This window comes from Oryx dammah, unplaced genomic scaffold, assembly GCF_014754425.2.
Source record: "Oryx dammah isolate SB20612 unplaced genomic scaffold, SCBI_Odam_1.1 HiC_scaffold_12, whole genome shotgun sequence".
NCBI lineage: Eukaryota > Metazoa > Chordata > Mammalia > Artiodactyla > Bovidae > Oryx > Oryx dammah.
The window spans coordinates 1,442,040-1,514,128 of record NW_024070196.1 but is presented as its reverse complement, the minus strand read 5'-3'; the positions used below and the strand labels follow the sequence as shown (position 1 = coordinate 1,514,128).

The 72,089-nt window shown below is 37.3% G+C and overlaps 2 non-coding genes across 2 annotated transcripts; both read right to left on the bottom strand.

The window, feature by feature from the left end:
• Positions 1 to 46,425: 46,425 nt before the first annotated feature.
• Positions 46,426 to 46,498, bottom strand: TRNAW-CCA. Its single transcript has one exon. It is a non-coding gene; the product is annotated as a tRNA-Trp (tRNA).
• Positions 46,499 to 49,057: 2,559 nt separating this feature from the next.
• TRNAH-GUG lies at positions 49,058 to 49,130 on the bottom strand. The gene has a single exon. It is a non-coding gene; the product is annotated as a tRNA-His (tRNA).
• Positions 49,131 to 72,089: the final 22,959 nt, after the last annotated feature.

Here is a 72,089-nt window from a genome sequence, read left to right as displayed (position 1 = left end):
GTTAATATTCTATCAGCAATATATGAGACTGTGTATTCTTAACATATACACTCTCATATACTATTCAATACCTACTCAGTACTGAATATAACCTATTTTTCATCTTTGACAACTTTAATTTCCAAAAAAACTATAACATTAACTAGAATTTATCTGATTATATACTAGTGATGTTGAATAATTTTTCTTTTATCTATTCAGTTCAGTTCAGTTCAGTTCAGTCACTCAGTCGTGTCCGACTCTTTGCGACCCCATGAATCACAGCACGCCAGGCATCCCTGTCCAAGACCAACTCCCGGAGTTCACTCAGACTCATGTCCATTGAGTCAGTGATGCCATCCAGCCATCTCATCCTCGGTCGTCCCCTTCTCCTCCTGCCCCCAATCTCTCCCAGCATCAGAGTCTTTTCCAATGAGTCAACTCTTCGCATGAGGTGGCCAAAGTACTGGAGCTTCAGCTTTAGCATCATTCCTTCCAAAGAAATCCCAGGGCTGATCTCCTTCAGAATGGACTTGTTGGATCTCCTTGCAGTCCAAGGGACTCTCAAGAGTCTTCTCCAACACCACAGTTCAAAGGCATCATTTCTTCAGCGCTCAGCTTTCTTCACAGTCCAACTCTCACTTCCATACATGATTACTGGAAAAACCGTAGCCTTGACTAAATGGACCTTAGTCAGCAATGTAATGTCTCTGCTTTTGAATATGCTGTCTAGGTTGGTCATAACTTTCGTTCCAAGGAGTAAGCGTCTTTTAATTTCATGGCTGCAGTCACCATCTGCAGTGATTTTGGAGCCCCCTAAAATAAAGTCCGACACTATTTCCACTGTTTCCCCATCTACTTCCCAGTGTATTATTTTTTCTGAAAATGACCTTTTTACAACCTTTGCCTAGTTTTCAATTGACTATTTTGGACTTTCCTTATAAGTTTTTGTTTTTTATAATCACTGTAAACCTTTTGCTAAATTTTGATATTTTCTTTTTAATATATATTACATTTATGACACATAGAAATTTCTACTTCAGATGGGGGCTTAATTCAATCACTCTTTACTTTTTATTTCATTTTATTTTATAATATTTTCATTCATATCTAATGATAGCTCAGAAGTAAAGGATCTTCTTGCAATCATGGAGACACAGGAGACACAGATTGGCTTAGAAAGATCCCTTGGAGAATAAAATGGCAACCCACTCAGGTATTCTTGCCTAAAAAAATTCCATGGAAAGAGGAGCCTATAGTCCATAGGGTCACAAATAGTAAGATGTGACTGAGCATATGGCACACACATTCATATATAAAGATCAGACGATACATGCAATTTATGTTCTGCATTTTTATCTGTATTTTCTCTGATTTAATAAACTAGGATATCAATTTCAACACCATTTTACTGACTGATTCTTCCTTTCCAATAGTTTGTGATATGGGAATCTAGTCACAAACTATAGATTCTATTATTTTTAAGTGTCTGCTTATATAGTGCTACAATATTTTAATTATTATTTTGAATTCGTGTGGTCCACTGGAGAAGGGAATGGCAAACCACTTCAGTATTCTTGCCTTGAGAACCCCATGTACAGTATGAAAAGGCAAAATGATAGGATACTGAAAAAGGAACTCCCAAGGTAGGTAAGTGCCAAATATGCTACTGGAGATCAGTGGAGAAATAACTCCAGAAAGAATGAAGGGATGGAGCCAAAGTAAAAACAACCTCCAGTTGTGGATGTGACTGGTGATAGCAGCAAGGTTCGATGCTGTAAAGAGCAATATTGCATAGGAACCTGGAATGTCAGGTCCATGAATCAAGGCAAATTGGAAGTGGTGAAACAGGAGATGGCAAGAGTGAACATCAACATTCTAGGAATCAGCGAACTAAAATGGACTGGAATGGGTGAATTTAACTTAGATGACCATTATATAGACTACTGTGGGCAGGAATCCCTTAGAAGAAATGGAGTAGCCATCATGGTCAACCAAAGAGTCCAAAATGCAGTACTTGGATGCAATCTCAAAAACGACAGAATGATTTCTGTCCATTTCCAACTCGAACGATTCAATATCACAGTAATCCAAGCCTATGCCCCAACCAGTACACTGAAGAAGCTGAAGTTGAACACTTCTATGAAGACTTACAAGACCTTTTAGAACTAACACCCAAAAAAGATGTCCTTTTCATTATAGGGGACTGGAATGCAAAAGTAGGAAATCAAGGAAGACCTAGAGTAACAGGCAAATTTGGCCTTGGAATATAGAATGAAGCAGGACCAAGGCTAATAGAGTTTTGCCAAGAGAAGACACTGGTCATAGCAAACACCCTCTTCCAACAACACAAGAGAAGACTCTACACATGGACATCACCAGATGCTCAACACTGAAACCAGATTGATTACATTCTTTGTAGTAAAAAATGGAGAAGCTCTATACAGTCAGCAAAAACAAGACCAGGAGCTGACTGTGGCTCAGATCATGAACTCCTTATTGCCAAATTCAGACTTAAATTGTAGAAAGTGGGGAAAACCACTAGACCATTCAGGTATGCCCTAAATCAAATCCTTTATGATTATACAGTGGAAGTGAGAAATAGATTTAAGAGACTAGATCTGATAGATAGAGTGCTTGATGAACTATGGGCAGAGGTTCATGACATTGTACAGGAGACAGGGATCAAACCATCCCCATGGAAAAGAAATGAAAAAGAGCAAAATGGCTGTCTGAGGAGGCCTTACAAATAGCTGTGAAAAGAAGAGAAGCAAAAAGCAAAGGAGAAAGGAAAGAAATAAGCATCTGAATGCAGAGTTTCAAAGAATATCAAGAAGAGATAAGAAAGCCTTTCTCTGTGATCAGTGCAAGGAAACAGAGGAAAACAACAGAATGTGAAAGACTAGAGATCTCTTCAAGAAAATTAGAGATACCAAGGGAACATTTCATGCAAAGATGGGCACAATAAAGGACAGAAATGGTATGGTCCTAACAGAAACAGGAGATATTAAGAAAAGGTGGCAAGAATACACAGAAGAATTGTACAAAAAAGATCTTCATGACCCAGATAATCACAATGGTGTGATCACTCACCTAGAGCCAGACATCCTGGAATGTGAAGTCAAGTGGGGCTTAGAAAGCATCACTATAAACATAGCTAGTGGAGGTGATGGAATTCCAGTTGAGCTACTTCAAATCCTGGAAGAGATGCTGTGAAAGTGCTGCACTCAATATGTCAGCAAATTTGGAAAACTCAGCAGTGGCCACAGGACTGGAAAAGGTCAGTTTTCATTCCAATCCTAAAGAAAGGCAATACCAAAGAATGCTCAAACTACCGCACAATTACATTCATCTCACACGCTAGTAAAGTAATGCTCAAAATTCTCCAAGCCAGGCTTCAGCAATAGGTGAACTGTGAACTTCCAGATGTTCAAGCTCGTTTTAGAAAAGGTAGAGGAACCAGAGATTAAATTGCCAACATCCGGTGGATCATGGAAAAAAAAAGAGAGTTCCAGAAAAACATCTATTTCTGCTTTATTGACCTTGCCAAAACCTTTGACTGTGTGGATCACAATAAACTGTGGAAAATTCTGAAAGAGATGGGCATAAAAGACCACCTGCCCGGCCTCTTGACAAACCTATATGCAGGTCAGGAAGCAACAGTTAGAACTGCACATGGAACAACAGACTGGTACCAAATAGGAAAAGAAGTACATCAAGGCTGTATATTGTCACCCTGCTTATTTAACTTATATGCAGAGTACGTCATGAGAAACACTGGGCTGGAAGAAGCACAAGCTGGAATCCAGATTGCCGGGAGAAATATCAATAACCTCAGATATGCAGATGACACCACCCTTATGGCAGAAAGTGAAGAGGAACTAAACAGCCTCTTGATGAAACTGAAAATTTGGCTTAAAGCTCAACATTCAGAAAACAAAGATCATGGCATCTGGTCCCATCACTTCATGGGAAAATGGGGAAACAGTGGAAACAGTGTCAGGCTTTAGTTTGGGGGGCTCCAAAATCACTGCAGATGGTGATTGCAGCCATGAAATTAAAAGACACTTACTCCTTGGAAGGAAAGTTATGACCAAAGTAGACAGCATATTAAAAAGCAGAGACATTACTTTGCCAACAAATGTCCATCTAGTCCAGGCTATGGTTTTTCCTTTGGTCATGTATGGATGTGAGAGTTGGACTATAAAGAAAGCTGAGTGCAGAAGAATTGATGCTTTTGAACTGTGGTGTTGGAGAAGACTCTTGAGAGTCCCTTCGACTCTCAAGCAGATCCACCCAGTCCATCCTAAAGGAAATCAGTCCTGGGTGTTCACTGGAAGGACTGATGCTGAAGCTGAAACTCCAATACTTTGGCCACCTCATGCGAAGAGTTGACTCGTTGGAAAAGACCCTGATGCTGAGATGGATTGCGGACAGGAGGAAAAGGGGACGACAGAAGATGAGATGGCTGGATGTCATCACCGACTTGATGTACATGAGTTGGGTAACTCCAGGAGTTGGTGATGGACAGGGAGGCCTGGCATGCTGCGATTTATGGAGTCACAAAGATCGCACACGACTGAGCGACTGAACTGACTGATATTTATTATGGTATGTAATTTATATTATGGAATACACCTTTCTTTAGGCATATAATTATTTGCTAACAGTGTTCTGAGTCTTCGTTAGCAAAATTCTCTTGGCTAGTTTTATGCACGAACTTCTAAAGTGGCTAATCTTATGGACTGGGCCACAGTCTGGGTGTGTTTGTGAGATTATTTCTGAATAAGATAAACATTTGAATCAACAGACTGAGTAAAGCAGTTTGCCTTCCCCAATGTGGGTGGGCCCCAGAGACTTATGTATATGTCTCCTGTTAGTTTGGCTTCTCTGGAAAACCCTGATTTCCACAATTTCTAATAGATTTAAGCAAACAAAACTCCACCGAAAATTTTTTTACAATTACATAAAATCTACAAATTAATTAAGAGGTAATTGACATCTCTATACTAATCTAAGTTTCCAGGTACATTTTTCTCACATTCATTTAAGTCAACTTTATTGTCTCTCAATAAAGTTTTCTACATTTTCTTTATAAAGCTGCTGGACTTTTATTTTAAAAAATCATTGTTTGTTGTTTTTATTGCAAATAAATAGGGTATTTTCTATCAGAGTAGCTAGTTGGATATTGAGTCCACTGATTCTAATTTAAAGCTCAATATCCAACTAGCTACTCTGATAGAAAATGCCCTATTTATTTGCAATAAAAACAACAAAGAAACTAGCTCTCCTCCCGCCTAGAAATACTGCACAAAATGCAGGAGGAAAAAGAATAAACATGTTTGTTTATTTTTCACTGTGAGTATATTTCACACAGGTCATCAGCTGACATCAGCAGATGTACCCACAGCAATGAGGCAGGTAAGATAAATTGCACCCTTGACTGTTAAAATAACCATATCATTTTGATTTGACATTCAAATAATAATGTTTAAACAATTAGGTTTCTGGAACAGACAATAAAATACCCTTTTAATTTAAATCAAATATTCTTTTTAAAGGCAACAATCAAACTTAAGAGGTTTCATTTTTGCCTATCAAGATAACTGGAATTTAAAGTATTAATACCAGTTAGTGAAGTACACAGCAATTAAACCTGGATATTTGCATACATTCTCTGTAGGTGTCAGCATTGCTTTGTAACAGTTACACATACAGAACTGTGTTTTCATCATGTCACAGGATATCATTTTTATGTTCAATTCAGACTTAAAAAATCAGTAGAGTCAATGCAAGGCTTTAGGACATCTCCCAAACTATTCTTTATTTTTTAACATAATGAATTGTAACTGAATGATTAAATTCCAAGTAGTTTTTTTAAAAAAGTATGTTTATGTTTCTGCTTTAGGCAAGATTGAGTATTTTCAAAGTTTTGAATGGCATTCTCTGAATTAAAAAAAGTGCTTTGAAAATATATTCTGTTATATTCTTAGAACCTAATTGTATTTGGAATACTTAGAAATAATTTACTGTGAAATATATAATTTATTTATAAATAATTTATTATCACAATACTTTATAAATAATTTATAAGTAATTTATTATCACATTAATTTATTGTGGAATATTTTATTAGAAATAACTATTCCATTATTTATTGTGGAAAGAACAGTTAATTGTAGCATTCTACGAGTGGTTCAAATGGCAGATATCACTGCATCATTATGTATATTTCATTTTCCTTAAGTTTCCAGAAAAAAAAGGATCTTAGAATATGATGCAGAAGATGCTATAACAAGCAAGCCCTTTCCATTAGTATTATAAAAATAGCCACAACTGAAGAAAAAATATATAAAATCATATAGCAGGAAATAATGTGGACCAATTATGTTCAAATTTTTCACTGGATTGGGTTATTAGAATTCAGTCTAAAGAGGACTTACTTTATTAATTTTTTTAAAGTTTTTTCTTTATTCTTGTAATTCAAGTTTTTTTTTTTTTTCAAAAATGTACCTCTTGATTAGTCTTTCCTGAAATGCAAGAACTCAATGTGTTTAAACAAACCTTTTCATATAGCTCAGAAAAGTTTTCTAATTTATTTTCAATATTTTTCTTGTTACATTTAAAAATAGGAAGAGAATTGCTTTATACTATTGTGTTAGTTTCTGCCGTATGTCACATGAATCAGCCATAGGTATACATATGTCCCCTCCCTCCTGAACATCCATCTAACCTCCCACTCCATCCCACCCCTCTAGGTTGTCACAGAGCACCAAGTTTGAGCTCCCTGCATCATGCAGCAAATTTCCACTGGCTGCCTTGTGTGCACATGGTAATATATATGTCTCAGTGTTACTCTTTCAGTTTGTCCCTCCCTCTCCTTCCTCTACTGTGTCCACAAATCTGTTCTCTATGTTTGCATCTCCATTGCTGTCCTGCAAATAAGTTCATCAGTACTGCCTTTCTAGATTCCATATATATGCATTAATATACAATATTTGTTTTTCTCTTTCTGACTTACTCACTTTGTATAATAGACTCATGTACCCCAATGTTCATTGAACCACTCTACAATAGCTAGGACATGGAAGCCACCTAGATGTCCATCAATGGATGAACGGATAAAGAACTATGGTACATATATATTAATACAATGAAATATTAATATTACTCAGCCATAAAAAGCAATGCATTTGAATAATTTTCTAGTGAGGTCGACAACCCAAGAGCAATTATTTTTAAAAGGAGAGATGTATACATTCACACCAAGAGGGTTATTCTAGAGGCAGTTCTCATTATCTATGCTTCAGTAGAGACTTTGTTAACGCTTACTATATTCAAAGCTTTGAAAATTCAGTAACATCCTGATGTGATGGAATCTGGTTTAATAAATGCTTTGTATATCTGAACTTGCACCCACAAGCAGTCCTGCTACACATAGCCTCTGTCATTAGGGACTTATTTAGTGTCTACACAGTTCTCATTCTCTATTGTATTGTTAGAATTACTAAGGAGAGTGTAACACTTAAAAGAGAACAAATCACTTGAATTATGTTCAAGTTTGTCATCACAAATCCGAGATTACATGCACTTATAATTGTAAATGATTGTATATTCTAAACTGTAAGGAACTATTGTAATGTATTCCAGAGAAAATTCAGGATCTTAGAAAGTACATAGCCAGGTGTGGAAGTCAGGGTGGAAGTCATTTCAAGCAAGAAAATGACAAATCTTTCTATTCACTCATTGCTTGCTTTATTTATTTATTGCAGCTTTATTTTTTCTTAAATTTAACTATACATTGATTTACAACATTTCATTGTACAGCAAAGTAATATAATAACCTTTTTATTTTTCACTGAAATATATTTGACTTACAGTATTATATTAGTCTTAGGTATACAACATAGTGATTCAATATTATTTTATTAATATTTCATACAAAGTTATAAAATATTGATTATATTCCCTGTGCTATACAATATATTCCTTATAATTTATTTATTTTACATATATTAATTTGTACCTCTTACTCTTGTTTATGTATTTCATCCCTCTCCCCACTGCTCTCCCTTCTGGTAACCACTAGTGTGTTCTCTGTATCTGTAAGCCTATTTCTGTCATGGTGTATTTGTTTTATTTTCTTTAGATTCCAAAATCAGTTGCTTTAAATGATATTCTAGTAACTAGCAACTTTACAAGCTTCCTTCTTTTGTATATGCTGGCATCTTAATGTTAGTCAATATTATACATTTTTCTCCAGTAAATGATACCAAAATAATTTTATAATCATTTTTCAGCTCTTTTTTAGGCGTACATTTTTTAGAACATCTCAAATAGGACAGTTCACTTGTTAAAAAAATCAAAAGCAGTTTCTCTTTAAATTCTACACAACATATAGAATCTCACTTGTAGCTGCCAAAGATACCTTTAGAAAAATATCAGAAATTTCCTCCATATCTCTCCAGAAAGTAAATCCTTATGGACCAACTTTGATTATTTTATCATGTCAAAGTCCATTTGAAACACGCTACCTAGAGAGTGTTATTATGTGCAGCTTATTGCCAACATGAAGATATTTAGAGGGAAACCATTAGAAAAGTATACCTCTTAGAGATTAAACTTCCGAAGTAAAATTTTTCTATCATTATTCATTTAAATAAAGTTAATTTTTTAATGGATTTCAGTGGAAATCATTCCCATACATAAATACTTGCAAAGTTAAGAGTAAGATTAATAACCAAATGATAGCAAAATGTTTTTGATGGTTTGAATATATGGGACAAAAGTTCAAAATATTGGAGCTGGAAAGGACTATAGTGCAAACTAATCCAGTTGTTTCATTATTATAGATGGGAAAACTGAGGTTCAGGAAGGTTTCATCATTCACCCAGTCACTCAGGACCAGTCCCACCAAGCCAAAGTTCCTCATTGTGATCTCAGCATTCTTTCTTTGGTCCATGAAACCTACAGATTGATTTTGAACTTGTAATGTCTAAACAGAATCTGATTGTGCCACAGCTTGTTCAAGTTTTTAAATGAACTTATTCAATTAAAATTCAAAATAAATATATTTGTTTATTATATAAATATAGTTGTCCTAGGTAAAATAAGCTGACTTTGAAAATTTTTACATTTAATTCAAATACCATGTTGCTGTTGCTGCTGCTGCTGCTAAATCGCTCCAGTCGTGTCCAACTCTGTGTGACCCCATAGATGGCAGCCCACTAGGCTCCCCTATCCCTGGGGTTCTCCAGGCAAGAACACTGGAGTGGGTTGCCATTTCCTTCTCCAATGCATGAAAGTGAAAAGTGAAAGTGAAGTCGCATTGTTGAATACCATAATTTCACATAAAAGCAGCCTTAAAAATTAAGGTGGCCAGCTGAGGGAAAGGATGGGTGCACCATAGCAGGAGAGCTGAGGGTGGCTCATCCTGTGCAGCCAAGCAGTGTTGCTTTCCAAAGAGGGCCAGAGTCCCCTTTGGGCCACTGAGGTGCGCACTTTAAAATGACTGGAATGGCAGGTTTTTATCCTACGTGTACTTTGTTATTACTTTACCATGGGCCAATGCAGAAGACTGACAATCTCCAAAATGAAAACCACAATCCCAGAAATATAACCAAAATGATAACATGTATCACAGCTTTCTGTAACTCAATGGAGCTATGAGCCATGCTGTGGAGAGCCACCCAAGACAGATGAGTCATGGTGGAGAGTTCTGACAAAACATGGTCCTCTGGATAAGAGAGTGGCAAACCACTTCAGTATTCCTGCCTTGAAAACCTCATGAACAGTATGAAAGGGTGAAAAGATATGTCAATGGAAGATGAACCCTCAGGGTCAGTAGCATTCAATATGCCACTGAAGACAAGTGAGAAATAACTCCAGGAAGAATAAAAAGCCTGGACCAAAGAAGAAACAATGCTTAGTTGTGAATGTGCCTGGTGGTCAAGGTAAAGTCCAATGCTGTAAAGAGCAATATTGCATAGGAACTTGGAATGTTAGGTCCATGAATCAGGGTAAGTTGACATGATTAAGTAGGAGACGGCAAGAGTGAACATCAACATTTTAGGATCAGTGAACTAAAATATACGAGAATGGGAGAATTTAATTCAGGTGACCATTATATCTACTACCGTGGGCAAGAATCCTTAGAAAAAATGGACTAGAGTCAACAAAAGAGTTTGAAATGCATAACTTGGATGTAATCTCAAAAACAGCAGAATGATCTGTTTGTTTCCAAAGCAAACCATTCAATATGACAGCAATCCAAGTCTATGTCCCCACCACTGATGCTGAAGAAGTTAAAATTGAACAATTCTATGATGACATTCTAGAACTAATATCAAAAAAAGATGTCCTTTTCATCATAGGAGATTGGAATGCAAAACTAGGAAGTCAAAAGATACCTGGAGTAACAGGCAAGTTTGGCCTTGGAGTACAAAAGCAGGACAAAAGCTAACAGAGTTTTGCCAAGAGGCCCTCTTCCAACAACACAAGAGACCAGTATACACATGGACATCACCATATGGTCAATACTGAAATCAGGTTGATTAATATTATTTGCAGCTGAAAATGGAGATGCTCTACACAGTCAGCAAAAACAAGACCAGAGCTGACTTTAGCTTAGATCGTGAACTTCTTATTGCCAAATTCAGACTTAAATTGAACAAAGTAGGGAACACTACTGGACCATTCAAGTATGACCTAAATCAAATCCCTTATGATTATACAGTGGAGGTGACCAATAGAGTCAAGGGATTAGATCTAGTAGACAGAGTGACTGAAGAACTATGGACAGAGGTTTGCAACATTGTACAGGAGGCAATAATCAAAACCATCCCCAAGAAAAATAAATGAAAAAAATTAAAATGATTTATCTGAGGAGGTCTTACGGAGTAAAGAAAAGAAGTGAAAGGCAAAAGAGAAAAGGAAAGATACACCCATCCGAATGCAGAGTTCCAGAGAATAGCAAGGAGAGAGAAGAAAGCTTTCTTAAGTGAACAATGCAAAGAAACAGAGGAAAACAATAGCATGGGGAAACTAGAGATCTCTACAAGAAAGTTGGAGATACCAAAGGAATATTTGATATAAAGACGGGCATAATAAAGGACAGAAACAGCAAGGACCTAACAGAAGCAGAAGAGGTTAAGAAGAGCTGGCAAGAATACACGGAAGAACTATCCAAAAAAAAAAAAAAAAAAAAGATCTTAATGACTCAGATAACCACAATTGTGTGATCACTCACCTAGACCCAGACATCCTGGTAAGTGAAGTCAAGTGGATCTTAAGAAGCATTACTAGGAACAAAGCTAGTGGAGGTGATGGAATTCTTGCTGAGCTGTTTCAAATCCTAAAACAAGATGCCTTTAAAGTGCTGTACTCCATATGGCAGCGCATTTGGGAAACTCAGAAGTGGCCACAAGATGGTAAAAGGTCAGTTTTCACTCCAATCCCAAAGAAAGACAATGCCAAAGAATATTCAAACACTGGATAATTGAACTCATTTCTCATGCTTGTAAGCTTATGCTCAAAATCCTTTTAGCTAGGCCTTAGCAGAACATGAACTGAGACCCTCCAGATGTACAAGCTGTATTTAGAAAAGGCAGAGGAGCAGAGATTAAATTGCCAACATCTACTGGATCATTGAAAAACCAAGGGAATTAGAAAAAAAAATCTACTTTTGTTTCACTGACTATGTTAAAGCCTTTGACTCTGTGTGTGTGTGTGTGTGTGTGCATGCATGCTCAGTCATGTCCAACTCTTTGAGACCCCATGGACTGTAGCCCACCAGACTTCTCTGTCCATAGAATTTTCTAGGCAAGAAAATTGAAGCAGGTTATCTTTGTCTTCTTTAGGGGATCTTCCCAACCCAGGATTCGAATCTGTGGTCTCTTGTGTCTCCTGCATCGGCACATGGGTTCTTCACCAGCTGATACACCAGGGAAGTCCTAGGATCACAAGAAACAGTGGAAAATTCTTAAAGAGATGGGAATTCCAGACCACCCTATATGTCTCCTGAGAAACCTATATGCAGGCCAAGAAACAACAATTAGAAATGGACATGGAACAACTGACTAGTTCCACATTTGGAAAGGACTACATCTAGGCAGTATATTGTCACCCTGCTTATTTAACTTATATACAGAGTACATAGTGTGAAAAGCCTGGCTAGATGAATTACAAGCTGGAATCAAGATTGCTGGGAGAAATACCAACAACCTCAGTTATGCAGATGATATTACTCTAGTGGCAGAAAGAGAGGAGGAACTAAAGAGCCTCTTGATGAAGGTGAAAAAAGATACTGAAAAAGTTGGCTTAAAACTCAACATTACAAAAACAAAGGCAAGGCATCTGATCCCATCATTTCATGGCAAATAGATGAGTAAAAAGTGGAAACAGTGACAGATTTTATTTTCTTGGGCTACAAAATCACTGTGGACAGTGATTACAACCACAGAATCAGAAGATGCTTGCTCCTTGGAAGAAAAGCTTTTGACAAAACTAAACAGTGTGTTAAAAATTAGAGACACCAGTTTGCGAACAAAGGTCCATATAGTTAAAGCTGTGATTTTTTTCAGTAGTCATGTACAGATGTGAGAGTTGGACCATCAAGCAGCCTGAGCGCCAAAGAATTGATGCTTTTGAATTGTGGTTCTAGAGAAAACACTTGAGACTCCCTTGGACAGCAAGGAGATCGAACCAGTCAATCCTAAAGGAAATCAACTCCGAATATTCATTGGAAGGACTGATGCTGAAGCTGAATTTCCAATACTTTGGCCACCTGATGTGAAGAGCTGACTCATTGGAAAAGACCTTGATACTGGGAAAGATTGAGGGCAAGAGAGATGGGGTCAGAGGTGGATGAGATGGTTAGATATGAGACACCAGAGATAGTCAGAGATGAGAAATCACTGACTCAATGGACATGAATTTAAGCAAACTCTGGGAGATAGTGAAGGACAGGGAAGCCTAGTGTGCTGCAGTTTCTGGAGTTTTAAAGAGTTGGACATGACTTAGTGACTAAACAACAGCACCAATTAAGGGAAATAAATAGTCTAATCCTTTGTACTATGTGTATTGTCATACTATGAATTTCTCAGTATTACTAGTTGTGACCGCTCCAGTCTGCAGACTAGATGTTAATTATAAACATCCTTTCATAAAACAGAACATAATGGAATTTCTGTCTGATGAGCCATACATGTATTTTTATTTGTATTTCCTTATTATTCTACAGGTACTTAAATCTAAAACTATATCTTAGGAATATTCCATTGATAGAACAACTTATAGCAACATTATCATATTTGCAATTCATTCATTGGATTTTATTTCTGATATTTACTACTCCATAATATCATAGTGTTTTGAATGCATCTTTTAAAATTTTGTGTTTAAAACTTAGCTGAAACTCTATCACTTTTTCTTCTTGCTAACAGATCTCATTGCTGACCAAATTTCACAAATTGAATTACTTTCTTTTTAGATATTGTCACAAATAACTAGAAGCTACTATCAAGTTTCTAAAAGGTGCACATAGTGCATATTCTTTGACAATTAAAATCTCTTCTCCACCATAAATATATTCCTAGGGTGACCATGTATTCTCGTATCCTTCTTTCTCCCACTCAGTCCTAGTTTTTGCCTGTAGCTCCAAAGAGTAATAGTATTCCTGTCACTTTCAAAACTATCTTAGTTTAGGTGACAATTTTTTATGCTTACTATTGCAATGATACAAGCAAAATAACTACAGTAAACTGTCCTCCTAGTAAACAAAAAGATAAAATATTGGGGAAACTGCTTAGAGTTTGGTATGTGAATCTGAATTTGCTACTATAATTAAAACTAAATCCCTCATGTCCTCTGTCCAATTGCTCCATATTTTTCATGGTCACAAGAAACCGTTTTGAGGGTTAGCATGTTATTTGCTCCACAAGGCCTCAATTTTGCCTTAACAACTGTCATATTTGGAAGGTCAATGTTGCTAAGAATCCTTATCTTTTTCTCTCTAAAAAGTTGTAACTCTACCTAAAAATCTATATGCCATGATTTCTAACCTTCTTTAATCACACAAAGCTTCTTCCTTTTTCTTGTCATAAAAGAGCATCTAAGAAGATTTGGAGATGAAAGAGCTTTCAAATTTGGCCAGAGTCTTCAGACAGTACAGAGATAGAATACTTTGTCTGCATTAGCCTCTGTGTCAGGAATATTTAAAAATTAATAAATTTTAATTTTACATATCACTTTCCTTGAGCTTATAGTCAATCTTGAGTTATTTAACTTGTGATTTTGAGATAATCAAGGTTGATGGTTAAAAATAATTTATATCACTTACACAATCACAAACTGGTTTACTCTTAATTTAGGAAAGAAAAAATGAAATCTTTATTGCTCCTGTATATTATATGACTTCTGGTAATATTTCTGGTACTCTTATTAACTTGCTGAGTTCTGGCAAAGAGGCATTGCACATTTTAGGACTTACAGTAGTCCTGGCACAAAAGATCATGAAGAAAAATTCATTTTTCTATGGGCAAAACAAAGACTCTTACACTGAGAATTCCCTTGAATTATTACAGATTAATAGTGTTTTTCTCTGTGTATGTGTGTATGTGTGTGTGTGTGATATGTGGTGGGTGTGTTTAGTTTGTGGCTGTGTGTGGTTATATGCATATGGGAAAGGGAGAGAAAGAAAAAGCAGTTTTTAACCACATTCATCTCTCTGGAATGGTTCTTGCTAACTTAACTACCATGGCAGTTCACAGGCAAGAATGATTTAAAAGGAAAAAAATTCCCTGTGAAGCTGGAAGACACAAAGCTTATGACAGAGGAAATTAATCCAGTTCAATTGTTAAAGTAACATATAGCAATACTTTTGGTATATATCCTTAGCTAAGAAAAAAAAAATCAAAGAGTAATTTTTTATGTTAAGAAAATTCAAAAATTAAAACATTTCATTTGACTGGTACCAAATTAATTCAACCCAAAAGGATTATTTAAAGGCCCGCAAAATTTCAGAGTTCAATTAGAAATGTAACAAAATTAAATTCCTCATAGTTAAAACTGTGTTATAAGCAAAATACCAACTCTTTGTCCAGTTAGAGCAAGTGTCAAACACTAGAGACCACATGAATAAGTGAAAATTAGAGACGAAATGAGGATATGAGCCTGTAGGATTTCACAGCTTAAAAAATAATGTTGAGATCCAGCATCCCTAAGTTCAAAGATGAAAGTGAGAAGATTAAAAAAGAAACAGAGAGACAAAATGGCAGAGGAGTAGGTGGAAGTGGAATACATATCTCTCCATGGATGCATCAGGAATACAACTTCAGATGCAGAAGATCTCACAGAACACCAGCCGAGAGTGGACAGGAGTCTCTGACCATCAGAAAGGAATATATAGATCCATACAGTATTCAGTAGGATGAGGGAAGGAGAGTGAGCAGGACAGGAGCTGCTACTGAAGCAAGGTCTAGAGCCCTACATTGGGGCAAGTATTTGGACAGAGGGGAAGCATTTGAGGCTATTGGAGCGTGCAGCAGCTGATCTGTGAGAGTCTGAATTGAGTGAGAGCCACACAGACAATCCTTGCCACAAGCCTATGTACTCTGTACAGGGACACAAGTCCCCTGCAACAATGTGGTGCCTAGGAGCTGGAGCGAAGGGATTAGAAAGCAATCCGAAGGTGAGGTCTGCTGTTGACTATGGGAAGATGACACACGGAGATGTGAGGGAGGAGACTGCAGTGGGGAATACCTTTGGAGAAAAGCTTGGCAGCCATGGAGGCAAGGTGACACTATTGAGTCACGTGTTGGGGGTGGAGCCATCAATGTAGCCTCTCTAACCACACAATGGCACAGGCAATAGATCAATAGTGAGACTCCAGAGAGAGTGGCCCTTTAAGTGCATGATGCATGGAGCAATAAAGACCCCAGCTGAAGGCGCCTTTGAATGTCTGCTACACGGAGCAAGAGAAGGACCAGTCGTGGAAGCCCTTTCCATGTCAGTTGCCAGAGGCTAGAAAAAGACTCTGAGATTCCCTGATAGTTCCGCTGGTAAAGAATCCCCTTGCAAAGCAGGACTCTAGCAGTGCCAGTTTTCTTGTGTCTGAGGCTACCGACATCCCTTCACACTTGATGCCACCAGGGTGCCTGTGATCCAAATAGCAGTGCCAACTCCATGCATGATCCTCACTAAAGCAAAATTGCCAGAGGCTAGAAAAAACCCTAATAGCACCATATCTCCTGTGGCCATGACAGCTGGTTCCTCTATGTACCTGGCTCTCCAATCCAATCCCATAATCCAAGCAGCTGTGCCACTTCCATGCATGATCCCTGCTGGGGCAGAACTGCCAGAGGCTAGGAAAAGTCTATAAGAGCATCATATCTCCTGCCCCAGTGGCCACCGATTCCCCTGCATATCTGATACTACTAGGGTCCCTGTGATCCAAGGAGCTGTACCACCTCTGTACCTGGTCCTCACTGGAGCAGACCCAAGTCCTAGAGGGCAGCCTCAGGAGCAAATTCCTGTGGATGACATACATGAAGAGGTGGGGATAAAACCACAATTGTAACCCAGGGGCAATATGCCTAAGGAAGAGGATCAAAAAACTTCCCACCAGCTGTACAAGCTGCAGATTAAATTCACACAACTAGAAAGATTCTATGTGTATTAAATATATCAAGGGACAAGAGAGTTCCCACAAAAGGTACTAGCTCAGGCAGCTGTGTGCATTGGAGACAAGAACATTCAGGAGTAGGGCCAAATCAGAGTCTGACCTGTCCTCACAGAAAGTCCAGAGACCAACCCAGTATTTGAGGGCATCCTACGGAGTCAGAGGTGGACCGTGACTCTCAGCTAGGGAAAGGAAGCTGACAGCTGAGATCTGAGAAAAACATTTATTATTATTCTTATATTTTGATTTGTTCTGTAGTTGGTTCTGGATTTTTATTTTTTCTTGTTACTGTGGTTGTTGATTTTATTATTACTATTAACTCTATTTAAGCGTTTGAGAAATTTTTTATCATAATTTTTATTTCCTTTATATACTTCTACATCTACATTGGCTTTTTCTGGTTCTGTGGTTTTCTTTTTATTTGATTTTCTGATTTTTTTTTCTTTTTGTTCTTATCCTATTGTAGTTATCATTCAACATATAACATTTTTAATATGCTTCTATGTAACTTTGCTTTTCTATTTTATTTTTCTTTTCTTCCTTTTCTTTCTTTATTTCACCATGTTTGCTAGTTTGTTTTGTTTTCTTTTCTTTATTCCCCTTTTGGCACTCTGTGATGATATTCTTTAACTGTTTGTGTTTTAGTTAGCTTTGTTTTTAATTGATCAGTATCATTTTTGGCCTCCTTTGCTTTCTGGGTCACTGTCTTGTACTTTGTTTTCTTTGGAATATTATGGTTATTAGTGTGCATATTTGTGTATACTCTTTTTTGTTATTATTTGTCTGATTTTGTATTTACCATTTGTCTGGGGTTTGTCTTTTGTTACTTGTTTTTTTTTTTATATTTTTGTATGTTGTTGTTGTTATTTTTTAATCCCCTCTAATGCCATAATAAACAGGTTGTGGAATCTCATATACCTGGCCAGAGATTGGGCCTGAGCCTTTGGAGTGGGAGTGCTGAGTTCAGGACACTAGCCTGCCAGAGAACACCTGACCACAGGGAATATTAATTAGTAAGAACTCCCATGAAGACCTTCACTTACATCCAAGACCCAGCATCACCCAACTGCTGGCAGTACACTATGGAGGACTCCTGACCCAAACAGTGTGCTGTGCTTAGTCACTCAGTCATGTCTGACTCTTTGTAACTCCATGGACTGTAGCCTACCAGACTCCTCTGTCCATGTGGATTCTCCAGACAAGAATATTCAAGAGGGTTGCCATGCCCTACTCCAGGGGATCTTCCAAACTCAGGGATCAAACCTAGGTCTCCCACATTGCAAACAGATTCTTTACTGTCTGAGCCACCAGGGAAGCCCAAACAATAAGTAAGAAAAAACACAAACTCATTCATTAGCAGAAAAGCTTCCCATTGACACCCCAAAACATACCACTTCATGGAACACTGCCCATCAGAGGGGGAAAAAAAAAACCTCCTCCTCCCACCAGAATTCAGACTCAAGCCCCTCCCAACACAAAGCCTACACAAGCCACAGAACCAACCTCACCCACAGAGGGCAGAAACCAAAAGGAAGAAGGAATATGACCCTAAAGCCTGGGAAAGAGATTTCAAAAACAGTAAGTTAGAAAAAAAGAGAGAGAGAGAGAAATATTCTGCAAATGAAAAAAGAAGGTAAAAACTCACAAAACCAAGTAAATGAAGAGGAATAGGCAAACTATGTGAAAAAGAATTCAGAATAATGATAGTAAAGATGATACAAAACCTTGAAAATAGAATGGAGAAAATACAAGAATCAATTAACACATTTAACAAGGACCTAGAAGAAATAAAGAATAAATAAGCAAGAGATGAATAACAAAATAACTGAAATTAAAAATACTGTGTGCTTTGCTAAGTCACTTTAGTCATGTCTGACTCTTTGTGACCCTATGGACTGTAGCCTGCCAAGCTCCTCTGTCCATGGGATTCTCCAAGCAAGAATATTGGAGTGGGTAGCCATGCACTTCTCCAGGGGATCTTCCCAACCCAGAGACTGAATCTGTATCTCTTATATCTCCTGCAGCAATCAATTGCAGAATAACGTAGGCAGAAGAACAAATGACTAAGCTGGAAGATAGAATAGTGGAAATAATTACTGAAGAGCAGAATAAACAAAAAAGAATGAAGAATATTGAATATAGTCTCAGAGACTTCTGGGACAATATTAAATACACCAATATAGAAATTTTAGGGGTCTCAGAAGAAGAAGAAAATAATAAAATTTTTGCTAGATGTCCATCAGTAGATGAATGGATAAGAAAGCTGTGGTACATATACACAATGGAATATTACTCAGCCATTAAAAAGAATACATTTGAATCAGTTCTGCTGAGATGGATGAAACTGGAGCCGATTATACAGAGTGAAGTGAGCCAGAAAGAAAAACACCAATACAGTATACTAACACATATATATGGAATTTAGGAAGATGGCAATGATGACCCTGTGTGCAGGACAGCAAAAAAGACACAGATGTGTATAGCGGACTTTTGGACTCAGAGGGAGAGGGTGTGATGATTTGGGAGAATGGCATTGAAACATGTATAATATCATGTAAGAATCGAAAGCCAGTCTATGTCTGATGCAGGATATGACACGCTTGGGGCTGACGCGCGGGGATGACCCAGAGAGATGTTGTGGGGAGGGGGGTGGGAGGGGGGCTCATGTTTGGGAACGCATGTACACCTGTGGTGGATTCATGTCAATCTATGCCAAAACCAATACAGAATTGTAAAGTAAAAATTAAAAATAAATAAATAAATTTAAAAAAATAAAAAAATAAAAAAAAAAAAGTGAAAAAAAAAAAAATTTTTGAAGAGGTTATAGTTGAAAACTTCCCTAACATGGGAGAGCAAATAGTCAGTCAAGTCCAAGCAGCACAGAGAATCCCATAAAGGATAAACCCAAAGAGAAACGCAAGGAACACAAGGGAAACCCCATAACAGTTGATCTTTCAGCAGAAACTCTACAGGCCAAAACGGAATGACAGGATATATTTAAAGTCTTGAAAGGAAAAATCTATAATCAAGATTACTCTACCACACAAGGATCTCATTTAAAATTGATGGAAAAATCAAAAGCTTTACAGACAAGCAAAAGTTAAGAGAATTTAGCACCACCAAACCACGCTTGTGACAAATATTAAAGGGACTTTGATAGGCAGGAAACACAAGAGAAGGAAAAGGCCTACAAAACAAACACAAAATAATTAAGAAAATGCAAATAAGAACATATATGCTAATAATTACCTTAAATGAATTAACCAAAAGGCACAGACTGGCTGAACGTATACAAAAGCAAGACCCATATATGCCCTGTCTGTAGGAGACCAAATTTAGACCTCAAAACACACATTGACTTAAAGTGAGAGGATGGAAAAAGATATTCCATGCAAATGAAAATCAAAAGAAAGCTGGAGTAGTAATTCTCATATCAGACAAAATAAATCTTAAAATAAAGAATATTATAAGAGATAAGGAAGCTACATGATGATCAAGTGATCAGTCCAAGAAGACATAATGATAGTAAATAATTATGTATCCAACATAGGAACACCTCAATACATAAGGCAAACCACAGACATAAAGGAGTAAATTGACAGTACCACAGTAATAGTGTAGAACTTTAACACCCCACTTACACCAATAAACAGATCATCAAAGCAGAAAGATAATAAGGAAACAAGAGCCTTTAATGGCACACTATACTAAATCGACCTAATTGATATCTTCAGGATTTTCCATCAAAATTCAGAATACATTTTCTTCTCAAGTGCATATAGGGCATTCTCTGGGATACACAACATCTTGGATCACAAATCAAGCTTCAGTAAATTTAAGAAAATTGAAATTATATCAAGCATCTTTTCTGACCACAATGCTATGAGAGTTGTGGGGAAAAACTGTAAAAACCATAAAGACATGGAGATTAAACAACATATTTCTAAATAATGAACAGGTTACTGAATAAATCAAATGGGAAATCAAAAAATTCCTGGAACAAATGATAATGAAAACACAATGACTCAAAACCTGTGAGATAAAGCAGAAACATATCTAAGAGGAAAATTTATAGCAATACAATCTTAACTCAAGAAACAAGAAAAACATCAAACCTAAATTTACATGTAAAACAGATGTAAAAAGGAGAACAAAAACCCCAAAGTTGGCTGAAGGAAAAAAATAATAATAAAAATCAGAGCAGAAATAAATAAAAAAAAAATGAAGTAAACAGTAGTAAAGATTTATAAAACTAAAAGCTGGTTCTTGAGAAAATTGACAAACTATTAGCCAAATACATCAAGAAAAAAAAAGAGAGGAAACAAATCAACAAAATTAGAAATGAAGAAGGAGAGGTTAAAGTAAATAATGCAGAAATAAAAAGGATCATAAGATATTATAATGAGCAACTATATGCTAATTAATTGGAAAATCTGGAAAAATGGACAGATTCTTAAAAAAGTTCAACCTTTTGAAACTGAACCAGGAAGAAATAAAAACTATGAACAAGCTAATCACAAGCACAGAAATCAAAACTTTTATCAAAAATTTTGCAAAAAAACAAATCCCAGGGCCAGATGGCTTTGCAGGTAAATTCTATCGAACATTTAGAGAAGAGATAATGCCTATCCTTCTGAAACTCTTCCCAAAAAAATGCAGCGGAAGAGATACTTCCAAATTCATTTTATAAGGTCACTATCACCCTGATACCAAAACCAAATGAAGCCATTACAAGAAAAGAAAATTACTGATCAAGATAACTGATGAGGATAGATGCAAAAATCCTCAACAAAATTCTAGCAAACAGAATTCAACAACACATTACACCATGATAAAGTTGGTTTTATCCCAGGGATGCAAGGCTTTTTTGATATATGCAAATCAATCAATGTGATACACCATATTAACAAATTGAAAGGCTGAAAGTCATATAATAATCTCAATATTGTAGAGAAAGCTTTTTACAAAATTCAGCACCCATTTAAAATATGAGCATATTGGTTTTGGCATACATTGACATGAATCCACCACGGGTGTACATGCGTTAACCAATACAGAATTGTAAAGTAAAAAAAAAAATAATAAATTAAAAATAAATAAATAAATAAAATAAAATAAAATAAATAAAATAAAATATGAGCATAGAAGGAATCTACTTCAACATAATAAAGGCCATACATAATAAACCCACAGCAAACATTATTCTCAATGATGAAAAACTGTAAGCATTTCTCTGAATATCAGGAACAAGAAAAGGGTGCCCACTCTTGTCACCTTTATTCAACATAATTTTTAAAGTCTTAGCTACAGCAATCAGAGAAAAAAAAAAAAAAGAAAAGTAACTGGCAAAGAAGTAGTAAAATTCTCACTATTTGCAAATGACATGATACTATACATAGAAAACCCTAAATATATTTCAATATACAGAGTATCAGAATTTTCTATCAGAAAATTACTAGAGCTTATCAGTAAAGTTAGTAAAGTTACAGGATCCACAATCAACACACAGAAATCACTTGCTTTCCTGTACACTAGCAATGAAAAATCAGAAACAGAAATTAAGAAATCAATCCCATTTACCATTGCAACAAAAAGAATAAAATATCTAGGAATAAATCTACCTAAGGACACAAAAGAGCTGTATATAGAAAACTGTAAGGCACTGATGAAAAAAAATCAAAGATGACATAAACAGATGGATAGATATTCCATGTTTCTGGGTTGGTAGAATCAATATTGTGAAAATGTCTATACTACCAAATGCAATCTACAGATTCAGTGTAATCCCTAATTACCAATGGGAGTTTTCAGAGAACTAGAAGAAAGCATTTCACAATTTTATGGCAACACAAAAGAGACCCTGAATAGCCAAAACAATCTTCAGAAAGAAGAATGGGGCTGGAGCAATCAGCCTTCCTGATTTTAGAAAATACTACTAAGCTATAGTCACCAAGAGAGAATATAATACTGGCACAGAACAGAAATATACACCAATGGAACTAGATAGAAAACCCAGAGATAAACCCACACATCTATGGGCACTTATTTTTGACAAAAAAGGTAAGAATATACAATGGAGAAAAGACAGCCTCTTCAAAAAGTGATGCTGGGAAAACTGGACAGCTACATGTAAAAGAATGAAATTAAAACACTTCCTAACACCATACACAATCATAAACTCAAAATGGATTAAAGACCAAAATGTAAGATCAGAGACTATAAAACTCTTAGAGGAAAACATAGGAAGAACCCTCTAAGACATAAATCACAGCAAGATCCTCTATGAGAAATCTTCTAGAGTGATGGAAATAGAAGCAAAAATAAACAAGTGGTACCTAATTAAACTTGAAAGCTTTTGCACAGCGATGGAAACTATAAACAGGCAATTCTCCCTAAGAATGGGTGAAAGTAATAGGAAATGAAACAATTGACAAAGAATTAAATTACAAATATACAAGCAGCTCATGCAACTCAATATCAGATAAGCAAAGAATCCAGTTAAAAAGTGGGTAGAAGACCTAAACAGATATTGCTCCAAAGAAGACATAGAGATGGCTGATAAACACATGAAAAAGATGCTCAAGGTCACTCGTTATTAGAGAAATGCAAATCAAACTACAATGAGATATCACCTCACACCAGGCAGAATTGCCAGCATCAAAAAATCTACAAACAATAAATGCTGGAGCGAGTGTAGACATAAGTGAACCCACTTGCTTTGTTAGTAGGAATGTAAATTGATACAGCTGACATGGTAGACAGGATGGAGATTCCTTAAAAAACTAGGAAGAAAACTACCATATAATCCAACAATCCCACTACTGGGCATATACTCTGATAAAACAATAGTTGAAAAAGACATATACTGCAATCTTCATTGCAGCACTCTTTACGATAGCTAGGAGATGGAAACAACCTAAATGTCCATTGACAGATGAATGAATAAAGAAGTTGTGGTACATATATGCAGTGGCATATTCCACAGCCATAAAAAAGAATGCATTTGAGTCAGTTCTAATGAGGTGGATGAACCAGAGTCTATCATACAGAGGGAAGTGAGTTAGAGAAAAACAAATATCGTATATTAATGCATATATATGGAATCTAGAAAGATGGTACTGATGAACTTATTTGCAGGACCACAGTGGAGATGCAGACATAGAGAACAGACTTGTGGACTTGGGGTGAGGAGGGAGTGAGCCAAATGGAGAGAATAGTATGGAAATATACGCATTACCATATGTAAAATAGGTAGCCAGTGGCAATTTGTTGTATGATGCAAGGAACTCAAACCAGGGCTCTGTGATAACCTAGAGGGGGAGGAGGTGGGAGGGAGGTTCAAGAGGGAAGGGCCATATGTATACTTATGGCTGATTCATAATGATATATGTCAAAAACCAATACAATAGTGTAAAGAAATTATCTTTCAATTAAAAATAAATAAATTTGTAAAAAGTAAATGAAAATAAGATAAGCAAAAATATGGTCTGTGATATTACCTTCATTGTTTGGCCCAGAAATTATGGCAACAGAAAAATGACCTGGCATCTTGCTAGTGTAGCCTATTTTGAAATTGTTGCTCAGTTTTGGTCCTACACTATGTTCATTATTCTTAAAATCTGATGAAGTTTTTAAATTTTAAGCCAAATCATAAAAATGAATATTAATGTTAAAGAGCAAAATATGGTCTGGCTACATCCAGATTAAACAAAGTACAAAAACAATTAAGATAACATTATTCTGACACTAAAAATTTATTAAGTAGTAGCTATATAGTAAACTATCTTGATAATATCATTAAAATATTTTAAAAACACATACACATTTGGTCTCCTGTGGATGTAGGGAGTCTTGACACACCAGAGATCAGCCAAAATCAGCCTTCATCTTGAGTTACTGAGTTTCACACAAGTGAAGCTTCTCCCAGGATCTTTCCTTTCCTAGTCTGGGTGCTAGACCTTTCAACAGTGGGCCTCAGGCTCTCACTAGGCCATAGAGAGAAACCTTCTAGAGTGATGGAAATAGAAGCAAAAATAAACAAGTGGTACCTATTGAATGTACTATGGAAAATTGTTGACAAAATCTCTTAAAAGCAGCAGAAGTATAAGCTGGGGCATTATCTGTTTTTATCTGTTCGGGGAGTCCTATTTGGGAAAAGCATTGAAATAAGTGCTGAATTACATCTCTTGCTGCTTCCACTGATCTAGCAGAGGCTATGATAACATGAGAAAAGGTATCCATGGTAACATGGATAAAGGACAGTTTTCTGAAGGCTGGGATATGAGTTATGTCCATTTGCCAGAGAGCATTAGGCCGAAAGCCTTGGGAATTTACTCTTAATGGTGGAGATGGATTAAATATTGGGCAATTTGGACTTAACTATTTGTCTAGCTGCTTCCCTATGGATATGAAATTCATACCTTAAACCAGCTGCATTTTGATGATGAATTTTGTGAGAATTTTTGACCTTGTCAATCTTTTCATCTAAGTTTAAAGCAATTACTTTAGTTAATGCATCTGCCAAAGCATTTCCTTCATGTAAAGGGCCAGGCAAGCCAGAATGGGCTCTAATATGTCCCACAAAATATTTTTTATCTCTATGCTTAATCTCCTTCTGTAAATCAAATAACAAGGAGAAGATGGTAGTTTTATTTTCTGGAATATTAGCTGTCTCAATATGAGGAAACAACCCTACAATATATCGGGAGTCAGTCAAAAGATTGAAGATACGGTCTCTCAAATGTTGAAAAGCCCAAATAACTGCCCTCAACTCGCCTCTCTGAGCTGATGTCTCTTCAGTTACCTGAACATGGGATTTTCCATCAATAGTGACTGCTTTACCATTAGAAGAACCATCTGTGAAAACTAAAATTGCCCCTTCCAAAGGTTGAATAGAAAATTTCTTCAGAAAAATCATTGGATGTGTTTTCAAAAAATGCAATAGGGGGCTTGAGGGCAAATGAAACAAAATTTGACCCCTGAAATCTATTAGAGCAACTTGCCAATCATCACTATTTTGTAAAAGAAATTGCAGTTGATCCTTATTGAATGGAATCACTATATTTGCTACTTCTTTTCCAAAAAGTTCCACACTTGTTTTTCTACCTTTTATAATTAATTGTGCCACCAAGCTGGGATAAGATAAAACTATTTTTCTTAGGGTCACTGGTAGATGGAGCTATTCCAATGGGCCTTCTTGCCACAAGCATCCTGTAGGTGTATGCTCTGTGGCGAGAATAAATCCCATCCTCTGGTAATATTAATCCTAATTAACTGATCATTTAAAGCCTCATCCACTTTAACAAGAGCCAATTTGGCCTCACTAGTCAATTCTCTCTTAGAACTGGGATTAGGATCACCTTTTTAAGCAATCAAACAGAGGCTTTAAATCTGCAGTGGTCAGTTTTAAATGTGAGCATATCCAACTAATATCCTCTAATAATTTCTGAAAATCATTTAAAGTTAGTAAACAATCTCTCCGCAGCTGCAAAAGGGCATGACTCACGGTATGGGTATTTAATACCCTCCCTAAATAAGAAAAAGGAAGATTTACTTGTATCTTATATGGAGCTATCTTTAAACCCCAGCTTTCCAGGGCCTCAATCAATTCAGATAAAATTTGTTGCAACAAGGCTCTGTCCTTATGAGCTGCCAAAATATCACCCATATAATGTATCAAATATAGATCTTTATACTTTCCTCTAAATTTTGCACAGCTTGGTCTACAAATTTCTGACACAAGGTGGGGCTATTTTTCATTCCCTGAGGCAAAACCTTTTATTGAAACCTTCTATAGGGCTCTTTAAAATTAGCTGAAGGGAGACTGAAGGCAAACCGTTTACAATCCTGGACAGCCAGGGGAATGGTAAAGAAACAATCCTGTAGATCTATAACTATCACATTATACTGAAAAGGCACAGCCACTGGGAAAGGGAGGCCCGTCTGGAGGGCCCCTATGTCTTCCATAGTTGCGTTTATAGCCCTCAAATCCTGTAACAATCTCCATTTTCCTGTTTTTTTTTTTTTTTTCTTAATAACAAAAATAGGTGTATTACAGGGGCTATTAGAAAGCTCTATATGGCCGGCTGTCAGTTGTTCCATAACTAAATCCTCAACTGCCTGTAACTTTTCAGCTGTTAAAGGCCATTGCTCCACCCATACCGGCTCATCAGATTTCCAGATAATGGGGCCAGCAGCAAGAGAAACAGCCTCTAGGATAAATTTGAATATCCCAGACCTTCTGTATTTTTGTTAGAAACCACCTCTAATAGAGAAACAATCTTCTGCTGATCTTTACCAAGCCCCTTATCAGGATTATACCTCATTTGCAGAATTTTATTAGTAACCTTTTCATCTGGGCTATATAAAAGCATTCCCATCTGAGACAATATATTTCTCCCTCATAAAGAAAAAGGTAGTGAAGGAACCACATATAGACAAAAAGTGCCTTGTGCCCCCTTCTCATCTGACCATGTCAAAATTTGTGAGCTCTTAACAACTGGGGGCACTGACCCTATTTCTACCAGGCCAGCACTGGTCAAGTGTGTCGGCCAGGACGAGAGCCAATCTTTTCCAGCAATGCAAGAGATATCTGCTCCAGTATCTAACAGCCTTAACATTTTATTTCCTTGAATTAAATGATCTTTCAAAGGCCTAGAAGCTGTAATTTCCTGCACCCAAAAAGCTAGATCACTGGATCTAAATCCTCTGGGGCCCTTAGCTTGAGAAGTCAAGGTTTTTCCTGTCTGATAATAAGGTAAAAGCAAAAGCTCTGCTATTCTTTGACCTTTATTAATTTGCATAGTTTTAGTAGGCGGTGAGATCAAAACTTTAATTTCCCCAGTATAATCAGAATCTACTACACCAGGCACCACCAAAATTCCTTGAAGGGAAAGCAAGCTACGCCCTAGCACAAGTCCTACAATGCCCTCAGGCAGGGAGCCAGCAACTCCCATTGGAATCGGAGTAACCGGCACATCAGGGGTTAATATTGTTGCGGTAGTGGAACTGAGTTCCAGTCCTGCCCTACCTGGGGTTGCTCTGAGGAGTTCTGCAATGTGGCTCCCCCTATGTTGTCTGGGGCTGGGGCTGCCCCTGCTGCCCATTTCCCTGAAACTGGGAAAAATTACCTCCTTGTACTTGGGGGGTGAGCGTAGTCCCATCCTTCTGAAATTTAGATCTACAGTCTTTTGCCCAATGATACCCTCCCTTTCTGGCATCGGGGGCAAAGTCCCTTTCAGGGGGTTGGTATTAGTCTGTATTGTCACGGCTTGTTTTCCCTGCTTGGCAGGACACTGCTGGCAAAAATGCCCCATTTGGCCACAAGAGAAACACTTTTTATGTGTAGAATCATTTCCATTAGGATTAATCTTTTTTTTTTTTTTTTTTAGCCTGAGTGAGGCCCCCCTGAGGGGGTTTTCTCCAAGGAGCAGGATCTGTATATTGTGCCTGCTTCTGCTTTAAAAGCTCCTTTGTTTCAAAAAAACCACCTCTTTATCTTTCTCAGCCTGCTGTCTACAATGCAGGAGACCTGGGTTCGATCCCTGGGTTGGGAAGATACTCTGGAGAAGGAAATGGTAACCCACTCTAGTACTATTGCCTGGAAAATCCCATGGACGGAGGAGCCTGGTAGGCTACAGCCCATGGGGTCGCAAAGAGTTGGACACGACTGAGCGACTTCACTTCTGCTTTAAAAGCTCCTTTGTTTCAAAAAAAAAATAAAAAACCTCTTTATGTTTCTCAGCCTTAGGCAATGCTCTGGGAGGCTTTGGAGGCAAAGTGGGGAACTCCTGGGCCCTGGGAGGCTCAAGCGAAGGTGGCGGTGGTCGCCTTAAATCAGAAAGTGGTGGATAAATTTTTAAAGGTTTGCGTAGAGGGGGAGGGGCCTCGCCAGGGGGCCTAGCCTCAGGGTCCTGTAAACCCTCTCCTTCCTTAGGAGGTAGAGCACAGTCTCCCTCCTTTTCTTCATCAATGGCAGAAAAAATGATCTGCGCAGAAGATGGAGACCCACCATCCACTGCTACAGCCTCCCCCACAGGCTATCTAACAGCCTCATGATGGGTGTCCAGGACATTTATAATCATATTCCACAGAGCAAAAGCATCTACAGGAACCTTTTCTGGCCCATGCAAAGTATAAAACAAACTTAGGAATTTAGACAGTCTTCCTGTGCTTACTTTAACACTCCATGGGCTAACATATGAAGTAATATTTCACTAAACATTTGTCTATTCTTAGATGCAGAGAAACCCATTTTTCTAGAGAATATTCTTATTAATTCTGTACCCTCCTCACCCTGCCTAAACTGCAGAGGGGTGCCAGCCACCCACAGGTACAATCCTAATCGTCCCGCATTACAATCTCAAATTACTTACTCTTCAGTGTCCCCAGTTCTGGGCGCCACTTGCCAGAGTCCAACTCCAGCATCCAGGGATTCAACCTGAAGAGATGAATAGTGTCGGCAATAAGACAGCCTCTCAGTTTTCTTTTGCACTGCCTCTTTATTTCAAGTTTAAGATTTTCTTTCATACTTTTACAAAAGCATTAGGTCAGAGGTGTGGCATTTTGTTAGTAATGCCTAAAGCGGCTCCCGACAATCTGGTAGTTCTCGGTTCATGTACTGTTGAAGCCTATCTTGGAGGATTTTGATTATGATCTTGCTCACATGTTAAATGAGTGCAATTGTGCAGTAGTTTGATTTTTCTTTGGTGTTGCTTTTCTTTGGGATTGGAATAAAAGCTGACTATTTCCTCTGGCCACTGCTGGGCTTTCCAATTTGTTTGGCATATTGAGTGGAGTACTATAACAGTATCATCATTTAGAATTTTAAATAGCTCAGCTAGAATTAAGATTTCAGCAGAAAATGATTGGTCCTAATGAATGAATTTGATAAAGTTTCAGAATTTAAAATTTATACACAAAAATCTCTTGTATACACTAATGACCATTGCAACAGAAAGTATAAAATACCTATGAATAAAACTTCTTAAGGAGGGAAAATGCCTGTACTAAGAAAACAATAAGATACAAATGAAAGAAATCAAAACAAGACAGAATGGATGGAGAGATAGACCCATGTTCTTGGATTGGCAATCCATTCATTATCACAGTAATCCAAATCTATGCCCTAACCAGTAATGCTGAAGAAGCTGAAGTTGAACAGTTCTATGAAGACCTAAAACACCTTCTAGAACTAACACCCCCAAAATATGTCCCCTTCATTATAGGGGACTGGAATGCAGAAGTAGGAAATCAAGAAACACCTGGAGTAACAGGAAAATTTGCTCTTGGAGTACAAAACAAAGCAGGTCAAAGGATAAAAGAGTTTTGCCAAGAGAACATGCTGGTCATAGCAAATACTCTCTTCCAACAACACAAGAGAAGACTGTACACATGGACATCACCAGATGGTTAATACTGATATCAGACTGATTATATTCTTTGCAGCCCAAGATGCAGAAGCTCTATACAGTCAGCAAAAACAAGACTGGGAACTGACTGTGGATCGGATCATGAACACCTTATTACCAAATTCAGACTTAAATTGGAGAAAGTAGGGAAAACCACTAGGTCATTCAGGTATGACCTAAAGCAAACCCCTTATGGCTAGACAATGGAAGTGACAGATAGATTCAAGGGATTAGATCTGATAGACAGAGTGCCTGAAGATCTATGGACGGAGGTTCATGACATTGTATCAAGTGATCAAGATCATCACAAAGAAAAAGAAAGGCAAAAAGGAAAAAGAGCTGGCTGAGGCCTTAAAATTGCTGAGAAAAGAAGAGAAGCTAAAGTCAAAGTAGAAAAGGAGAGATATACCCATTTAATGCAGAGTTTCAAAGAATTGCAAGGAGAGATAAGAAAGCCTTTCTCAGCAATCAATGCAAGGAAAAAGTGGAAAACAATAGATTGAGAAAGACTAGAGATATCTTCAAGAAAATTAGAGATACCATTGCAGGCAAAGACGACCACAATAAAGGACAGAAAAGGTATAGACTTAACAGAAGCAGAAAATATTAAGAAGAGGTGGCAAAAATACACAGAAAAACTATACAAAAAAGATCTTCATGACCCAGATAACTATGATGGTGTGATCACCTACCTAGAGACAGACATCCTGGAACTTGAAATCAAGTGGGCCTTAGGAAGCATCACTGCGAACAAAGCTAGTGGAGGTGATGGAATTCCAATTGAGCTATTTCAAATCCTAAAAGAGGATGCTGTGGAAGTGCTGCACTCAATATGCCAGCAAATTTGGAAAACTCAGCAGTGGCCACAGGGCTGGGAAAGTTCTGTTTTAATCCCAATACCAAAGAAAGGCAATGCAAAAGAATATTCAAAGTATCACACAATTGCACTCATCTCCCACACTAGCAAAGTAATACTCAAAATTCTCCAAGTCAGGCTTCAACAGTATGTGAGCCATATACTTCCAGATTTTCGAGGTGGATTTAGAAAAGGCAGAGGAACCAGAGATCAAATGTCAACATCTGCTGGATCATTGAAAAAGCAAGAGTGTCCCAGAAAAACATCTACTTCTGCTTTATTGACTACATCAAAGCTTTTGACTGTGTGGATAACAATAAACTGTGGAAAATTCATAAAGAGATAGGAACACCAGACTACCTGACCTACCTCCTAAGAAATCTGTATGCAGGTCAAGAAGCAACAGTTAGAACTGGACATGAAACAATAGACTGGCTCCATCTCAGGACAGGAGTTTGTCACGGCTGTATATTGTCACCCTGCTTATTTATCTTAACGTGCAGAGTACATGTTGTGAAATGCTGGATTGTGTGAAGCACAAGGTGGAATAAAAATTGCCAGGATAAATATCCATAACATCAAATACGCAGATGACACCACATTTATGGCATAAAGTGAAGAAGACTAAGGAGCATCTTGATGAAATTGAAAATGAAGAGTGAAAAAGTTGACTTAAAGCTCAACATTCAGAAAACCAAGATTATGGCATCTGACCCCATCACTTCATGGCAAATAGATGATGAAATAATGGAAATAGTGACAGACTTTATATTTGGGGGCTCCAAAATCAATGCTGATGGTGACTGCAGCCATGAAATTAAAAGATGCTTTCTCCTTGGAAGAAAAGCTATGACCAACTAAACAGCTATTTAAAAGCAGAGAAATTATCAACAAAGTTCCATCTTGTCGAAGTTATGGTTTTTCCAGTACTCATGTATGGATATAAGAGTTGGACTATAAAGAAAGCTGAACACTGAAGAATTGATGCTTCTGAACTGTGGTATTGAAGAAGACTTTTGAAAGTCTCTTGGACTTCAAGGAGATGCATCCAGTCCATCCTAAAGGAAATCAGTCCTGAATATTCACTGGAAGGGCTGATGCTACATCTGAAACTCCAATACTTTGGCCACTTGATGCTAAGCAGTAACGCACTGGAAAAGACCCTGATACTGGGAAAGACTGAAGGCAGGAGGAGGTGATGACAGAGGATGAGATGGTTGGATGACATCACTATTGTGATGGACAGGATTTTTGGTAGGCTCCAGGAGTTTGTGTTGGACAAGGAAGTGGCGTGCTGCAGTCTATGGGGTCACAAAGAGTTGGACATGACTAAAGGACTGAACTGAACTTTTTGAAAGAATCAATACTGTGACAGTGACTGTACTACCCAAAGCAATCTACAGATTCAATGCAATCCCTATAAAATTACCAATGACATTCTTTACAGAATTAGAGTAAGAACTCTTAAAGTTTTATGGAATCACAAAAGACCACAAATAGCCAAAACAACCCTGAGAAAGAAAAGTGGAGCCAGAGGAATCATGTTCCATGACTTTTGATTCCACTACAAAGCTACAGTAATCAAGGCAGTATGGTGCTTGCACATAAGAACAAATATAGATTAATGGAACAGGTTACAAAATCCAGAGACAAATATAGTCACCAATTTTCACCTAATCTATGACAAAGGAGGCATGAATATACAATGGATAAAAGATAATCCTTAAATGAATGATGCTGAGACAATTAGAAAACTACATGTAAAAGAAATTAGAACACTCTCTACACTTTACACAAAAATAAAATGGATTAAAGACCTAAGTATAAGGCTAGACACTATAAAACTCTTAGAGGGAAACATAGAGAGAACACCTTTGACATGAATTACAGCAAGATTTTTTTTTTAACCTATAGTAATGAAAATAAAAACAAAAATAAACAATTGAGATTCATACAAACCTAAAAGATTTTGCACAGCAAAGGAAACCATAAGCAAGATGAAAAGATAACCTTCAGAATGGGAAGAAATATTTTCAAGTGAAAGGATGAAAAAGGTAAATTGATCTCCAAAATATATAAACAGCTTCTGCAACTAAATATCAAAACAAAACAAAAAAGAAAAACAAAAAAAACCTAATCACAAATTGGGCAGAAGTCCTAAATAGATGTTTCTTGAAAGAAGACATGTATATGGCCAAATAGCACATGAAAAGATAGTCAATATCCCCAATTACTACAGAAATGCAGATAAAAACTACAATGAGGTATCACTTCACACCAGTCATAATAGCCTTCATCAAAAATCTATAAACAATAAATTATGGACAGGGTGTAGAGAAAATTTAATCCTCTTATGCTGTTGGTAGGAAAGTAAATTGAGGTAGCTACTGTGGAAAACAATATGGAAGTTCCTTGCAAAACAAAAATAGAATTACTATATGACCTAGCAATCCTACTCTTGGGCATATAACTGGAAGAGACCATATCAAAATACACATGCAACTCATTGTTCATTGCAGGACTATTTACAATAGCCAGGACATGAAAGCAACCTAAATATCCATCATCTGAGGAATGGATAATGATGATGTGGTACATTTATACAATCGAATATTAGTCAGCCATATAAAGGAATGAAATTGAGTGATTTGCAGAGATATAGACGCATCTAGAGAGACTTTCATACAGAGTGAAGTAAGTCAGATAACAAATATTGTATTTTGATACCTATTTGTAGATTCTAGTAGAGACATGGTACAGATGAACCTATATGTAAAGCAGAAATACAGACACAGACAGTGAGAACAGACTTGTGAACACCAAGGGGGAAAAGGAAACATGGGATGAATTAAGAAATTAAGATTGACATATATATATACTACTATTTATAAAATAGATAACTAATGAGAAATTTTTGTAGAGTTCAGGGAACTTTACTGTGTTTATCTAAATGGGAAGGAAGTACCAAAAAGAGGGGATATATGTTTACATAAAACATTCACTTTTCTGCACAGCAGAAACTAAGAGAATATTGTAAAGAAACTATACTCCAACAAAAAAAAATTTTTTTTAACAAAAAAGTGTTAAATAATACACAAATATACTAACAAACAAGGAGATTTTCTCACTAAGAATTACTCTGTCATCAATTATTTAAATAGTTTTTTTCTTCCTTCTGTCACAGTATTCTGGGTTTTCTTTTTATTTCCTTTTCTGTTTCTCTCTCCTTTTCTTCCTCCTTCCCCTTCTCTCTACCTTTTCCTCCTCTTTCTTCTTCTCCCTCCCACCCTCACTTCTTCATCTCTCTACTTTCCTTTTCACTTCTATGTCTATTTCCCTATCTCTATCTCCTCCATTTCCCTCTTTTTCCTCTCTCAGTCTATCCAGTGAGTTAGGTTTTTACAACTGTGCCTTCTCCCATTTAACACCTACAATGAACCAGACATTGTCCTAGGTGCTAAGCACACAAACTATTGACTCAAGCCTTGCTTCCTTCTTTCCTATTCTAGTAAACTTCTTCACTTCTTGAACCCTGAGCTAAAAGCACTCTGTGAGAGCTTTCCTGCTGCTGCTACTGCTAAGTCACTTCAGTCGTGTCTGACTCTGTGTGACCCCATAGATGGCAGCCCACCAGGCTCCCTCGCCCCTGGGATTCTCCAGGCAAGGACACTGGAGTGGGTTGCCATTTCCTTCTCCAATGCATGAAAGTGAAAAGTGAAAGGGAAGTCGCTCAGTCATGTCCGACTCTTCGCGACCCCATGGACTGCAGCCTTCCTGGCTCCTCCGTCCATGGGATTTTTCAGGCAATAGTACTGGAGTGTGGTGCCATCGCCTTCTCCGGAGAGCTTCCCTAATTTCTCCAAATAGAAATAATCCCTCTGTACTTTGTTTGAAGGGGTACAATAATTATAGCATTTAGTTACAATGAAGTAATAGTGATGTTCAGTTGCTAAGTTGTGTCTGACTCTTTGCGACCCCATGGCCTGCAGCACTACAGGTTTCCCTATTCTTCACTCTCTCCTGGAGTTTGTTCAAACTCATGTCCATAGAGTTAGTGATGCCATCCAACCATCCCATTCTCTGTTGGCCCTTCTCCTTTTGCGTTTAATTTTTCCCAGCATCGGAGTCTTTTCCAATGAGTCAGCTCTTTGCAGCAGGTGGCCAAAGTATTGGAGCTTCAGCTTCAGCATCAGTCCTTCCAATGAATATTCAGGATTGATTTCCTTTAGGATTGACTGGCTTGATCTCCTTGCTATCCAAGAGACTCTCAAGAGTCTTCTCCAGCACCGCAAATTGAAAGCATCAATTCTTCGGTGCTCAGGCTTTTTTATGGACCAACTTGCACATCCATACAGGACTACTGGAAAAAGTACTTTGTCAAGTATTTTGACTCTTTGGACCTTTGTTGTCAAACTTATGTCTCTACTTTTTAGTATGATGTCTAGGTTTGTCACAGCTTTTCTTTCAAGGAGCAAGCATCTTTTAATTTTGGGGCTTCAGTCACTAGCCACAGTGATTTTGGAGCCCAAGAAAATAAAATCTGCCATTGTTTTTACTTTTTCCCTCTGTTAACCAGGAAATAATGGGACCAGATGCCATGATCTTAGATTTTTGAATGTTGAGTTTTAAGCCAGCTTTTTCACTCTCCTCTTTCACCCTTTCAAGAGGCTTTTTATTTTGAAAGTTTTGAAATAATATTATAATAAAATACTAATATTACATTATTATTTTCACACTAATATCATATACTGTCTTTATTGTCTCAGCCACCAGGGCAGGAAAGCTATGACAAACCTAGAGAGTGAGTTGAAAAGAAGAGACATTACTCTACCAATAAAAGTCCGTATATTCAAGGCTATGGGTTTTCCCAGTGGTCAAATGTGTTTGTGAGAGATGAACCATAAAGAAAGTGGAGCACCAAAGAACTGATGCCTTCAAACTATCTCTTATTAGCTACTTCACACTGAGTAATGAGTTTATTCCTTTATGATTTTGAACTTTCATATATCTGTATTTTGAACATCTGGAAAACTGGAACAAAAGGGAGGGATATATGTATACCTATGGCTGATTCATGTTGATGTTTGACAGAAAACAACAAAATTATGTAAAGCAATTATCCTTCAATAAAAACATCTTTCAAAAATAAATATCTTTCAAAAAAAAAATAAACAACTGGTAAATTGTCTATGAATTAAACAGCCCCTAATGTCCCTTCCACTTATAAATTCTATGATTTCAAGAATTTTAAAGGCCCTCAAGAGAGTAAATCTTGGCATTTTACCCACTCCTACACTACAAACTAACTTATATCCAAATATCACTAACTTTTTATCTACCTGATTTTGTAAAGTTATTTTCTCTAACTTATTAGCTGTCTGGCTACGTTAGGTAAGAATTTGTTTTGTTCGAATTTTTTTTCCTGTTGCCTCATACTGAGCCTTGAAAACAATACAGTAGTTTGAATGAAGTGAGATGAAGATAAATATTGTCCTAAAAGCAATGGTAGCCAAAGTTCAGCAAGTAGAGAGTGGGATAATGGCTCACTTCCTCTTTTGTGTAAGCATGGGTGGTAGCCAAAGGTACTCTGTTGAATGTTGTTTCCTGTATACACTGTGTATCATTCTATGTGCTGCTCAGGCCAAATTTTAGAAAGTATGCCAAGTTGAATTTCATACCAGGTTTAGAGAGGAATTTAGCAAAGTGAATATATCTCCCCTCTCTTCACCTCATTCCCATTCTTTGTCAAACAGAGAAGATTCATATATAACAAACATTTTTAATGGAATAAAATTTTGGTTTGCCAAGAAGATAAATCAAATATCAAGCTATTATTTTTGTTATGTATCCCAGTAAGAACTCCAGACAGTTATTGTGAAAATGCTAATATACATGACTGAGGGAGTATGTGTTCTTGCCCTCTACTAACAAAAACACTCATTATGACTAATCTCCTAGCTCCCAATTATATTTTCATCTAAGAGCAAACCTGTAATGAGGGCCTTGTGTACTCTCAGATTTACTCCTGACTCTTAGATAATGCTTAGGGAATTATGAGGTGAAAAAGGCCTCACAATTTAAATGAATGATTGGGAAAGAACCAAGTCCAAATATAGAATCGTATCAGGAAAAGTCAGTGCAAGAAAAATGTAGAAGGGAGCCAGCAAAAGAAAAGGAAATGCTGAAGGCTGCAGAGGTAAAGAATCACTGTTTAAAAGAAAACTTTGATACTAATCTAATCAATGAATAGGTGAACTGGAGAGCAAATGAAAATATGGAGTGGATTACTTGTTCTTGATGCCTCAGTTTTCTCATCTTTGTTACCCACATGAAAGTGTTTTTAATAAGATCTAATAAACTAATTTCAAAGCATTTAGCATTATACCTATTAAATATTCCAGAAATATAAATGTGATATAATATAAATTAATGTGATAATATTAAAGGGTTAGTATTTCATGAGCAGTTTAAGAAAAAAACCTATATTGGGGACAAAAAAAGTGGCAGAATTTGGAAATCAGAAATAAAATCATCTTAAACTACAGAAGACTGTATGAGGATAAATCCTAAGTTGATAATGAAATAGACTTCATAAATACAGTGAAATATAATTTAATTTGATGTAGAAAATTGAATAGAAGCAAATCTATCAAATATTTTTAAACTGAGAATTTAAAAATAAACTTTAAAAGAAATCTAAGCAGGTGTCAGAGCAACAAAAGAAAAATAAATATGGAGGTTTACGCCAAACAAAGAGAACAGGGAAATCCTGAAAACTTCTATTAACCTGCGTAACTTCCTTCCCAATTATACTCATGGAAGATGTATTAGTAGAACAATTTGTAAACAGCTTGATATATTCCAAATCTGACTGATCATTGATAGCATTTTTTAAAGGCCAGGTCATCATTGTCCTCACTAGAGATACTAGTACCACTATGTGAGAAATTTCCAATGGCTGTAGAGACAGAATTCTCTGGCAGAATCAACTGGCTACCTGCCATTATAGTACATCCTCTCCAGACTGAGTAAAGGAATTTTCTCATTTAAAGGAACTGAAAGTGGGTTTCATATGCGACGGTTCTCCAGTGTACAGTAAATAGTAAGTTGTTGATCAGATTTTATTTTCTGGAGAGTTTTAGATGTCTATTGAAAAAGGGGGCAAGAAACACACACACATGCAAACTGAGTAGAAGCACCCTAGAACACTGCGCATGTGTTGGGGGTGTGTATATATAGGCACACATACACATATATATCAATATATTCCACTATACTGGGCTTCCCTGGTGGTTCAGTGCTAAAGAATCAGCCTGCTAATTCAGGAGACAGGGAGACACAGGTTTGATCCCTGGATCGGGAGGATCCCCTGGAGATGGAAATGGCAACCCACTCCAGTAGGCAGTATTTTTGCCTCAAAAACCAAATGGAGAGAGGAGCCTGGTGGGCTACAGTCCATGGGGTGCCAAAAAGTCAGACATGACTTCACAACTGAAAAACAGCAACCACAATACTAGTTGTTTTTGCTGCAAAGATGGAAGTTGAAAAATAGGCTAAACATAAATTGCTAAAAATAGGACTTTGGAAATAGTGCTGTGCCATATCTGCAGATATGAATAATTAGGAGTGAGTTGATGATGAAACTCAGGTAGTCTTTCTACTTGAAAGATAGCTTACATGTGAGATTGAATAGGAAAGTGAACTTTAGTCCATATCTTTATGAAGTTATGGTGTGCTGAATGATCCTAGATGTCATCTAGAATGTTATTTGAAATACTACATGCTTTCTAGGTAGATTTAATTACTGAATATGTAGACATCTCTATGTTTAGTTCATGGCTGATTAGATTCTGTGTTGTTTGATAACTGAGATTCTTCAGTTTGTTGTTTTCCAATGTAGAAATTGTCCTAAAATCCTATATATATATATATATATATATTTATATTCCATTCATATGAAATAAGTAATAAACATGCTCACAGGCTTTCCATGCAATTATGTAACTCTTATAGAGAAAAGGAATCATGATATTAGGAAAGAAATCCTTCTCATTTAGGGAATTCTAGGAAAATGTCATGTGTATGTATAATTTTATTTGAAGATAATTAAAAATGTTTGAAAAACTCTCCATCCAATCATGAATGTGCATGAAAAGCTAAGCAAAGTGTTTCATTTATTAGCATGCCTGTTACCATTCTCTGTATTTACTGAAAAAAAAAAAAAAAAGTTAAATCTAAGAAGTTATGCCCATCACAGACCACAACTATTAGAAACTGAGCTAAGTTGTACAGGGGCCTTGAACACACTTCATGAGACACTAAAACAGTTCAATGTGCCAGCCAGATTCAGGAAGGATAGTTGTACCTAAAAGATTTCCTCTCCTTTTCCCTTTACATACAATGCTTATCCACACACACAAATTATCTGCAGAAGAAAAGTTAGCAGCTAATAGAAACTTAAAATATTTAAAATATTTTAATACTTGTGACAATTTTACTTTATTCTACAGAAGCATAAGTCTTTTGCTCTGGTATTATAGACACAAAATATCTCTAACATATTTTTTCTAGTTTTTTTCACATTCAGAATCATTTTCTATTGTGAATAGAATTAAGATGAATGACTCACATATTATAATAACAAACTGAAAGGCTGGAGACTAGCATTAATTATTTAAAATTACACTTAATGAAAAGATGAAGAGAGTTGGGAAAAAATGAAGGAAAAGTATTTAGAATATCAATGATGGGATAAAACCAGAATGAAAGACTTAGGGGAAGGAATGAAACATGAAGCATGATTAAGTGTGGCCAGAGGAATCAGAATAACCTAATTTTACTTAAATCCAGCTAAAAAGATACACAACATAATAATAGTTATAAATAATAATTAATGTGTTGAAATTCTCAAGATTTACCTCGACTTTACCTCTCCAACTCACACTGCAGACAGATTAAAGGGGCTATTTTAATCATTTTTATTTGACTGAAACAATTTCTAAAAACTGAGAAACATTTTATTCCCACTACATTCTCAATTCTGTAGATTTACTCACCCATATCTCTAATAGATCTTGGGAATTCATCCCATTATGTAGAAATAGCCAAATCAGAACACTATGGAAAAACAAACACATCTAAAACAAAGGAAGATACAAAAATTTATCTAAGTTAAACCCAACTATAGATAGAAATTTTGATTCATTCGGAAAGATATACATTATACCTGGCTATAGGCTATAATCTAAATTTTGTGTAAACATCTGTACAGTAATGGAACTTTTATTAGTTACTTATTAGCCTAAGCTTAAATTTACATAAGACATTAACAAGAGAGTCAACATCATCTATAAACCCAAACAACCATCTAATGCTGATTACACTGAAAAGGCCTCTCAGGTGGAATAATTATCTATTTAGATAGATGCTGCTGGATGTTTATTCCTATTCTTAGCTGTGTCACATTCCCAAACAACAAAAGAAATAGCATGCCATCTGAGAGGACTTTAAAATATTTCACAAGAAAATCTTCAGAAGCTCAATTTTCCCCAAACCTAAGATATTCATTATTCATATAATAGTTATAAAGTCAAGATGAGCTCAGTCAGAGTGGTTACCAATACATTTTAAATATCCCACATACTTGTATCTGGTTGGCCAAAATCTAGTGATGCTTATTTTACCAAATCAATATATTTAGCAAAAGAGTTGTATTCCAAATAAATATTGAAGAAAATTCTTATTTTGAAGAAGATTATTATTTCCCTAATGCCCACAACCAACACAGCATTTTTGATTAATTATAATATTTTCATTTCTTGAACACAAACTTCACCATACATAAAGCAAAATATGTGATTAAATCTCAATTATCTAAAAACATTTACATTCCTAACATGCTTACCATCATCTAAGTCACTTCTAGGCTTAAGGAATAATGGGTTTTCCTCAACTCATCTTGGGCTTGTGAGAATTGCCATTAAGCAATAAAATAAATTAATCCCCCACCAAAACTTGGAAGCTTTAGTACAGAAGGTCTTTACCAAGAAGTATTGGAGAAAAACATTTTTTTTAATTGTTGGCAGACGCAGTCACTGGCAACTCTGAAAAACAATTGGCTTCTATTTCCTCCTAGAGGCAGCTTCCCTCCCTAGGAGTCCTACTCATTCATGCTATCTCTGGTTTCTAGAAACTTTCAATCTTCCAACAACTTTTATGTTCATTTAACCTTTTTTAAAATTAACCAAACATTCCCCATTTCTTTAAAGCTCTTCTCTCTACATTTCCAGGAGATAACTAGTAATTCAATAAGCAGATCTGTACTGAACAGATATATTTGCATGTTTATAGTAGATTTGGTAGGCAATGTTTTAACTCAAAAGGATGGTATCTGCAGCCAGCTCTCTGGGGTTGTGGTATTTTTCAAATTTTTCAATATTTTTCAAATTCTAACATTTAGTCTGCCTATCCAGCATATTCTAAAGCAAAATACCATTGAAATATGTTATAATAGAGGTAAGTTTTGTTCTTACTACATGCACTAATAGAATCAATACCAGGTATCCGGATGGTTTCATATGATCCAGGGAGTTTTTTCCCCTGGATAATTAAAAACAAGTAAGCAAACAAAAGCCCTTTCTTGCTAAAAAAAAAAAAAATAATAATAATCTGTGTTCCTTTTTGAAAGTGAAAGTGTTAGTCGCTCTCACTTTCAAAAAGGAATACGGATTAATTTTTTTTTTTTTTTTTTAGCAAGAAAGGGTTTTTGTTTGCTTATTTGTTTTTAATTATCCAGAGAAATAACTCCCTTGATCATGTGAAATCCATTCCTTTTTAACATGCTGCAAATTTGCTCTTCCCTGTCTCTCCAGCCTCTCTCTCCGTCAGCATTGGCACCCTGGCTATTTTCATGCTGCTTTACATAATTGGTCTCTGAAGCTGCCACCTGTTCACAAGTATACAAATCACTCTCCTTTGAGAATATGATTTCACCAAATCATGATGGAATAATGAGCCCGGACATCAGTTTCACATCTGTAAATACATAGATTCACCTCTTACACTGAGTGTAATAGATTCTCATAATAGAATAAAGGTTATGTTTAAATGAAAACAATGTAATTATTATGTTGATCTTATTTGGTTTTGAGTAATTCCTCCACTTTACCCTTTCCACTTTTCTGCTCTATTCACTTTATCCCTTTTACTGAGAATGTGCTGTGTCCAGATTATCCCATCAAAAGCAAACATAGTTTTCCCCAAAGACATCCCCTAGTAGAGGATCAAATGTTCAGGATATCACATCTCTGGACTTTAGCTTTTCATCTTACCTGGTCCAAAGAATACGGACCTCACAAAAGAGTATTTTACTCATTTTTGGTGGCTCAGATGGTAAAGTGTCTGCCTACAGCGTGGGAGACCTGAGTTCGATCCCTGCGTTGGGAAGATTTCCTAGAGAAGGAAATGCCAACCCACTCCAGTATTCTTGCCTGGAAAATCCCATGGACAGAGGAACCTGGTAGGCTACAGTCCATGGGGTCACAAAGAGTTGGACACGACTGAGTGACATTCTACATAATGGAGTCATCTAAAAGTTTTGAACAACAGGGATAATCAGCATTAGTACATAGCTGGAAATATACTGTCTTTTCATTAGTGCTTTAAAAGATTTAAAAGGATTAACTGTCATTATATTATGCAGTCAGATTTAATTGGTTAAAGAACATCTCATTGCTGCAAAGCTATTTCTAACCATGTTCATGGTAGTCACTATTTTCTGTAAAAGAACATCTGAAGAAAATTTATAATTTCCTCAGATTGAAGAGTTGGTTGCATATGTAACTAAAATACATGATTTAAGAACTAATTCAGCCAGACCCCTTTATGTCAAGAATATTGCCATATTTTCTATTGGAAATATTTCCAGGGCTACTTGTAAAATACATATTAGAAAAGGTGAGAATTTAGTATGGATAAATTTGATACATAGAAAGGTTACAAATATATGACAAAAATATATGTAATATACAAATATCCATGTCTCCTAACATCATTTTAATTCCTGATTCCTAAAATGAGGAAGGACAATATTTTTATCTAAAATCTCAAAAACTTGGAGGAATTGTCTGATAACTTCTTTGATTATCACATCTAATTAACAAGTGAAACAATTAGTAGAAATAATTAGTTTTCTACCTCCCCCAAATCCAACTTTTTATAATATGACTGTCATGTTTTTATGACATAGGATCTATGAAAAAAAATATGGATTCTATTTATAAATATATAATGCATGTTTGTTCATGTTTCTAAAGTAGATATTTAATCTTATAAAATATATAGTGCATATACATAAAAAATAAAATAATGCCATTTGCAGCAATATGGATGTACCTAGAGATTATCATACTAAGTGAAGTAATTAGACAAGGACAAATACCATATGACATCACTTACATGTGGAATCTAAAACAACGATACGAGTGAATTTATTTAGAAAGCAGACACAGACTCACAGACTTTGAAAACAAACTTATTGTTACCAGAGGCAAAAGGTGTGGGGTACAGAGGATAAATTAGTAGTTTGGGATTAAAATATACATACTACTATATATAAAATAGATAATCAATAAGAACCTAATGTATAGCACAGGAGCTCTACTCAGTATATTGTAATAAATTAAATTGGGAAAAAATCTGAAAAAGAATGGATATTTGTATAACTGAATCACTTTGCTGTATACCTGAAATAACACAACATTGTAAATCAACTGTACAACAATGTAAAATAAAAATTAAAAAATTACATGCATATTCTGCTTATAAATCTTCATAGTTTTAAATTTGGAAGAGGGTTATGAGATTATACGGGGCTTCCCGATGGCTCAGTGGTAAAGAATCTACCCACAGTGCAGAAGACACAGGAGACATGGGTTCCATCCCTGTTAGAAAGAGTCTCTGGAGGAGTAAAATGGCAACCCACTCCAGTATTCTTGCCTGGAAAAAATCCCATAGGCAGAGGAGCCTGGTGGCCTACAGTCTATAGGGTCCCAAAGAGTCAGACAGGACTAAGTGACTAAACAACACTCCCCCGCGCCCCCTCCCCCCTACACACAAACCTTTCATTTTAGAAATAAGAAAGTTAAAATCTCATAAACACCATAAATCCAGAGAGTGACTCATGAGAGAGAAATCACCTCTCTGTTTTGTTACTTCTTACATCCATATCACTTTACAAAGTGGCAGACAGGCACTAGATACACACTTATTAGATGAATACTTGAGTAAAAGCTAGGAAAAGAAACAACCAGGACTATTCTATACAACTTTAGAATTTAGATCTTCATTAAGCAACATCTTTTTGGCATATACCAAATTCAGTTCAGTAGTTATTGCGTACTTTCAGAGAGTATGCAAGATAATTTGGAGAAAACAGTTTGTTAAAATGAATGACATAGCTTCTGCTTTAATGTAATTAGTTATGTATAGTTTTCATTAATATCATTAAATAAGGTGTTTGTTAAAATATAGTTACAAAATGCTGAGAAGAGAGAAATTATTTCTTACTGGTTGTATCTAGAAAGTCTTCATGAATGAAGAGATATTTGGCCTAGGGATTCTGAAAAATGGTTAGAAAATCAATTAACGAACTATAGAAAGATTTCAGTGTGTCTGCCCTCTGATGCCCTCTTGCAACACTTACCATCTTACTTGGGTTTCTGTTACCTTGGCGTGGGGTATCTCTTCACGGCTGCTCCAGCAAAGCACAGCCTCTGCTCCTTACCTTGGATGAGGGGTATCTCCTTGCCGTCACTGTTCCTGACCTTCATCGTGGGAGAGCTCCTCTAGGCCCTCCTGTGCTGCTGCAGCCACCACTCCTGGGTTGCTCCTCCCAGCCGCCGGCCCTGGCCTCTGGAGTGGGTGGCTCCTCCCAGCTGCCGCCCCTGGCCTCGGGCTCGGGGTGGCTCCTCAAGGTCACTGCCCCTGGCCTCGGGCTCGAGGTGGCTTCTCCTGGCCACCCCTGGTCTCGGACGCGGGGTGTCTCCTCCCGGCCGCCACTGGCCTCGGACATGGGGTAGTCATGTATGGATGTGAGAGTTGGACTGTGAAGAAGGCTGAGTGCCGAAGAATTGATGTGTTTGAACTTTGGTGTTGGAGAAGACTGAACTGAACTGAACTGATAGAAAGGTTCCAAAAATGTTCTTGGAAGAAAAAATTTGAACAAAAACACAAAGCCAGGAAAGGCATAATTTGGTACAATAATAATGGGTGGTTGGATGAAGGGAAGTATATGAAAAAAATCAAGAAAAGGAAGAAGAAAAGAAATAGAAGCCAGGTTGTGAAGGTCTTTGAATGTCTGTACTTCCTCAGGCAGGCAGTGGGCAAGGAAGTCTCTGACCAAGGGAGTCATATACTAGAGTGATATCAAGGCTGTTTTGGCTGTAGCATCCAGAAGAAAGTAAAGATCAGACCTTTCTTTTACAGTCCTTAAGTAAGGAGTGAAATTGTGTGTTAGATTATACAGACAATAAATACTTCCTTTAAAATACTCAATGTGTTTTTTTTCCTGGACATTATTCCTTTACTACGTGTAACATGGAGAAAAGAAAATAACACGTGGGTGGATGTGAGCAGGAAAAGGAAAGAAATGGAAAAGAAGCTTTTGTATCTTTGGACATAAGCTGTTTTAAGAAAAAAAACAGTATATTTTGTATAAATGTTTTGGTTTCAATGTTAAAGGTTTTTTGAGTTATAATTATTGTCTGTCTGGGAGATCAGGAGAAATTACAGGAAACTGAAATAAGACTGAGCACTGAAGAATTGATGCTTTTGAACTGTGGTGTTGGAGACGACTCTTAAGAGTCCTTTGGACTGCAAGGAGATACAACCAGTCCATTCTGAAGGAGGTCAGCTCTGGGATTTCTTTAGAAGGAATGATGCTAAAGCTGAAACTCCAGTACTTTGGCCACCTCATGCAAAGAGTTGACTCATTGGAAAAGACTCTGATGCTGGAGGGGTTGGGGGCAGGAGGAGAAGGGGACGACAGAGGATGAGATGGCTGGATGGCATCACTGACTCTATGGATATGAGTCTGAGTGAACTCCGGGAGTTGGTGATAGACAGGGAGGCCTGGAGTGCTGCGTTTCATAGGGTTGCAAAGAGTTGGACACGACTGAGTGACTGAACTGAACCGAACTGAAATAGACATGATACAAAAACCCTGATATGTTTGTAGACATGAATGACCCTTCTTTTGAGTACCTGTAACAACTGGTCTACCGGTTATCTTCAGCTGTATTATGGTCCAGTCTAGTTAGCATCAGTTGCCAACGTCTCCTGAATTGTTTTCAAACATGCAAAGAAAGAAAGTAAAGAAAGTGAAGTCGCTCAGTTGTGTCTGACTCTTTGCAACCCCGTGGACTGTAGCGAACCAGGCTTCTCCACCCATGGGATTCTCCAGGCAAGAATACTGGAGTGGGTTACCATTTCCTTCTCCAGTGGATCTTCCCGACTCAGGGATCGAACCTGGGTCTCCTGCATTGGAGGCAGACGCTTTAACCTCTGAGCCACCAGGGAAGCCCTTCAAACATGCAAGCATACATCTAAAAGTATTCTTGTTTTGTTTCATCTCAATACTATAGCAACTTCAACCTGAAGTAAACTTTTAATTTACTGTATTTCCAGAATTAGATAAAAATACAGGATTATATTTGATGGAACTTCTAAATACTTCTAAATTTCATCAGCCAACTTCAATTTAAGCAATGTTGAAATCCAACAGCATTAATGGTTAGACAAACTAAACAATAGGTAATATTGTTGACAAACTTTTTATTTGTATCATATGTCCCAAGCATTATAAGCTAAAATAGAAATATATAGGGTAAGTGGAAAAGGATTTTGATTTTGATTTTTTATTTGATAGTAGTCACTATAATATTAGTGTATGGGTGAAATGCTATCCCTTCTCAACAACAAATATATGCAGAATCGTTATTTCATTGGAATAAGTAAGGAACAATTTACAAATTACCTTTCTTTTTCCCCTGATATCCTTCAATAGTCTCCCACTGAGATTTAAACTCAGAACCTCCAGAGAACAGATGGTGGGGACCTTATCTTCTTGCGGATCACAGCACAGCAGTGTAACTCGGTCTGATAATCCAGTCACTTGAAATAAAGTGCTGTTTTTAGTCTTCCATTTGCTTCTGCTTTTCAGATAAACACTTTATTATTATTACCAATAAATATTTCATTTCTGTTTTGTCTGGCCTCACAAACTGACCTGGAGCAAATAATACCAACAGAAACAATCATTTATATTGTTAGATTTAGGTTTGGCTGATAGCATCTAATCAGTAATTCAAATTTCTTTCTTCTGCTATTTTTTTGTCTAACAAATTTACTTCAAGTTGCATGTATAAATTTTGCTTGGACAAAGTAAACTAAATAAAGCCAATGAAGAAGGACAAATATAGGTGATAATTCCTCATTTTTAGTAAGTAAATACTCATTTTTAACAAGTAAATAGAGATTCTGTTAAAATATGATAATAGATTATTTTTCCCTCAGACTTATTAGGGTGTCTTGTATTGATTTAATTCAAAGAGTGAGTATTTAAATGGTACTAGCATTTCTCTTCAATTTTTTCTCAAGCACATATATCTACTCATATATATACATACATGTTGTAAACTTTGTAATAGAATATACTCATAAAGGCAAGGGATTTCAAAACACACAAAAAAGAACTATAATAATGATCATATTACCTTATTATCACTGGATGTTATTAAAACTTGGCCAAATTTTCAGCATATTCATAGTATGCTTGGAAGAAGGTTTAAAGATATAATAAGATAAGAAAGAAAAAAAAAGTTTTTGGAGCTGTACCACTTGATTTGCACACCTTAAACAACATTGAACATCAGATTCAGTTCAGTCACTCAGTCGTGTCCGACTCTTTGTGACCCCATGGACTGCAGCACACCAGGCTTCCCTGTCCATCACCAATTCCCAGAGCTTGCTCAGACTCATGTCCATCGAGTTGGTGATGCCATCCAACCATCTCATCCTCTGGCATCCCCTTCTCCTCCTGCCTTCAATCTTTTCCAGCATCAAGGTCTTTTCAAATGAGTCAGTTCTTCCAATCAGGTGGCCAGAGTATTGGAGTTTCAGGTTCAGTGTCAGTCCTTCCAATGAATATTCAGGACTGGTTTCCTTCAAGATGAACTGGTTGGATCTCCTTGTAGTTCAAGGGACTCTCAAGAGTCTTCATCAACACCACAATCCAAAATCATCAATTCTTTGGCACTCAGCTTTCTTTATAGTCCAACTTTCACATCCATACATGACTACTGGAAAAACCATAGCTTTGACTAGATGGGCAATGTCTCTGCTTTTTAATTTGCTGTCTAGTTTGGTCATAGCTTTTCTTCCAAAGAGCAAGTGTCTTTTAATTTCCTGGCTACAGTCACCATCTGCAGTGATTTTGGAGTCCAAGAAAATAAAGTCTGTCACTGTTTTCATTAAACATAGTATGTGAAAAAATCATAATTATACCAGAAATAACATTATTTTTTACTTATGGTCTAGTGAACAATATGTTGTGACTGCTCTATCAAAGAAAAGAAAGAAGAGTGAGCATTTAAACAATAATTCTAATTAATTCAACTCAGAAGAATCGATAGCTCTGAAAGCATTTTCAAATGCTTTGTCAGAGGATGACAGATAATGTGGCGCTTGGTCAGAATATTTGTTGGAGAAATATTATTCACAGTGAGAGACAGAGAAATAGCTTAATTGACATACAAAGAAGAAGAAGGTGGAGAACAGGCAGAAATAGACAGATGGTATGAATAACAAAACATTACCTATGATTTATTTATTCTAAAACATATGAAGAGACTACCTAATTTCTATCAGCTGTTTCTGAAAGAAGCAATTGAGGCAATACCTTTCTACTTCCAGAAAGGAAATGTGTTTGAACTTGCCTTATTGTGAAGTGAAGTGAAGTTGCTCAGTCGTGTCTGACTCTTTGTGGCCTCAGGGACTGTAGCCTACCAGGCTCCTCTGTCCATGGGATTTTCCAGGCAAGAATACTGGAGTGGGTTGCCATTTCCTTCTCCAGGGGATCTTCCTGACCCAGGGATCGAACCTGGGTCTCCTGCATCACAGGCAGATACTTTACCCTCTAAGCCACCAGGGAAAGTCTGCCTGATTGTGTATTGTGGTAAATCCTGGTCAAGTGGCCCTTGTGGCACATGTTTTATTCATGATGCATTAGAAATGATTTATAGATCCCATCCAGAGAAAATAATTATTATAGGAGAGCTACAGCTGCTGTCTTGTATTCTTTTTCTTTTTTTAAAAAATTTATTTATTTTAATTTTTACATATATACAATGGAGTATTACTCAGCCGTTAGAAAGAATACATTTGTATTCTTTTTCAGTTTCACTTTTTGGTAATGAAAATAATCAAATCTACATATTAAACACTGTTCATCAAAGGGCTATTTGACCCTCCCCAAATCAGAAACTTTCTAAATTAATAAAAACTCTTTATAGATACCATCACATAATAAAGAATTCTGTGTTTCACAGTAAGCGACTTTTTGCCAGACATGATATTTAAGGCTTTTTTTGGTGTTAAATTCCACTGTGCTACTTTTATGAGTTTAAATCATAATTGAATTAATAATTTAATACTTTAACAATAACCACAATGGAAAGTTGCTATTTCTGTTTGATTCATATAAGAGTTAAATTTCCCTACTCTTAAAATCTGGTTTCACAAAACTTTCAACACTGCCTTAAGATTCATATATCATATCAGAATATCACAGGTAAAAATTCTAGTTTCAAAAGTGGTCTATTAAAATTACACTGGAATTTTAACATAATAAAAAATATAAACATTGATGACATCATGATAGGAAATGAGTGTAAAATAGATAATTTTCTTTAAGAAGTAACACAGATTAAAATGACTTATACAGATAGCATAAAACAGATAACAATAAGCATAAGTGCTATATAAAACAAATATCTATTGTTATCACAGCTGGGAGAGTGACCTCTTCAACTTTTTGTGGCTCTACCTTTGTGAATTATTGGCAATTTCCTCACTATTAGGAAAGCATCCCCTTCTTCAGTCCATGTTTTTTCTTCTTCTTACTATATCCATACACACAGTAACTGAATATAAACAGGACTATTGGCTAGTTGAATGTTTTTGAAAATCACGTTTTTTTTAAAAAAAATCTAGAATCATTAAATGGCAATTGTCACATAAGTGCATCTTCTGGGACGTGCCCTGAAAATGTTTTTGTTAGAGGGCCATCTTGGACAATCATGGGAAAAGAATGGAGAAAAAAGACATTAAATGGCACCATTCCATTTGTTGAAGAATAAACAGTAGTCATTACTTTGTTTTTTACCATTTTTAGGAATTAACTCAAACTTATTCAGCCTAACATTTCCAGTTCACCAGAAAAGGCAACAATAACAACAACAACAAACAAAAACAAGGGAGCCTGGAAGCACTGAAGACTGCTGAGGGGAACTCTTGCCCTAGCTAAGTTCCCAGTTACTCTGGTGCTAGTCAAATTCTTCAGGTACCTGCAATGACTTACATAATTCAAAGACAATGAAGCTGGAAAAAGAATAGTCTCAAGGTGCAACAGGAAAGAATGGGGCAGGACACAATGGTTAAAAGAGTGAGACAACCTTAGAGAATAGGATACGACAAATATCAATTAGAAACTACATAGCTCAGTTGGTAAAGAATCTGCCTGCAATGCAGGAGACCCCGGTTCAATTCCTGGGTCAAGAAGATCCACTGGACAATGAATAGGCTACCGACTTCAGTATTCTTGGGCTTCCCTTGTGGCTCAGCTGGTAAAGAATCTGCCTGCAATGAGGGAGACCTGGGTTTGATCCCTGGGTTGGGAAGATCCCTGGAGAAGGAAAAGCCTATCCACTCTAGTATTCTGGCCTGGAGAATTCCATGGACAGAGGAGCCTGGTGGGCTACAGTCCACGGGGTCACAGAGTCAGACACAACTGAGCTCTTTATTCTGTCTCTGGAATGTTTATCTCTCTAGTAAACCTGCTTTCACTTTACTATAGCTCACTCTTAAATTGTTTCCTGTGCCAAGCTAAGGTTCCACATTTGGCAGCCTGTCCCAGGAACTCACTGCATGCCTGGCACACAACCATCTTCTTGTGCCCTATATTTTCCTATAACAAAGGGATCCCACTTGCAGTGCTAACAAATTTTGCATGTCTGTGTCACTTTTCCCCTGCCCAGTGTGCTGTTAATCTATTCTTTTGTTTGCTCCCTGTAACAACTCTGTGATACAAATGAAGAAGCCAAGGTAAACTGATGTTTAACTTTCTCTGCTCACTAGCCCACTGTTTTTGTCATTATACAGTTCTGCCTCCTCAGAACTCCCAGCTGGTTTCAGGGCATTCTTGTTTCTAATGGGAAACTCAGATATAGAGTGAGACTTCCACAGGACTGGACCTATCATGGGCTTTTCTAAGTCATGATCAATTGCCAAGTAATTAGAAAAAATGCTAAGTTAAATTGTCTAAATCAGTGTTTTCAGGAGTGATATCTTTATTATTTGCCAACTGGTAGGCAGTACTCTTGCCTGACAAATCCCACGGACAGAGGAGCCTGGTGGGCGGCAGTCCATGGGGTCCCAAAGAGTCGGACACGACTGAGCGACTTTTCTTTCACTTTTCACTTTCATGCATTGGAGAAGGAAATGGCAACCCACTCCAGTGTTCTTGCCTGGAGAATCCCAGGGACAGGGGAGCCTGGTGGGCTGCCGTCTACGGGTCGCACAGAGTTGGACACGACTGAAGCGACTTAGCAGCAGCAGCAGCAGGGTCCTTGTACAGAGAAGGCGATGGTACCCCACTCCAGTACTCTTGCCTGGAGAATCCCATAGATGGAGGAGCCTGGTGGGCTGCAGTTCATGGGGTCGCGAAGATTCAGACACGACTGAGTGAATTCACTTTCACTTTTCACTTTCATGCATTGGAGAAGTAAATGGCAACCCACTCCAGTACTCTTGCCTGGGGAATCCTAGGAACAGAGGAGCCTAGTGGGCTGCCGTCTATGGGGTCGCAGAGTAGGACACGACTGAAGTAACTTAGCAGCAGCAGCAGCAGCAGCAGCAGCAGCAGCAGCAGGCTCCTTGTAAATATAAAGCAAGTTGTTTATCAAAACCACATTTGGGGGAGGCAGTTCTTTAGGGAGATCAAAACTGTTACTTTGAGAAAAACTTAGAAGAGACCTTTGATTTTCACAATAGGCAGAATTAGAGTTCCTGCAAATCTTGTCAGCAAAACACCTAAAATTAACACCTAGAATTTTTTTTTTTAAAGCAATAAATATGGTTCAATTTGTTAAAGGGTACATGCTAAGTCACTTCAGTTGTGTCCAACTCTTTGCGACCCCATGGACTGTAGCCCACCTAACTCTTCTGTCTATGAGATCTTCCAGGCAAGAATACTGGAGTGGGTTGCCATTCTCTTCTGCAGGGAATCTCCCCGATGTCCAGGGATCGAACCAGTTCTCTTATGTCTCCTGCATTGGCAGGTGAGTTCTTTACCACTAGTACCACCTGGGAAGCCATTTGTTAAACAGTGGATATCTATATAAATAAAACTGAAAATAGAAAAGAAGTATAGAGGTAATGTAAACTGGTACAGATGTCACTGTATTCCTTTCCTATTTCTTTATAAATTGAAACTACAAATTTATAAAACATCATGGGAAACAAACAAAGACTGTGATAGTTTGTTTGTTTGTTTGTTTCTTTGTTTGTTTTAAGCAGCCTGTATTCTTCCAGCTGGATTAGCTCTGGTAAAATGGGTTTAAATTGAAATCTAGGCAAGAGAGTAATTCTTGGAGCTACACATCTGAGAGTATATGGGGTGAGGGTAGGTAGGAGAAGATTAATGTTATAAACACAGTACAGAGGCTTAAAACTTCTATGAAACTGTTTTCTCCTGTATTAGCATCTCCATCTCCACCCCTACCCTCATCATCCTTCTTCTACCTTGGCAGATCCAGTGGTACATGGCTGACTAGGTAGATGGGAAGGGAGGGGTGGTAGAAGGGATACAGGCTTTGTCATGGCTCCTAGAGATGGGTCCCAGGTACAAGTAGGAAAGCAGTGACAGATAACCATGTGAGTATTATGGGTGGAAAGAAAGAATGTTAGGAGAAGCAGATCAATGCCACTGTTCTGAAGAATATTCCTTCACTGTGACGTGAGACAGATTATAGAACACAAGTACTGAGGTGCCACAGGTAAAGTCATAGCAACGGTAACCAAACATATTTTCTTTCCCTCGGTACTTTCTCATTTGCCTTCTCTGGGTAAATTCTTCTTTGGAATGGACATTTTCCTCTAGTATTTCCCTTTTATTTTCTTTCTTCCTTTTTTCTTGGTTAAGTTAGGCTTTTCATTAATTACATTTAAATGTTTTTAATTCATTGTGGAGCTAACAGAAAGGAAATTTAAGAGGACAAAAATGTGATAAAAGCAGAAATCCAGAGAGGTAAGTTAGTACTGAAGGTAGCTTCTAACATGAGGGCATTCATCAAATTTTCAATTTTTTCAGTCAGTCTGAATATGTCAGAAGCTAAGAAAGCAAAATCTACAGGCTTTCCCGGGTGGCAGGAAGGCCAATAGAAACACTTAACAAAAGTGAGGAATGTAAAAATTCATACCCTTAGTATAAAGAAAACCCCCAAATAAAGCTAAGAACAGAAATATACAGCAAGAAAATATGCCTGTGTCGTCTGAGCAAAAAAAAAAAAAAAAAAAATTCTGATAGTTAAAAGCTATAAACTGAGTTTTGCCTGCGTTTGAGGCCAGAAATCAGTAGCAAGTCTTCAAAGCTTCAATTTGAGAATTCCGTCAGACTTGAGTTGAAAGTGCCCTCAAATATCTGGTATAAATAAATACAATCTTCTCAGGAAAAACTTACTTTCAGCCAAATTTTTAAGTCCCAGAGACAAATTTTCAAAACATATGAGTGCACAGTGAAATATTACAAAATACCTAAAAAAGCAATAGAAACAAAAGATTGAACACATTGTTTTAGAAACTTTAAGTACTGGAGTAACCAGATAACAATACAAGATAATAATATCTACTATGTTTAAATAAATAAGATATTGAAATTATATATAGGCCTCAGAGAAAAACTATAAAAATGAAGAAAACATTTATGGAAAAGAACTTATCAGACTTTTTAAAAGCAAAACTATATAATAACTAAAAAACTTAATTACTCCTTGCTTTAAAAGCAGATTACACACTAGTAAAAAGATGGATTGCAAACTAGAAGATAAATATGATGAAATTATTTAAAATGTGAAATGGAGAGGCAAAGAATTATAAAATATGAAATGTAGATTAAAAAGCCACAAAGTGAAGAGAGAAGAGAAAAAATAAGAGAAAAGTGATTTGGGGGAGTTGTTTCAATTTTTATTGAAGTATAGTTGATTTACAATGTTGTGCTAACTTAGGTATACAGAAAAGTGATTTAGTTATACATAGACATGTATCCACTACTGTGTTACAGAGTAGGCTGTCTGTCTTATTAGTTGTCTATTATATATATAATAGTGTGAATATGTCAATCCCAATATCCCAGTTTATTCTCTCTCTCCCTTTTCCCCATATTAATTATAAGACTGTTTTCTAGATCTGTAACCTTTCTGTTTTGTAAACAATATCATTTCTACCTCTTTTGTATATTCCAAACATAAGCAATATCATATGACATGTTCCATTCTTTATCTGACTTCACTTAGTATGGCAGTCTCTACATCCATCCATGTTGCTGCATATGGCATTATTTCATTCTTTTTAATGGCTGAATAATATTCCACTATTATTGGAATATCCATTCCAGTGAAGGAATATTCATTCCTCTATTGATGGACATCGTGATTGCTTACATGTCCTGGCTATTGTAAATAGTGTCACAATGAACACTGAGGTGCATGTAGCTTTTAGAATTATGCTTTTCCTCCAGATATATGCCCAAGAGAAGGATTACTGGGACATATATATGCTAATTCTATTTTTTTTTTTTCAGGAACATTCATACTGTCCTCAATAGTGTTTATAATGGAGACACTATGTATGTGTCTCAATTTACATTCCCACCAACAGTATAGAAGTGTTCCATTTTCTACACACCCTCTCCAACATTTATGGTTTGTAGATTTTTAAAATTAAGTTTATTTAATTTTAATTGAAGGATAATTGCTTTACAATATTGTGTTGGTTTCTACCAAATATCAGCATGAATCAGCCATAGGTATACCTAAGTCCTCTCCTTTAGTGATGGTCATTCTGAATCACATGAGGTGATAACGTATTGTAGATTTGATTTGTATTTCACTAATAATTAGTGGTGCTGAACACCTTTTCATGTGTTTTATAGCCATCTGTATGGTTTCTTCAGTGAAATGTCTATTTAGACAATCTGCTCATTTATTGATTGGGTTGTTAATTAGTTGTAGCTGTTCTTGAGTTGCATGAGCTGCTTGTATATTTTGGAAATTAATTCCTTGTTAGTTGCTTCATTTGCAAATATTTTCTCTCATTCTGTGAGTTCTCTTTTTGTTTTGTTAAGATTTCCTTTGCTGTGCAAAAGCTTTTAAGTTTAAGTAGTTCTCATTTGCTTATTCTTGTTTTTATTTTCGTTGCTCTAGGAGATGAGTCAGAAAGATTTTGCTGTGATTTATGTCAGAAAATGTTCTTCATATGTTTTCCCCTAAGAGTTTTATAGTGTCTGGCCTTACATGTAGGTCTTTAATCTATTTTAGTTTATTTTTGTGTATAGTGTTAGGGAATGTTCCAATCTGATTCTTTTACATGTAGCTGTCCAGTTTTTCAAGCACCACTTATTTATTTCTTCCACTGTATATCCTTGCCTCCTTTGTCATAGAGTAGGTGACAGTAGTTGTATGAGTTTATCTCTGGGCTTCTATCCTATTCTATTTATCTATATTTCTGTTTTTGTGCCAGTACTATATTGTCCTGATTACTGTAGCTTTGTGGTGTAGTCTGAAGTTAGGAAAATTGATTTCTCCAACTGTTCTTCTTTCTCAAGATTGCATTGGCTATTTGTGGTCTTTTGTGTTTCCATCCAAATTGTGATTTCTTTTTTCTAATTTTGTGAAAAATATCACTGGTAATTTGATAGGAATTTCTTTGAAACTGTAGATTGCATTGCATAGTATAGTCATTTTGATAATACTGATTCTTCCAGTCTAAGAACACAGTATAGCTCTCTATCTCTTTGTGTCACCTTTGATTCTGTTCATCAGCATCTTAAAGTTTTTTGAGCACAGGCATTTCCCCCTTAGGTAGGGGTTTATTCCTAGGTATTTTATTATTTTTGATGTAATGTGATTGTTTCCTTAATCTCTTTTTCTGATCGTTTGTTGTTAGTGTATAGGAATGCAAGAGATTTCTGTGTATTAATTTTGTATCCTGAAACTTTACCAGATTAATTCATAAACTCCAGTATTGAATAGTTTTCTGATAGAGTTTTTAGAATTTTCAATGTATACTGCCATTTGCAAGCAGAGAGTTTTATGTCTTATTTTCAAATTTGGATTTCTTTTTCTTTTCTGATTGCCATGGATAGGACTTCCAAACCTATGTTGAATAAAAGTGGTAAGAGTGGAAATCATAGTCTTGTTCCTGATTTTAGAGGAAATATTTTCAGTTTTCCAGCATTGAGAATGATCTTAGCTGTTGGTTTGTCATATATAGTCTTTGTTATGTTGAGGTAGCTGCACTCTACACCCATTTTATGGAGAATTATCATAAATTGGTGTTCAATTTTGTTAAAAGCTTTTTCTGCATCTATTGAGATGATCATATTGTTTTTCTTCTTCAATTTGTTAGTATCGTGTATCACATTGATCGACTTGCTTATATGGATAAATTTATTGGGATGAACGCCACTTGATCATTGTGTGCGATTCTTTTAATGAGTTGTTATCTTTGGTTTGCTAGTATTTTGTTGAGGATTTTTGCATCTGTGTTCATCAGCAATATTGATCTATAATTTTCTTTTTTTTGTAATATCTTTGTCTGGTTTTGTTATCAGTGTGATGATGGCCTTTTAGAATGAACTTGGAAGTGTTTCTTCCTCTGCAATTTTCTGGAAAGTTTCAGAAAGATTATTCTTAACTTTTCTTTAAATATTTGATGGAATTCACCTGTGAATCCATCTGGTCCTGGACTTTGTTTGCTGAAAGATGTTTAATAAGAGTTTAGATTTCATTACTTGTGATTGTTCTGTTAGTATTTTCTATTTCCTCCTGGTTTAGTCTTGGAAGCTTGTATCTTTCTAACGATCTTTCCATTTCTTCTAGGTTTTCCTTTTTATTAGTGTGTAGTTTCTTTTAGTAGCATCTTATGATCCTTTGTATTACTGCGGAGTCCATTGTAACCTCTCCTTTTTTAATTTATAATTTCTTTGATTTGAGCTCAGTCCCTATTTTTTTCTTGCTGAGTCTGGCTGAAGATTTATCAATTTTGTTTATGTTCACAAAGAACCAGATTTTTGTTTCATTAATGTTTGCTATCATTTTCTTTGCCTCTGTTTCATTTATTTCTGCTTTGATCTTTCTGATTTTTTTCCTTTTACTAACTTTGAGTTTTGTTTGTTCTTTCTCTAGTTGTTTTAGGTATAAGGATAGTTTTTAATTTGAGATTCTTTTGTTTGTTATCTGAGATAAGTTCATATTGCTATAAACTTTCCTTTTAGAATTCTTTTCAGTGAATCTTATGGGTTGTGAACTGTTGTTTTTGTTGTAGTTGTTTTCCTCTAGGTTTTAAAATTTCTTCTTTTATTTCTTCAGTGATCCTTGGTCTTTTAATAACATATTTTTTAGCATCTATGTGTTTGTGTTTTTTCTTTTTTAACAGGGTTTCCCTGTAATTGATTTCTAATCTGGTAATGTTGTAGTAAGAAAAGTTTGCTTGATGTCATTTAAATTTTTTTAAACGTATTGAGGCTTGATTTGTGGCCCAAGAAGTCATCTCTCCTTGATGATATCCTGTATGCACTTGAGAAGAAAGTGTATTCTGCTACTTTTGGATGGAATGCTTTATGACTATCAATTAAGTCTATCTGGTCTCATGCATCATTTAAGCCACATGTTTCTGTATTAATTTTCTTTCTGTATGATCTGTCTATTGGAGTACATGGGATATTTAACACCTCCAATACTTCTGTGTTACTGTTGATTTCCTCTTTTAAGGATGTTAGCAGTTGAGTTATATATGTAGTATTCCTGTGTTGGGTGCATTATAGTTCCAGTTTTGAACTGATCCATTGATCATTATCATTATGTAGTGTTCTTCCTTCACTCTTGTAACAGTCTTTATTGTAACGTTTATTTTTTCTTATTTTTCTTTTTCTGGTTTGAGTATTGCTACTCCAGCTTTATTTTAGATTCCATTCACATGGAATAGCTTTTTCCATTCTGTCACGTTCAGTACATGTACCTAGATCTGAAGTGGCTCTCTTGTAGATAGCATATATTTGGGTATTATTTTTATATTCATTCAAGCAGTCTATTTCTTTTGGTTTGAGCATTAAATCCATTTATATTTAATGTGATTATTGATATGTATGTTCCTATGGACATTTTTTAAAAATTGTTTTGGATTTGCTTAAAAAAATTTTTTTTATCTACTTTTGTTCTCTTGTAATTTGATGACTATCTTTGGTGTTGTGTTTGAGCTGTTTTATCTGTTTGTGTGTGTATATATTGTAGTTTTTTGGTTTGTATTTCCAATGAAATAGTAGTCTATATCAACTACTTGAGGTCTATACCCACTAGTAGTCTATATCAACAAAAGAGTCTGAAATGGAATACTTGGGTGCAATCTCCAAAATGATAGAATGATCTTTGTTTCCAAAGCAAACCACGCAGTATCACAGTAATCCAAGTCTATGACCCAAACTCTAAAGCCAAAGAAACTGAAGTTGAACAGTTTTATGATGACCTACATGACCTCCTAGAACTAACACCAAAAGAATAGAAGTCCTTTTCATCATAGGGGATTGGAATACAACAGTAGGACATCGAGAGATAGCTGGAGTATCAGGCAAGTTTGGCCTTGAAGTAGGGCAAAGGCTAACAGCTTTGCCAAGAAATCCCACTGGTCATAGCAAACACCCTCTTCTAACAACACAAGAGAAGACTCTACACATGGACATCACCAGATAGTCAATACCAAATGAAATCAGACTGGTTATATACTTTGCAGCCAAAAATTAAGAAGCTCTATACAGTGAGCAAAAACAAGACTGGGAGTGACTGTGGCTCAGATCATGAATGTCTCATGGCAAAATTCAGACTTAAATTGAAGAAAGTAGGGAAAACCAATAGACCTTTCAGGTATGACCTAAATTAAATCCCTTATGATTATACAATGAAAGTGACAAATAGATTCAAGGGATTTGATCTGATAGACAGATTGCCTGAAGAACTATGGATGGAAGTTTAAGAAATTGAACAAAGAGAGTGATCAAGACCATTCGCAAGAAAAAGAAGGGCTAATAGCCAAAATAGTTGTCTGAGGAGGGCTTACAAAGAGCTAAGAAAAGATGATAATTGAAAGGCAAAGGGGAAAAGGAAAGATATACCCATCTGAAAGCAGAGATCCAAGATTACCAAGGAGAGATAAGAAAGCCTTCTTCAGTGATCAATGCAAAGAAATAGAAGAAAACAAGAGAATGGGAAAGACTAGAGATCTCTTCAAGAAAATTAGAGATGCCAGAACGTAACGAACGTGAAGTTGCTCAGTCGTGTCCGACTCTTTGTGACACCATGGACTGTAGCCTACCAGCCTCCTCTGTTCATGGGATTTTCCACCAATAGTACTGGAGTGGATTGCCATTTCCTTCTCCAAGGAATCTTCCCGACCCAGGGATTGAACCCGAGTCTCCCACATCATAGACAGATGCTTTACCATCTGCGACCTCAGCCAAAAGGCCGAGAAGCAAGGGAACATTAAATGCAAAGATATGCACAATAAAGGACAAAACCAGTATGGACCAACAAAAGAAGATATTAAGAAGAGCTGGCAAGAATATACAGAACTATACAAGAAAGATCTTAATGACCCAGATAACCATGATGATGTGATTACTAACCTAGAGCCAGACATCCTGGAGTCCAAAGTCAGATGGGCTTTAGAAAGCATCACTACAAAGAAAACTAATGGAGGTGATGGAATTCCAGCTGAGCTATTTCAAATCCTAAAAGATGATGCTGTGAAAGCAATACACTCAATATGCCAACAAGTTTGGAAAACTCAGCAGTGGCCACAGGACTGGAAAAGGTCAGTTTTCATTCCAATCCCAAAGATTGGCAATACCAAAGAATGTTCAAACTACTGCATATTTACACTCATCTCAAAAGCTAGCAAAGCAATGTTCAAAATTCTTCAAGTGAGGTTTCAATAGTACATTAACTGAGAGCTTCCAGATGTTCAAGCTGGATTTAGAAAAGGCAGAGGAGCCAGAGATTAAATTGCCAACATCCTCTGGATCATCAAAAAAGCAAGAGAGTTCCAGAAAAACATCTACTGCTTTATTGAGTACTCCAAAGCTTTGACTGTGTGAATGACAATGAAGTGTGGGAAATGAATATTCAAGAGATGAGAATACGAGACCACCTTACCTGCCTCATGAGAAATCTTTATTCAGGTAAAGAAGTAACAGTTAGAACTGGACATGGAACAACAGACTGGTTCCAAATTGGGAAAGGAGTGTGTCAAGGCTGTATATTGTCACCCTGCTTATTTAATTTATATGCAGAGTATGTCATGTGAAATGCTGGGCTGGATGAAGCACAAGGTGGAGTCAAGATTGCCAGGAGAATTATCAATAACCTCAGATATGCAGATAGCATCACCCTTATGGCAGGAAGCAAGGAGGAACTAAAGAGCCTCTTTATGAAACAGAAAGAGGATAGTGAAAAAGCTGGCTTAAAACTCAACATTAAAAAACTAAGATCATGGCATCTGGTCCCATCACTTCATGACAAATAGACGGGGAAACAATGGAAACAGTGACACACTTTATTTTGCGGGGCTCTAAAATAACTGGAGATGGTGACTGCAGCCATGAAATGAAAAGATGCATGCTCCTTGGAAGAAAAGCTATGATCAACCTAGATAGCATATTAGAAAGCAGAGACATCACTTTGCCAACAAAGGCCCATCTAGTCATAGCTATGGTTTTTCCAATAGTCATGTATGGAAACTGGAGCATAGAGTTGGACCATAAAGAAAACTGAGTGCCAAAGAATTGATGTTTTTGAACTGCGTTGTTGGAGAAGACTCTTGAGAGTCTCTTGGACTGCAAGGAGATCCAACAAGGCAATCATAAAGGAAATCAGTCCTGAATATTCATTAGAAGGACGGTTTCCCTGGTGGCTCAGACGGTAAAGCGTCTGTCTGCAATGTCGGAGACCCAGGTGGGTTTGATCCCTGGGTTGCGAAGATCCCCTGGAGAAGGAAATGGCAGCCCACTCCAGTATTCTTGCCTGGAAAATCCCATGGACCGCGGAGCCTGGTAGGCTATGGTCCATGAGGTCGCAAAGAGTCGGACACGACTGAGTGACTTCACTTCACTTCACGGTTGCTGAAGCTGAGACTCCAATACTTTGGCCATCTGATGCTAAGGACTGACTTATTGGAAAAGACCCTGATGCTGGGTAAGATTGAAGGCAGGGATAGAAGGGGACGACAGAGGATGAGATGGTTGGATGGCATCACTGACTTGATGGACAAGTTTGAGCAAGTTCCGGGAGTTGATGATGGACAGGAAAGCCTGGAGTGCTGCAGTCCATGGGCTTGCAAAGAGTCCAACACTACTGAGCAACTGAACTGAACTGAGTAGTCTATATATGTACAACACTGTTTTCACTTGCTGGTTTTTTCTCTTTCATGCAAGTTCCTTTAACATTTCATGTAAATCTGTTTTCCTGATGCTGAATTCTCTTAGCTTTTACATGTCTTAAAGCTTTTGACATCTCCCTACATCTCTATTAGAGCCTTTATGTGTATTTTTGATTGTAGGTTTTCCCCTTTCATCACTTTAAATATATCATGGCACTCATGTGGCCTGCAGAATTTCTGCTGAAAAATCAACTGAAAACCTTATGAGGATGCCCGTATATATTTCTTGTTGCTTTTTTCCCTTAATGTTTTTAGTATTTTTTCTTTGTATTTAGTTTTTGTTAGTTTGATTAATATTAGTCTCTGCATATTCCTCCTTGTGTTCAATCTTCTGTGGAATTCTCTGCACTTCCTGTACTTGAGTGACTATTTTCTTTCTCAAGTTAGAAATGTTTTGGCTTTTTCTTTTTTCCTTTTTTTCCTGTTTTTCTTCTTTTTCTGGATTCCCGATAATTCAAATGTTGGTGCACTTAATGTTGTCCCCAGATAGGTCTGAAACTGTCCTCATTTCTTGTTTCTTTTTTCTTTATTCTGTTCTGTGGCAATGATTTCCACCACTCTTTCTTCCAGCTCAGTTATTTGCTCCTCTGCTTCAGTTCTTCTACTATTGACTGTTTCTAGTGTATTTTTCATTTCAGTTATTTCATTGTTCAACTCTGTTTGTTCTTTAAATCTTCTAGCTCCTTGTTAAACATTTTTTATATCTTCTCAATTTTTGCCTCTATTCATTTTCTGAGATTTTAGATCATCTTTACTATCATTACTCTGAATTATTTTTCAGATAGATTGACTATCTCCACTTGATTTAGTTGTTCCTGTACTTTTTTATCTTGTTCCTTCACATATAATATATTTATGTATCATTTCCTCTTGTCTACCTTTGTGTAGTTTTGGTCTTCTTTCCACAGGCTGCAAGATTGTAGGCCCTCTTGCCTACAAGAGGCTTCCCTGGTGGCTCAGAGGTTAAAGCATCTGCCTGCAATGTGGGAGACCTGGGCTCAATCCCTGGGTCAGGAATATCCCCTGGAGAAGGAAATGGCAACCCACTCCAGTATTCTTGCCTGGAGAATCCCATGGACGGAGGAACCTGGTGGGCTACAGTCCACGGGGTCATGAAGAGTTGGACACAACTGAGCGACTTTACTTCACTCACTTGCCTACAAGATGTCTGCCTTAGTGTGAGTGGTTGATCTTGGGGTTCTTGAAGGCTTCCTTGTGGAAGGGTGCCTACCCTCTGGTAGGTGTAGGTGGATCTTGTCCCTCTAATATCAAAAGATGTGTTTTGAGGAAACAGTGAGTACAATACAACTTTAGGTAACCTGTCTGCTGAAGAATGGGGCTATATTCCCAGCTTGCTGGTTGTTCTTCCTATGTGTGCCAACTCTGGTGAATGTACACTTTTGGGTGTGGCCAGGTCTAGGTGCTGAAATAAGGAGCCTCCAAGAGAGCTCACACTGATCAACATTCTATGGGTCCTCTGCCACCAGTGCCCTTGCCCATACAGTGAGCTACAGCTAACCTCTGCCTCCCCACAATACTCTCCCAAACCCCAAGTTAAGTTTTTATGGAGGTCAGCTTTGTTCTGGGTCCCAAAGCATGTGATGTCTTTTGTGCACCTTCCCAAAGTGGAGTCTCTTTTTCTCCATGCCTTGTGAAGACTCTGAACTCAGGCCCCAATGGACTTTAAAGCCAAATGCTCTAAGGACTCTTCCTCCCAGTGACTGACCCTCAGAATGTCTTGAAAGACTAATTTTATGTGGGAATGTCCTTGTGTAATTTCTGTATGTTTAATGTTTTTTTGGTGCAAGGATGTTTTTAGTATGAATGTCTGCCACCTCTTTCCTCAATGTATGCTGGTTATCATCTTGATAGGGAAATTGATTGGTATTGTGATGACATGCGCATGCCTGGATATTGAGCAGGGTCTCCCCTTTGTTCTGTGCCTCTTATTGCCCTGTCAGGGGCAGGGTTTTATCCCTAGTTATTGGAATAGACACTTCTGAATCTGTTTCTGAGCTGTGAGATAGGCAGGATTGGATCATTCCCACTAGGCGAGAAGCCATGGCCTTTTCTACTTCTGGAATTGTTCACCTGTGAGTGTAATTTGCTGTGTCACTTTTTACCCATCATGCTGGCTCACAAATTACACTCTTCTTGGAAATGCACTCGGCACCCACCACCTTAATAATGGGTATGCCAGCAGTAGGCCCTGGTATCTCCCAAGCACTGTTTTCACAAGGCTACCAGCACAGATCCAACAAAGTCAAGTCTCAGGACTGCAGTAATCATATACTGGACCTACTGTGGTAACTATGGAGGCAGCTCAAATTCTTGGTCCACTACCTATGTGTGATTTCCACAGAGTCCACAGCTGCTAAAGTAGACCCATGTCAGCTGCAGGAGCACATTGTTTCAGATTTTCCACAGGAATTGAGTTTTCAAAGCCTGCAGAATAAGTTTTGAACTCAAGGTTCTTGCAGTCACAGGGAGAGCTTTTGTCTTTTCTTCCTTAGTTGAACAGCCAACCACTGTGATTTCAGCACCATCTTTGTGTGTATTTTTTCCACCTGTATTTGCTTCCAAGCCTGCCCCAGAGGACATATTTCCACCTTGGTGGGCAGGGACAGATGTGGTGATGAACATGATGCGGTTTGGCAGGACTGGCAGGAAGGGCAAGAAAGCCTACCATTGTTGGTGGGACTGTTGCAGGCCTGGGTAGGAGGGGTGGGTGAGCCTATTCAGGTGCGCATCACTCTTAGGCCTATGGAGGCAGGTACTAGTACATGGGGAATGAATCTGCAATGGTGGTCCTGCCCCTTCTGCACCACTTAACAATGGTGGGCTGCTTTGATGGTGGCCCAGAGTTCTTTCACAAATTTTCCCACTTGTGAAGCTCCTCATTCCCATTCCTTCAGGTAGTCTCTTTGCAGCCATCAGCTGTTGTTTCTCTGGGTCTGCTCTCCAAACCCTATGTTCCAGCACCCAACCCCTCAGTACCAAAAGACACACATCTCAGGCTGGGGCATACAGGGCTGAAGTGTGGACCATCACCTTTTGCCTTTCACAAACCAGTTGCACTCCCTTCCAAGGCCCTAAGCTCCCTTTCTGTGCTAGCTGTTCTCTCCACCTGTGAGGGGGCTTCACTGAGTGCTGAGACCTCTCCTCTGTTACATCTCGCCACTAGAGGTGTAGGTCCCACCCTGTTTCCTCTTTTTTTTTTTCATTTTTTTCATCTTACCCAGTGGTGTAGGCATTTTTCTTGCCCTTTTAAGTATGTGTGGTCCTCTGCTAGTGTTCAGTAGGTGCTTGGTAAGAACTGTCCCATTTGTGGTATATTATTTTTTTGTAGTTCAGTTCAATTCAATCAATCAGTCATCTCTGACTCTTTGTGACCAAACTGGTGCAGTATGTCAGGCTTACCTGTCCATCACCAGCTCCCAGAATTTGCTCAAACTAATGTCCACCAAGTCGGTAATGTGATCCAAATATCTCATCCTTTGTCATCCCCTTCTCCTCCTGTCTTCAATCCTTCCTCAAATCAGGGTCTTTTCTAATGAGTCAGTTCTTCTCTTCAGGTGGCCAAAGTATTGGAGTTTCAGCTTCAACATCAGTCCTTCCAATTAATATTCAGGACTGATCTCCTTTAGAATGGACAGGTTGGATCTCCTTGCAGTCCAAGGGACTCTCAAGAGTCTTCTCCAATACCACAGTTCAAAACCATCAATTCTTTGGCACTCAACTTTCTTTACAGTCCAACTTTCACATCCATACATGACTACTGGAAAAACCATAGCCTTGACTAGATGGACTTGTGTTGGCAAAATGATGTCTCTGCTTTGTAATATGCTGTCTAGAATAGGCATAGCTTATCTTCCAAGGAGAAAGCTTCTCTTAATTTCATGGCTGCAGTCACCATCTGCAGTGATTTTGGAGCCCACCCACCTGTCAGAATGACCATCGTCAAAAAAGTCTACAAACAATAAATGCTAGAGAGGGTGTGGAGAAAAAGGAACACTCTTGCACTATTGGTGGAAATGTAAATTGATACAGCCACTATGGAAGATGTATGGAGAGTCCTTAAAAAAGAAGGAATAAAAGCATTTTATGACCCAGTAATCTCACTCCTAGGCATATACCCTGAGGAAAACAAAATTGAATGCTGAGTTTTAAGATAGCTTTTTCACTCTCCTCTTTCACTTTCATAAAGAGGCTCTTTAGTTCCTCTTCACCCTCTGCCATAAGAGTGGTGTCATCTGCATATCTGAACTTATTGATATTTCTCCCGACAGTTTTGATTCCAGCTTGTACTTCATCCAGGCTGGTACTTCGCATGATGTACTATGCATATAAGTTAAATAAGCAGGGTGACAATACACAGCCTTGATGTATTTTCCTAATTTAGAACCAGTGCGTTGATCCATGTCTGGTTCTAACTGTTGCTTCTTGACTTGCATACAGATTTCACAGAAGGCAGGTAAGGGGTCTGCTATTCTTATCTCTTGAAGAATTTTCCACTTTTTCTCATCTCTTAAAGAATTTTCCACAGTTTGTTGTGATCCACACAGTTAAAGGCTTTGGCATAGTCAATAAATCAGAAGTAGATATTTTTTGGAACTCTCTTGCTTTTTCTATGATCCAACGGATGTTGGAAATTTGATCTCTGGTTGCTCTAACTTTTCTAAATCCAGCTTGAACATCTGGATGGTCTCAGTTCATGTACTATTGAATTCTAGCTTGGAGAATTTTGAGCATTTCTTTGCTAGCATGTGAGATGAGGGCGAATGTGTGGAAGTTTGAACATTCTTTGGCATTGGCTTTCTTTGGGACTGGAATGAAAACTGATCTTTTCCAGTCTTATGGCCATTGCTGAGTTTTCCAAATTTATTGGCATATTGAGTGCAGCACTTTCACAGCATCATCTTTTAGCATTTGGAATAGCTTGACTGGAATTCCATCACCTCTACTAGCTTTGTTCATCGTGATCCTTCCTAAGGCCCACTTGACTTTTCATTCCATGATATCTGGCTCTAGGTTAGTGATCACACCATCGTGGCTACAGGGTCATTAAGCTCTTTTTTGTGTAGTTCTTCTGTGTATTCCTGCCACCTCTTCTTAATATCTTCTGGTTCTGTTAGGTCCATACCACTTCTGTCCTTTATTGTACTCATTTTTGCATGAATGTTCCCTCGATATCTCTAATTTTCTTGAGATCTCTAGTCTTTCCCATTCTATTGTTTTCCTCTATTTCTTTGCACTGATCACCGAGGAAGGCTTTCTTATCTCTCCTTGGTATGTTTGGAACTCTGTATGCAGATGGATATGTCTTTACTTTCCTCCTTTGACTTTCACTTCCCTTCTTTTGTCAGCTATTTGTAAGGCTTGCTCAGACAACCATTTTGTCTTTTTGCACTTCTTTTTCCTGGGGATGGTCTTGGGCACTGTTTCCTATGTAACATCACAAATCTCTGTCCATAATTCTTCAGGCATTCTATCAGATCTAAGCCTTTGAATCTATTTGTTACTGCCACTGTATAATTTAAGGGATTTGATTTAGGTCATACCTGAATGTTCTAGTGGTTTTTCTTACTTTCTTCAATGATTGAAATTCATTGAATTTTGCAATAAGGAGTTCACGATCTGAGCCACAGTCAATTCCTGTCTTGTTCTTGCTCACTGTAAACAGCTTCTCCATCTTTGGCTGCAAAGAATATAATCAATCTGATTTCCATATTGACCAGCTGGTGATGGTGATGTCCATGTTTCGAGTCATCTTGTGTGTTGTTGGAAGAGGGTGTTTGCTATGACCAATGAGTTCTCTTGGCAAAACTGTGTTAGCCTTTTCCCTGCTTCATTTTGTACTCCAAGGCCAAACTTGCCTGTTACTCCAGGTATCTCTTGACTTCCTACTTTTGCATTCCAATACCTGTGATGAGAAGGGCTTTTGTGTGTGTGTGTGTGTGTGTGCATGTGTTCTAGGAGGTCATGTAGGTCATCATAGAACCATTCAACTTCAACTTCTTTGGTATTAGAGTTTGGAGCATAGACTTGGATTACTGTGATATTGAATGGTTTGCCTTGGGAACAAAGATCATTCTATCATTTTGGAGATTGCTCCCAATTTCTGCATTTTGGTCTGTTTTGTTGACTATGAAGGTTACTCCATTTTTTCTAAGGGATTCTTCCCCACAGTAGTAGATATCATGGTCATGTACATTAAATTTGCCCATTCTGGTCCATTTTATTTCAGTGATTTCTAAAATGTCTATGTTCGCTCTTGCCATCTCCTGTTTGACCACTTCCAATTTACCTTGATTCATGGGCCTAACATTCCAAGTTCCTATGCAACAACGTTCTATACAGTATCAGACACATATATCCATCCCATCACATCCACAACTGACTGTTGTTTTCACTTTGGCTCCATCTCTTAGTTCTTTGTGGAGTTATTTTTCCACTCTTCTCCAGTAGTGTATTGGGCACCCACTGACCTGGGGAGTTCATCTTTCAGTGTCATATCTTTTTGCCTTTTCATACTGTTCATGGCAGTCTCAAGGAAAGAATACTGAAGTTGTTTGCCATTCCCTTCTCCAGTGGACCACATTTTGTTTTGTCAAAATTCTCCACCATGATCCGTCTGTCTCAGGAAGCCCTACATGGCATGGCTTATAGTTTCTTTGAGTTAGAAAAGGCTGTGATCCATGTGATCAGCTTGGTTAGTTTTCTATGAATGTGTATTTCATTCTATTTGCTCTCTGATAGATAAGGATAAGAGGCTTGTGGAAACTTCCTGATGAAAGAGCCTGACTATGGGGGAATCTGGGTCTTTTTCTGAAGGGGATTGGCATGCTCATAAATCTTTAATCCAATTTCTGTTGATGGGCAGGTCTGTGTTCCCTCTCTCTTGTTTGGCCTGAGGCCAAACTATGGTAAGGATAATGGCGGTAATGGCAACTTCCTTCAAAAGGATTTTTGCCAGCACTGTTGTATTCAGTGTCCCTGACACTGAAGCAGGCCACTGTCGACACATGCATCCACCAGAGATTCCTGGACTCTCACAGGCAAATCTGGCTCAGTCTCTTGTGAGAACACTGCTCCTTTCTCCTGGGTCCTGGTGTGCACAAGGTTTTCTTTGTTCCCTCCAAGAGTCTGTTTCCCCAGTTTTGTGGAAGTTTTGTAATCAATTCCCAATGGCCTCCAGAGGCAAATTCCTTGGGGGTTTTCAGTCCCTTTCCTGCATCCTCAGGTTAGGAAATCTGCTTGGGTCCTAGAACTTTCTTAACAGTGCGAGAATTTATTTGGTATAACTGTTCTACAGTTTGTGGGTCATCTGCTTGGTGGATCTGTGGTTGGGCTAAAGGAAACCTCCTCCCAAGAGGGCTTATGTCACATGCATCATGTCCCAGGTCTGCTACAGCAAGAGCCCATGTCCCCACGGCAAGCCATTGCTGACCTGTGCCTCCACAGGAGACACTCAAACACTCACAGGCAGGTCTGGCTCAGTCTCTGTGGGGTCTGGATCCTGGAGTCAGTCTTTGGATCCTGGTGCCCACAAGGTTTTGTCTGAGTCCTCTGAGCATCTCTGGCAGGTGTGGAGTTTGATTCTATTCTATTCCTTTTTTAGTTGAAGTATAATTGCTTTACAATGTTGTGCTGGTTTCTGCTGTAAAACCCAGTGAGTCATCTATATGTATGCATATATCCCCCACCTCTTGAGTCTCCCTCCCACCCTGTGGATATATTATTGATGTACTTCTGAAAAGAGGTAAACTCCATGTCCTTTTATTCTGCCATTTTGACTTGGCCACTCCCCAACAATTTTGTAGATATAATGATGGAGGGGTTTCCTAAATTGTTGAAAGACAACAGATTCACAGTCAGAAATCTGTTAAACATCACAGTTAAACAAATTCTTACATAGGCATATCATAGTGAACTGCAAAATATCAAAGACAAAAGATCTAAAGATGTGCCAGAGACAAATAGCAAATTTGCTGCAAAATAATAATGTATTGACTGATATTTGTACCAACCACTATTGAAAACAGAAGATCATGTACTAATCTCCTCAAAGGACAGAGGTAATTCAATTGTTGATCAAATAGTGAAATTGCCTTTCAATCATAATAAAACCACTTCAAACGAACAGAACATTTAACGCCTTCCTTATTAAGAGGAAGCTAAGAAAGCAAATGTAATCCCAAAAAGATAGCCTGAAATGCATAAAAGAATGGTAATCAGAGATTGATAAATATGGGGGTAAATTGTAAGTTGAAAATTTCCATAAAAACATGATATTATGTTTAATTTAATGACAAATATAAAATTAAATATGGATAAGACTAACATGCATGATAGAAGGGAATAAGGAGAGTCAAACTTCTAATTTCCTTGTAATATCTAAGATTATGATAAATTAGTAATGTTAAACTTTTTAAAAGAATGAATGCTAAATTTTATAATAAATGCTGACAGGGATAAAAAATAAACTCTTAAACTTTCAAATTTCTTTGTTGTTCTTGTTCAGTTGCTAAGTTCTGTCCAACTCTTTTTGATCCCATAGACTGAAACACACCAGGCTTCCCTGTCATTCATTATCTCCCAGAGTTTTCTCAAACTTGTGTCCATTGAGTCAGTGACATTATCCAACCATCTTATCTCTACTGCCCCCTTTTCCTCCTGCCTTCAATCTTTCCCAGCATCAGGGACTTTTCCAATAAGCCAGCTCTTTGCATCAGGTGGCAAAAATATTGGAGCTTCAGCTTCAGCATCAGTCATTCCAATGAATATTCAGGTTGATTCCCTATAGAATTGTTATTTGATCTCCTTTCAGTCTAAGGGACTCAAAAGAGTCTTCTCCAGCACAACTCAAAACATCATTCTTTATGCTCAAACTCTCACATCCATGCGTGAATGTTGGAGAAACCAGGGCTTTGACTATATAGACGTTTGTTGGCAAAATGATGTTTCTATCTTTTAATTCACAGTCTTGTTTTGTCATAGCTTTACTTCCAAGGAGCAAGTGTCTTTTAATTACATGGCTGCAGTCACCATCTGCAGTAATTTTGGAGCCCAAGAAAACAAAATTTGCTACTGTTTCCACTTTTCCCCCTTTTATTTGCCATGAAGTGATGGGACCAGATGCCATGATCTTAGATTTTGAATATTGAGTGTTTTTTTTTTTTTGGCTGGTTGACTTTTTATTTTTCTTATTATTTTTAAATATAAATTTATTTATTTTAATTGGAGGTTAATTACTTTACAATATTGTATTGGTTTTGCAATACATCAATATGAACCCACCACAGATATACATGTGTTCCCCATCCTGAACTCCTCTCCGTCCTCCCTCCCCATACTATCCCTCTGGGTCATCTCAGTGCACCAGCCCCAAGGATCCAGTATCATGCATCGAACCTGGACTGGTGATTCATTTCATATATGATATTATACATGTTTCAATGCCATTCTCTCAAATCATCCCACCCTCTCCCTCTCCCAAATACTCCAAAAGAGTGTGCTATACATCTATGTCTCTTTTGCTGTCTCACATACAGGGTTATTGTTACCATCTTTCTAAATTCCATATATATGTGTTATTATACTGTATTGGTGTTTTTCTTTCTGGCTTAGTTCACTTTGTATAATCGGCTCCAGTTTCATCCACCTCATTAGAACTGATTCAAATGTATTCTTTTTAATAGCTGAGTAATACTCCATTGTGTATATGTACCACAGCTTTCTTATCCATTCATCTGCTGATGGACATCTAGGTTGCTTCCATGTCCTGGCTATTATAAACAGTGCTGCAATTGGGGTACACGTGTCTCTTTCAATTCTGGTTTCCTCAGTGTGTATGCCCAGCAGTGGAGCAGAAAAAGAAATAAAAGGAATTCAAATTGGAAAAGAAGAAGTAAAACTCTCACTGTTTGCAGATGACATGATCCTCTACATAGAAAACCCTAAAGATTCCACCAGAAAATTACTAGAGCTAATCAGTGAATATAGTAAAGTTGCAGGATATAAAATCAACACACAGAAATCCCTTGCATTCCTATACACTAATAATGAGAAAATAGAAAGAGAAATTAAGGAAATAATTCCATTCACCATTGCAACGAAAAGAACAAAA